The sequence below is a fragment of the Pan troglodytes genome, chromosome 13 (assembly GCF_028858775.2).
Source record: "Pan troglodytes isolate AG18354 chromosome 13, NHGRI_mPanTro3-v2.0_pri, whole genome shotgun sequence".
In the NCBI taxonomy this organism is placed as follows: Eukaryota; Metazoa; Chordata; class Mammalia; order Primates; family Hominidae; genus Pan; species Pan troglodytes.
This window is the reverse complement of record NC_072411.2, coordinates 92,888,287-92,943,679: the sequence shown is the minus strand read 5'-3', so window position 1 is coordinate 92,943,679 and position 55,393 is coordinate 92,888,287. Positions and strand designations below refer to the sequence as shown.

Here is a 55,393-nt window from a genome sequence, read left to right as displayed (position 1 = left end):
TAATATTGTCCAATATATTAGCTGCAATTAGTTATCAATTTTAACTGCCTCTTTTTTCTCAACAACACAAAGCAACTGACAATCCAGTTACTGTTTCCCTCTGTTTCTCCCTTAATTTCTCTGAGTTTCTTATGAAAATTGTTTTAGATATTTAAAGGTTTAAAGGCTTTATAGTTCACTTAACAAATAAGAAAGCTAACCTAGTAACAGATTATTTTCTAGAGTTTCTAGTTTCTAGAGTTTTATTTTCTGGTAGTTTCCAGACTTTCTGCTTTTGGTGAGAATGGATAGATATTACTCCCAAAATTTGGAAGAACTGAGTCCACTGAAATTTAACCCCTTGTTTGCGAAGGCTAATGAAAAGGTTATAGACAGCAAAGAAACTATTATAAATAGAATAAAAATGTGACTCAATACTTTCATTTGATTCTTTTCTTCATCTTATATAATTTTTTAATCTTTAAAGATATTTTTATCTACAACTTTGTAACCATTACACAACTTTGGAGTTTCAGTTATGTTAAATTGAATTATATCATTACATAAACTCATGTAATCATCATGTAAAAAGTATAAAAACATTTGTATACATACAATAAGTAGTCCACCAAAATATCTACAAATAGAAAAATGCTCTCCACATTAACTGTGGTTGGGTTGTCAGATCTACTCTTCGACTTCCTTTTTGCTCCTAAGTGCAGCTACACTACGAAGAGTTGCTGTCCCATAGCCATCATCAGGTAATCAGCCATCAAAAGGAATAATTGGAATTTGTGCACTTTGTTTCTGTTCTAACTTGAAGAAAGGTTCCTGTGCTTCTGTGTTCCTGAGCTTGTCTGTTCTGTCGAAGATTACAAAAGGCTAATGTTTCAAGATCATAATAAAATCCATATATAGGCCGGGCGCAGTGGACTCACACCTGTAATCCCAGCACTTTGGGAGGCTGAGGCGAGCAGATCACAAGGTCAGGAGATTGAGACCATCCTGGCTAACACGGTTAAACCCCATCTCTACTAAAAATACAACAATTAGCTGGGCGTGGTGGCTGGCACACACCTATAATCCCAGCTACTTGGGAGGCTGAGGCAGGAGAATCACTCAAACCTGGGAGGCCGAGGTTACAGTGAGCCAAGATCGCACCACTGCACTCCAGCCTGGCAACAGAGCGATACTACATCTCAAAAAAATAAAATAAAATAAAATAAAATAAAATAAAATAAAATTATATATATATATATAGAAATTCCAGATTGCGCCTTCACAAAAACTAGTAGATTATTTGTTGACCTAGAACTAAAAAGAAAGTAATTCTCCTTTGACTAACAGCTTAAAAGAATTGCCTAAGCCTTTTTTTGAAATTCTTCTGTTTGGAGAATAGAGTAAGGTTCAGGAAGCCTCTAAACAAGCTTCTGCTACTACTTCCCTTTCTTCTGTTGGTTTCCTGCTTTAACTGGCCAAATTCCTAGCCTCACTGATAAGCCCTGCCAAACATGGCTTATTTTTCCAATACTGAATATAGATGTGTACTAAAGTAAGTATGGTAAATCCCTCATCTATAAAAAGGGGATAATATGGCCAGGCAAGGTGGCTCACGCCTGTAATCCCAGCACTTTAGGAGGCCGAAGCAGGTGGATCACCTGAGGTCAGGAGTTCAAGACCAGCCTGGCCAACATGGTGAAACCCCATCTCTACTAGAAATTCAAAAAATTAGCCAGGCATGGTGGTGCATGCCTGTAATCCCAGCTACTTGGGAGGCTGAGGCAGGAGAATTGCTTGAACCTGGGAGGCAGAGGTTGCAGTGAGCCGAGATCTAGCCATTGCACTCCAGCCTGGGCTATGAGAGCAAGACTCCATCTCAAAAAAACAAAGGGGGGCGGATAATATTGGTACTTATAGGGTTGTTGTGTGGAATAAATAAACAACACATATAAAGCACCCAGAATAATGACAGTAGCACTCTGTAAGTGTTATAGCTGTTATTATCAAACCATGGGTGAATAAATTTTGACATGCAATGTGATCAGTTTTTACACTTATTATTGAAAAGCCAAACAATTGTTTTAAACCATCTAATAATAAAATACCATTTAAGGGGAACCTAGAGATAATTTACTTACTTCATTTTTAGAAAATAAACCAATAATTTTCAAAGTATCTTAAAATAGAAAAAGATAAAGACAGTCAGATTAAGAAAAGCTGGGCTCAGTGCCCAAAGTAACAGCTATTCACAAATAGCTAAAAAAAAAAAAAAAAAAAAATTCCAGAGAAGGAAGAATCGCTAAGAAAGCAGTCCTTGAATATACATGTCATATACAAATACCTTAACATATAGCAATTAAATCTAAAAATATATCATTTGCCATCTATGTAAATGAAAGTATACCTCTGTTCATTGTGACATCATATAAAATGACAAGAGATATTCATCAAATTTGAGCAGCATATCTGAATGATCTGCCTTAAAATACTAACTATATGAAATTCTTTTTGAGAGTTTCCTGATGGCCGGAGTGGGGGTTGGGTGGGAATCAGTTATTTTTCTCCACTTAGAGTAATATGATAAAGATTTCAATTAGTTGAGTTTGTAAGGTAATATTGTTTATATTTACACCACCATTATATTTATGGGGCCTCCAAATATTAATTTTTTAAAGTGATTTTAATGCTTATTTTTCTGTGGATTCATATTAAAAATAAATCAGGCTAAACCCCAGCCCAGAGTTAAGAAAGTCTTTCTTGTATATTAGCAAAACCTAAAAAAAGCTGATTTTGTATATAGTCCAAAAGTCAGTCGAAAGGATACCTGCTTGAGAATGAAAACAACCTCTGTGGTAGATTATATTACTATTCCCAAATATTTTTGTCCTTCCCACTGGGCAGACTTTACCTCCTCACCTTGGATGGCAGTCTTGGCCTTGATTTGTTCAATGATATGTGACAGGAAGTGGTATGCCACTGCCGAGCATAAACTCACTTGGTTCTGTCATCTCTCTTTTCCCTTTTAAACAAGAATGGCGTGTCCCAGAGAGGGGACGCTTCTTTCCCCCCACACCCCACCACAGTTCATTGGTTCTAGTCCAGTCCATGAGGGGATGCTTCTTTACCTGGGTCCCAGAATTATGGAACAAAGCTGACAATGGCTTTGGCTGACAAATAACATCAAGAGAAATAAGCCTTATTTTAAGTCATTTAAACTTGAGGGTTATTACCATAGAATGACTTAGCTTAAGCTGACTGATATATCGTCCAATTTGAATGAAGAAGACGTGGTAGGCAGGATACAAATCTGTATTATGAAGAAGAACATTGGCGAACTCTAAAAGATAGTCAGTCAACCTACAGAGCAGTTGAAAGAGTACCACTAAGTGGGACTGCCTGTCAATAGGCATTCTTTTCCAGGTACAATTAAAACCAAAGCTCAGGTAGGAGACATTTAATTGATAGTTTAGTATGTCATATGCATTTTGACATGTTAAGTGGAGAAAATTAGCAGTGATTTGAAGTATGAGCCCTATACAATTATGCTGTGGTTGGTTTTATGCTGTGAAATCTAATGGCGGTTCAGCAGTTAACATTTGTCACATTTTACAAGCCCTGAAAAAGAAAAACGAGCCAGGGCTTTTATCTATTTATGCTCATCCAATGGTAAAATCATATTACCAATTCAGAAACCAATTACTGAACTCCACTGAAATCATTATTTATGGAGCTAAATATAAAATTCAGAGTCTACAATAATGTATTTTGATGTACCAGGTTAAAGAGGAATCAGTATTCATCCTCTGGAAAGCACAGGTTCCTTCAAACTATATTTTCACTTTTCAAGCATCTGACATTTACAGTAAGCATCTGGTTCCCTCTATCCATTTAGAAGGTATTAGAAACAATGCTACAAATCCAAGGGTTGGTTTGTGACCGAGCTGCTTCTCATAGAGATAACACCAGTGTGTGTTCTGAGGGAGAGCTTTATTCACATGTACCCTAGATAGTACAACAAACAGTACTATATATATATATATATTTTTTTTTTTTTTTTTTTGAGACAGAGTCTCACTCTGTGGCCAGGCTGGAGTGCAGTGGTGCGATCTCAGCTCACTGCAACCTCTGCCTGCTGGGTTCAAGCGATTCTCGTGCCTCAGCCTCCCAAGTAGTTGGGATTACAGGCACATGCCACCACACCCAGCTAATTTTTGTATTTTTGGTAGAGACAGGGTTTCACCATGTTGGGCAGAATGGTCTCGATCTCCTGACCTCATGATCCGCCCACCTTGGCCTCCCAAAGTGTTGGGATTACAGGCAGGAGCCACCGCGCCCAGCCAGTACAATGTATTTTGAAAACTCTGTAGAAACAACCTAAATGTTTATCAGTAGAAGAATGGATTAACATAACATGGCACACATTATGTAATGCACATTATTTAAAACTAATGATCCCTAGTTTCCTATATTAAGTGAATAAGTCTCAAAAACAATGTCGAAGGGGTAAAAGTTACATATGGGTGTATATATATTATACTACCTTGATTTTTTTTTTTTTTTTTGAGACGGAGTCTCGCTCTGTCACCCAGTCTGGAGGGCAATGGTGCAATCTCAGCTCACTGCAACCTCCGCCTCCCAAGTTCAAGCAATTCTCCTGCCTCAGTCTCCCAAGTAGCTGGAACTACAGGTGCCTGCCACCATGCCTGGCTAATTTTTGTATTTTTAGTAGAGACAGTGTTTCACCATGTTGGCCGGGCTGGTCTCGATCTCTTGACCTCGTGATCCACCTGCCTTGGCCTCCCAAAGTGCTGAGATTACAGGCATGAGCCACTGTGCCCGGCCTTATAATACTATGATGTTAAAACATGCAAAACAATATATTATTTATAGATTTATACAGATTTTGTTTAAATGTTTAAAACATGCACAGGAATGGCAAACATCAAATTCAGCATAGTGATTATTGTTTCTAAATATGTAATGGAGAATGGCATTGAAGAGTTGTACACAGAGAGTGAAAACTGTATCTGTAACGATTACCTTCATTTTGTTTGTTTTTTTGTTTGATAGAGTTTCACTGTTGTTGCCCAGGCTGGAGTGCAATGGCATGATCTCGGCTCACCACAACCTCCGCTTCCTGGGTTCAAGCGATTCTCCTGCTTCAGCCTCCCAAGTAGCTGGGATTACAGGCGCATGCCACCATGCCCCACTAATTTTTCTATTTTAGTAGAGATGGGATTTCACCATGTTGGCCAGGCTGATCTCGAATTCCTGACCTTGTGATCCACCCACCTCAGCTTCCCAAAGTGCTGGGATTACAGGCATGAGCCACTGCGCCCGGCATGATTAATTTCTTAATAATTTTAAAAATCTGAAGCAAACAGGCAAATATGGTTTGTTATGTTCCCTTTTCTGTCTGTTTGAAATATTTTGTGATAAAAGAAAATAAGCTTGGCCGGGCACAGTGGCTGACGCCTGTCATCCCAGCACTTCAGGATGCCAAAGCGGGCAGATCACGAGGTCAGGAGTTTGAGATCAGCCTGACCAACATGGTGAAATCCCGTCTCTACTAAAAATACAAAAATTAGTTGGGTGTGGTGGTGTGCGCCTGTAGTCCCAGGTACTCGGGAGGCTGAGGGAGGAGAATTGCTTGAATCCGGAAGGCGGAGGTTGCGGTGAGCCGAGATTGCACTGTTGTACTACAGCCTGGGCAACAGAGCAAGACTCTGTCTCAAAAAAAGAAAATAAGCTTTATTTCAATGTTGAAACCCATTACAGCCCTCTAACAATTATTATATGTGTAGAAAATATTACAAATTCTATGATACATTTTAATGGCTCCTTTTAAACTTAATTTCGCCTAACCAATGCTGACTGATATAACTAGTAAGCAATACAGCTACCCTGTAAATTATTTTTCAAAAGGACAATCAAGAGTTACTACCCTTGAAATAAAGGTTTTATTAAAGATAAGAATGACATATTTGACAGAAAAACATTAAAATTATATTTTTTTACTATCTCAGAGATAAATATGAAAGCAATTACTTTACTAATAACATATGAATAAGAAATATATTCTTCCTTCCTTTGATGTTAAAGAGGCTATTTATGTTTGTAACATTTCTGTTGGAGACAGGGGTTGATATGGTTTGGCTGTGTCCCCACTCAAATCTCATCTTGAATTCCCATGTGTTGTGGGAGGGACCTGGTGGCAAGTAATTGAGTCATGGGGGCAGGTTTTTCCTGTGCTGTTCTCCTGACAGTGAATCCGTCTCATGAGATCTGATGGTTTTAAAAAGGGGAATTTCCCCGCACAAGCTCTCTTCTCTTGTCTGCTACCATGTGAGATGTGCCTTTTACCTTCTGCCATGATTGTGGGGCCTCCCCAGCCACGTGGAACTGTAAGTCCATTAAACTTCTTTCTTTTGTAAATTGCCCAGTCTCAGGTATGACTTTATCAGCAACATGAAAATGGACTAACACAGGTATCAATTGCTAAATGTTATGGCTAGAGATATTATAAGTTAATAAGGTCACATGGCTAATTAATAATAGAGTTGCTGAAAACATACCCTTCAGCTAGATCTGGCACTTATCCTCATTTCTTTTGAACCATCAGTGAAATGCTCACCCAAAGACTCTGCTGTGACTTGAATGTCCTTGACAAAACTCACATTGCAATTTAATTGGCCAGGCGTGGTGGCTCACACCTGTAATCTCAGCACTTTGGGAGACTGAGGAAGGCAGATCATTTGAGGTCAGGAGTTTGGACCAGCCTGGGCAACATGGTGAAACCTAGTCTCTACTAAAAACAAAAAAATTAGCCGGGTATGGTGGCACATGCCTGTGGCATGTGGTGTGGTGGCACATGCCTGTAGCATGGTGGTATGGTGGCACATGCCTGTAGCATGTGGTATGGTAGCCTGTAGCATGGTGGTATATGCCAGGTATGGTGGCACATGCCTCCTGAGACCCAGGAGTCTTGAACCCAGGAGGCGGAGGTTGCAGTGAGCTGAGATTGCACCATTACACTCCAGCCTGGGTGACAGAGCAAGACTCTGTCTCAAAAAAAAAAAAAAAAAAAAAAATTAATTGCCATTTTAACAATATTAAGAGGTAGGGCCTTTAGGAGGCGATTAGGTCATGAGGGCTCTGCCCTCATGAATGGATTAATGCCATTATCATAGAAATGGGTTAGTTATTGCAGGAGTGGGCTCCTGATAAAAGATTAAGTTCAACTCCCATTTGTTCTCTCTGACTCACACTCATTTGCCATGTGATGCCTTCCTCCATGAGATGACTCTCATCAATTGCTGACACCATATTCTTGGACGTCTTGGCCTCCAGACCATGAGCCAAATAAATCTCTTTTCTTCATAAATTACCCAATCTGTGGTATTTTGTCCCAGCAGCAGAAAATGGACTGACATAACACATTGTTATTGAGAAGTGGAGCTGTTGCTATAACAAATACCTGAAAATATGGATATGGCTTTGAAACAGGGTAATGGGTAGAGGCTGGAAGAATTTGAGGAGCAAGCTAGCAAAGGCCTAGATTGTCCTAAACAGAGCATTAAGGGTGATTCTGGTGAGGGTTCAGAAAAGAAGAAATGCAGGGAAAGTAGGTGATACGGTTTGGATTTGTGTCTCCGCCCAAATTTCATGTCTGAATTTTAATCCCCAGTATTGGAGGAGGAGCCTGGTGGAGGGGATTGGATCATGGGGACAGACTACCTCCTTGCTGTTCTTGTGATGGTGAGTTCTCATGAGATCTCATTGTTTAAAAGTGTGTAGCACCTCCCCCTGCTCTCTCTTCCTCCTCCTCCGGCCATGTAAGACATGCGTCCTTCCTCTTTGCTTTCCGTCATGATTGTAAGTTTCCTGAATTCTTCCCATCCATGCTTCCTGTACAGCCTGGGGAACTGTGAGTCAATTAAACCTCTTTTCTTTATAAAGTACCCAGTCTCAGGTAGGTCTTTATAGCAATGCAAGAACAGATTAATACAGTCTGGCACTTCTTAGAGATTACTTAAGTGCTCACAGCCACAATGTTGGTAGAAATATGAACAGTAAAGGCCATTCTAATGAGGTCTCAGATGGAAATGAAGAAGGTATTAGAAACTGGAGTAAAGACCATCCTTGTTATAAAGTAGCAAAGACCTTAGTTGAATTGTGTCCATGCCCTAGGCTTTATGGTATGCAGAACTTAAGAGCAATGAACTAGGATATCTGGTGGAAAAAATATCTAAGCAGCAATACTTCCAGGCTGCTGGAGCTACCTTTAACTGCATACAGTGAGATGCAAGAGGAAATAAATGACTTAAAAACATAATTTATTGGAAAACAAAAATAAAATTCTAGCCCCAAACCGACTGAACAGACCCCTTTCTTGACCAAGGAGATTTCAAAGAAACCTGAAAATCTAGTTCAGACCATGCTTCATTATACTCCCTTCCGTTTTAAGTTTAGATACAACTAATCAGCATTAACAATAAAGTAGAGATACAGCTGAGTGCAGTAACTTACGCCTGTAATCCCAGCACTTTGGGCGGCTGAGGCGGAGGGGATCACCTGAGGTCAAGAGATCGAGACCATCCTGGCCAACATGGTGAAACCCTGTCTCTACTAAAAATAGAAAAATTAGCTGGGCGTAGTGGCATGCGCCTGTAATCCCAGCTACTCGGGAGGCTGAGGCAGGAGAATCACTTGAACCTGGGAAGCAGAGGTTGCAATGAGCCGAGATTGCATCACTGGCAATATTGAGCCTGGCAATAGAGTGAGACTCCATCTCAAAAAATCAAAACAAAACAAAAACACATTAAAATAGAGATACTAAGACTGACAAAACAGAGTTTTTGTAGCACTAAGATACCAACTCCAAACTGACTTTGGTGTAACATCATATGACAGATAACAGGCCCTAAAGGAAATCAAAGTATTTTACCCCAAAATATATTTCTTTGACATATTTTGGAATGATCCTACAAAGGTGTCTCTTGTAGGGAAAATTTACACTCTGCAGAGATTCCCCTTCCCATTCCTGATTCAGGGGCAATTTAACTAAGAGTCTGACACCTCTTAAAGTCTCATAAGAGACATTTATCATCTATTCTCTCTGAAGCTTGCTACCTGGGGGCTTCATCTACATAACAAGAACCTTGGCTTCCACAAACACCGTATCTTAAACCCAAGAAACTGCTAATTTATTCCCACTGACTTCAACGCTTTAGGCAAAGCTTAACTCTTTTAACCACTTGCCAATAAGAAAATCTTTGCATCCACTATGACTTGGAAGCCCCCATTTCAAGATGTCCCACCTTTCTGGTCCAAACTAATGTACGTCTTACATGTATTGATTTATGTCTTTGCCTGTAACTTCTATCTCCCTAAAAATGTATAAAATCAACTGTAACCCAACCACCCTGAACATTTGTTCTCAGGACCTTCTCAGGCTGTATCATGGGTGATGGTCCTCATATTTGGCTGAAAATAAACTTCTTCAAATATTTTACAGAGTTTGGCCTTTTTTTTTTGGTCAACATTAAAATTAAAAGAAAGACTAAATGGAAAGATTTGAAAAATTTGCAGTCTGGCCATATAAAGAGTGAAAAGTCATATTTAGGAGAACAAAGTGGCCACATGCTAAAGATATTAGTATAGATAAAAGAGAGCCAGATGCTATTCATCAAGACAATGAAAGACTCAAAAGGCATTTCGGAGCTCTTCTGAGGCTGCCCCTTCCATTGCAGGCCCAGAGCTCTAGGAGGACAGAATGGTTTCTGGGGATGGGCTCAGGGTGCCCTCCACAGGCTCACAGACCAGGGCCACTTTGGGACTCTATTCCCTGCATTCTGGTCCAGTGCTCCTCAGCTATCCTAGCCGTGACTCAAGCAGGCTCAGGTGTGGCTCAACCTACCACTCCGGAAGGTTCAAGCCATAAACTTTGGTAGCATCCTTGTGGCACTAATTGTGCAGGTGTACAGAATGCAAAGAGCTGTGTTCGTGTGGCTTCCTCCACCTAGATTTCAAAGGATGTCACAGACAGCCTGGGCACCCAGGCAAAGACTTAATCACAGGGGTGGAGCCACTGCAGAGAACCTCTACTGGGGCAATGCCAAGTAGAAATGTGGGATCAAAACTACCACAGAGAGTCCCCACTAGGGCAATGCCTAGTAGAGCCATGAGATTGGGGCTAATCCCAAAACCCAAGAACTGTAAGGCCACCAGCATGCAACTTCAGCCTAGGAGAGCTACAGGCATGTGATCCTAACTTGTGAGAGCTTCTGGGTGGACTGACTCCAGCAAAGCCATGGGGTGAGGTCTGCTGGGTTTTTAGGAGCCCATCTTCCACCCCAGTGTGCCCAAAATTGGGGACATGGAGTCAAAGGAGATTATTCTTCAGCTTTAAGACTTAATGTTGATTAGCCTGTTGGATATTTTTTTACTTATTTGGGGCCAGTTACCCTTTTCTTCTTGCCTATTTTACCCTTTTGGAAAAGGAATGTCTATCCTATGCCAGTCCTGCCATTGTATTTTGGAAGTAGATAACTTGTTTGGTTTTACAGTCTCATGGCTATAGGGAATTTGCCTCAGGATAAATCATGCTTTCAGTCTCACCCATATCTGATTCAGATGCAACTCTGGACTTTGGGCTTTTGAGTTGATGCTGGAACAAGTTAAGACTTTTGGGCTATTGAAATGGAATGAATGAATGTTGTTTGTGAGAAGAATATGAGTTTTGGGGGGCCAGGGGCAGAATGTTATGGTTTGAGCACCCTCATCAAAACTCATGTTGAAATTTAATTGCCATTGTAACAGTATTAAGAGGTGGGGCCTTTAAGAGGTGATTAGGTCATGAGCGCTTTGTCTTCATAAATGGATTAATACCATTATCACAGGAATGGGTTAGTTATCACAAGAGTGGGTTTCTGATATAAAGATAAGTTCAGCCCCCATTTGTTCACTCTGTCTTGCACTCATTTTCCATGTGATGCCTTCCACCATGAGATGACGCCCACCAGATGCCAGTGCCATGCTCTTGGACTTCCCAGCCTCCAGAACCGTGAGCCAAATAAATCTCTTCTTTATTAATTACCCTGTCTGTAGTATTCTGTTATAGCAGCAGAAAACTGCTAACATAGGCTCTTAAAAATTATTCTTTTAGAGTAATTTCCTCAAATGTGGGACTAGGTAAGTAACCCGAGTGAAGCAGACCAGGTGTAATACATTAGGGAGTTATGAGACTCCAGCACATTGGAATTGGAATGCACCATCTGAAGGGGCAGTAACTAATCCATTCCAGCCAATTTTAGCTAAGTGAGAATGCAGGCAGTTGGCTAGACCTTTGAATTCTTCAAGATGACCCAGAAATATGATTTTTAAAAATAAATTAAATCTTATGACCTTTCAATGTAAGCATCTCATTCAATTTTTTAAAAATACTATACCAATCAAAGCATCTGCAAGAACAATTACATTTCCTACTTTCCCCTAAACGATCAGATGATGAAAGTAATATAATGTTATTTGAGATTTATTCCCCAGAGCTGATTCTACTCCAGATAACTAGTTCTAGCCAGCCATGAAAAGTTCATTCTCCTTGAAACTGCTTCAACCCTCTTGCTGCTAGGAGGGGAGCCAGTCTTAAGGCAAACATAACACACCAAGGCCAACAGAGTGGAGAGAGAAAAAAATAAACCCTGGAAACTCCATGACATTCTTGAACTACTGACTCAATCAATTCTGATGCCTGCTCTATTCTGGTGCTCCTTGTTACACATTAAACATTTCTTTATCATTTAAATCATTTCAAGTTCTTGTTTCCATTAAGACGTCTTAACTGATTCAAAGCCACACTATGGAAGTTTCTTTCTGTGTCTGTATCTTTTTATTTGCCCCAAGTACAATTTATTGTATCCTTTTTCTCTATCATTGTTTTAACATCACTAAATTGGATAGCTATGTTTTAACCTATTTATACATTATATGACTTCCCAATTGTTGGAAGGGCCATGTATGATAGCTTTGCATCATTTAAAAATGAAAGGATGGAGTTGGAGTTAGAGTTGGAGATAGTAAGCACTAAGAAGCTTACCTCTAGGCCGGGTGCGGTGGCTCACGCCTGTAATCCCAGCACTTTGGGAGGCCGAGGCGGGTGGATCACGAGGTCAGCAGTTCAAGACCAGCTTGGCCAAGATGGTGAAACTCCATCTCTACTAAAAATACAAAAAATTAGCTGGGCGCAGTGGCAGGCACCTGTAGTCCCAGCTACTCAGGAGGCTGAGGAAGGAGAATCATTTGCATCCTGAGGGTGGAGGTTGCAGTGAGCCAAGATCGTGCCACTGCATTCCAGCCTGGGCGACAGAGTGAAACTCCGTCTCAAAAAAAAAAAAAAGAAGCTTACCTCTAACCTTCAGTTTGGACTCTGAATGATTTCTATAACTCCAGATTGCTTCCTTTCTCTCCTAACAAAAAATATTGGTTTGGCACAGTGGCTCACACCTCTAATCCCAGAACTTTAGGAGGGTGAGGCAGGAGAATAGCTTGAGCTCAGGAGTTTGAGGCTGCAGTGATCTGTGATTGTATCATTGCACTCCAGTGTGGGCAACAGAGTGAGACCCTGTCTCACAAAATATAGACAGACAGACAGACAGATAGATAGATAGATAGATAGATAGATAGACAGAGATAATAGACAGATCCATCCATCCTGAGACAACAAGCTTTGCCCTTCTGCTATAAAGCAGACCTCTATGCTTGTGCCTAATATATTAGTGTTTGAACCTTAATTTGCTTTCCTTCGTTTTTGCCAGAATGATCAATTTTCCTTTACCTAACCAACATTCCTCCTTTCCAACTTTCCTCTTTGCTTATGCCATTTTAATCACTTGTGTGACCTAAACCTCTTCTCCACCCTTCAAAATTCCACAGATCATTTAAGATCTCCATCTTATGTCTTCATGGTGCTCTCCCATTTCATATCATCTTCATAACAGTCACTTGAGATGGGCAGGTAGGTACAATCTCATTTTTAGGTGAGGAAATTTACAGAAGCATTAATCTGCTCAATATTTCAGTTACTTGCCTTAAAAGTATCACATATTTCTTGACTCTGGCTTATGCCTTTACCATCACCCTCTTACCATTCTCATTTGGATGTACCTTCTCTTTCCCAATCAGTGAACTCAAGTAAACATATTCTATGCTTTTTCTATTGAATGTCATTTCTGACTAGCTGTTTTTATTTCCACAACTAACTCCAAAGTTAAGAAATGTAATTTGAGTCAAGAAAAAGAAGACATCTTCACAACCCATCCTTTCTTTAATCTCATGGTGGCATAGTCACTGACCCATGTGTTCCAGATGGGAAAAAAAGTATCCAGAAGCATCTGCAGCCTCAGTAGATATTGGCTAGACTTAGTATTGAGCACCAGATACTATGACATTTCTCATGCAAGAGGCATGATACAAAGGAAAATACAATTCGGAGTCAGGCAAGTTTAGATTTGAATTGCAGCAGACAGTAGTGCCTTCCTGAATTTTACCTCACAGGCAATACTGATTGCATTTTAACAGGGTTTTCAAGAATAAAAAGTCTTAATCCAAGAAAGTGACTGAAATAGGGAGGACTTAATATCTGGTACTAAGCAAAAACAGGAGACATTTTTGTTGATTAGCACCTGAGCTGTGTTAATATTCTCCTGAGAGAAGGACCTAAGAGAATAGTATAGACAGTATAGGTAAGTTCATGTAAGCAGAGGAGGAAATGAGGCAGGGAAAGCCTAGATATGAGGGTAGTAATAAATTATAAGCATGTAAGGCCAAAGGCCCATGGACAGACTGGGATGCATATCTTTTTTTTTGAGATGGAGTTTCAGTCTTGTTGCCCAGTCTGGAGTACAATGGTGCGATCTCGGCTCACCACAACCTCCACCTCCTGGGTTCAAGCAATCCTCCTGCCTCAGCCTCCCGAGTAGCTGGGATTACAGGCATGTGCCACCATGCCCAGCTAATTCAGGCTGGTCTCAAACTCCCAACCTCAGATGATCCACCCGCCTCAGCCTCACAAAGTGCTGGGATTACAGGCGTGAGCCACCGCGCCCGGCCATAACTTTTAAGTCCAATTCAAAAGAGTAAACTTGTGTTTATTTATTTAAAAGTTTAATACTATATGTAGTTCTTTAAAACTTTTCTGAATAGAGAGTTAGGAGACTGGAGTTCTAGCTCTGGCCTGGCTATCACCTAACTGGTTGACGTGGGCAAATCCCCTGACTTGTCAATGTCTCCCTTTCCACATTTTTAAATGGAAGTTTGGCCTAAGTGACCTCAAAGGTGCCTCCTGGGTCTCAACTGTGATTCCAAGCACTGGCTACAGTTGTGGCTTTTATTTGGAGGTTATTAAACACTTACTGATGAAATCTCATGTCTATTTTTTTCCAACAGATACCATGGGAATTCTAAGTGAATTTGGAATACTGGAAATACCAAACAAGGTTAAAGAATGTTTTAAATGCAGTGACTAGACAAAAGCTATAAACAGCTTAGCACATGGCAGTTTTGCAAGAGCAATAAAGAGTACACATTTTTAGATTAATAATCATAGATAATGTTAAGGGATGTGTGAGAAAGGGCAGGGGGATACACAGCCCAGGGGCCCAACACTATCTTGATAACCTGAGGTCCTGGGCAGGAACTTGTCCCAGGTTGTGGAACAGTGTCTCTGTAGTCTGGTTGGCAAAACTTTAATCTCAGTAGGTTTTCCCTCAGTGGTAGGCATTATCAGAATATAAAGACAACTGTATCCAAGAGTAATTCATACACTGTGCAGCCAGCTAGCACTCATGCTTATGGCAAGAGACTCTTCAGCCACTGCGAGTGCACGTGCTCACTGTCATTAGAGACAGCTGTTGGCCCTGAAGAGCCCTGGCAGTCAGACTCCTCCAACAGCCTCCAGGGTAGTGTTTTGGTGCAAACCTGAGTGTGTGCTTTCAGAGTCATTAGAGAAAGGAGATAACCACAAGTAAACAGAAAACAGGTGGACTGTACAAACAGTGTCGCAAACATAATTTTCAAGTCAATTACTATAAGGTTCTCTTTTTATGTTCTTTTTAAGTAGATGGAATATCTAGGCTCCACTTATCTCTAAATAATAAAACTCTTTCACTCCTAGCAACCACTTCCTGGAAAACAACCTGACAAAAAGATGAAAACAGTGAAAAGAGGTCTTTTGCACATTTAACAATGATAAGAGGGGTTTTTAAGAGTGAAATCCCATAATAGCTTCAATCATAAATGGCTATATCCAGTATCTCTCAGATGAGCAGCCAGGATCATGAACTTCCTTGTTGCAAAATCATGTATTAACCCTTCCCTGATCACTGCATTCTGGATATGACCATCATCTACCTACAGAATTTTACAACAAAACCATCACCGAGATTTTACTGGGTATACGGTATGCCCCATGCATTAATTTCACATTAATAGAAGGAATTGTACTCATTTTCTTGCTCCTCCTTATGTTCCTCTGGACAATTTATATAGCCTCAAAGGCCTTCGTTTCCTCACTTATAAAGTAAAGATAATGGTTCACACTTCTCACAACTACTGTGAGAATTAAATGAAGTAATGCATGCATATTGTTCAGGGATAGGCACACACAGAAACTCAACAGATGTTAGCTCCTTGTCCCTTGCAATCCATTTCTATCCAGGAGCTATAGTGATCTTCTTACACGTAAATCGGATCATGCTACTCTCCAGCTTAAAACCCATAATGGCTTCCCATTACATTTAGGATAAAATTAAAAATTTGTAATATTCCTACAATACCTCTCTGGTTCTGCCTAAATTTTAGGTACATCTTCAGCCAGTCTACCACTAACATTCTATGCTCCAGCTAAAATTACCTTCTTTTGGATCTTTAAATATGCCAGAACTGTATCATGGCCCCTGCATGGTAGCAGCACAAGGGGAGATTTGGGTGTCTTTATTCCTTATGATATGCATGAAGTCCATCCTTTATTTGATATGCAAAATTGATATATTATGAATCTTATATAGAATGCTATGCACAAACAGCTTCTAGCCCACCACTGAGTCAAATTGCTACCTCTAAGACCCTCCTAAATTGTCATTTGGAAACTGTCACTGTTCTTGCACATGCCATTCATTCTGCTCAAAAAGGCCCTTATCTTTTCTCTTTGCTACTGGTGAAATCTTACTGACTCATCAAGTCTGAGCTTGAATAATCCTGTGTGTCTATTAAGGTAGAGAAGGGCAAGGATAGTGTGGCTGCTTCTCTTAATGCTGTGGTCTAACATAAAGGGAGGCAGGAAATGCTTGTTGTTGGAGCTCAAGGTTTACTAGTTTTTTTTTCTTTTTTTTGAGACTGGGTCAGTGCAGTGGCGCAATCTTGGCTCACTGCAACATCTGCCTCCCAGGTTCAGAGCTCAAGGTTTACTAATTGTATTAGTCTGTTCTCACACTGCTAATAAAGACATACCTGAGACTGGGTAATTTATAAAGGAAAGAGATTTAATTGACTCACTGTTCAGCATGACTGGTGAGGCCTCAGATTGAAACTTACAATCATGATGGAAGGGAAAGCAAACATGTCCTTCTTCACATGGCAGCAGCAAGGAGAAGTGCCAAGCAAAAGGGGGAAAAGCCTCTTATAAAACCATTAGATCTTGTGAGAACTCACTCACTGTCATGAGAACAGCATGAGGGTAACCATTCCTATGACTAAATTACATCCCACTGGGTCTCTCCCATGACACATGGGGATTATGGGAACTACAATTCAAAATGAGATTTGGGTTGGTGACACAGCCAAACTGTATCACTAACCAATAAAGTTTACCTGAATATATATATAGTGAAAGATCTGCCCCTGCACCCATGAAAAACTAGAGCATGTTACACCAGCTAAATCTGATGACAAATTTTGAGTCTGTCTTAAGCCAACATTTAGGAGTCAAAGAGAAAGAAAATGCCTCCATCAAAGACTGTGCCTTTGTATCCTGGCCTTTTCCTACATCTTTTTTTTTTTTTTTTTTAGACAGAGTCTTGCTCTGTTGCCCAGGCTGGAGTGCACTGGAGTGATCTTGGCTCACTGCAACCTCCGCATCCCAGGTTCAAGCTATTCTCCTGCCCCAGCCTCCCAAGTAGCTGAGATTACAGGCGCCCGCCACTACGCCCGGTAATTTTTTGTATTTTTAGTAGAGACGGGGTTTCTCCATGTTGGCCAGGCTGGTCTCAAACTCCTGACCTTGTGATTTGCCGGCCTCAGCCTCCCAAAGTGCTGGGATTACAGGTGTGAGCCACCGCGCCCAGCATCCTTTTCCTACTTCTTTAACTCACTTCCTTTCTACTACCCTGACCACTGCATTTCAACATACACAAATCAATCTGAAGCAGAACTAAATTTTACATAGAGGGGTTTGAGAAAGGGAAAAGCGAGTGGCAGGACTATGAACAGAAGAAATAAAATGCAAGTACAGCCTCAAGGCATTCTTTCTCCTGGGCTCTCAGCAGGGAAGTTCCTGCCAGGCATATCTTTGTACCACACTTCTAGTCTGTCTTACATTCCTCTGGATCATTTACCAGTGGCCTAAGCTGCCTGCTTTACTTTCCTGTCCTGAACATGTTTCTGCATTGATCTCTGATAAAAGATCCTTTTCTGTTTGGATCCTCAGTTTGGTCCCATTTGTCTTTTAGTTGTAACAGGGCTAGCTTTTTAATCACCTTTCAACAATTTAGGAAGCTTTTACTAGGAATCCCAGTCTTTCTTCCACAAATATTTATAGAATGTTCCTAAGTACCAGGCACTGTGCTAGGTTCCACCCCTTCTGCATTCTCCGCTTCGGTAGACCATCTGGATTGAGGGTTTCTCTTGAATTTTTTTGTCTACTTTGACTCTCCCTTTCTACTTGGCTTTGATTTTTCTTAAAGGGTCCTCTCCCTAGCCGGGCTTCTCATCCTCCTTTAGAATATCCCTGTTCAGAAATTCACAACTTCTATTTGCATGTGAAAGATAACTCACAGGGAAGTTCTCGGATAAATTTCCATGTGTGTTTAAACATTTATTTGCTACTTGACAGTCAAACGGAAGCTGCCTCTGAGGGGCGGGGGGTGGGGGTCTGTGGCCATCCTTCTGAAGTAGGAGAACGAAGTGGCATCTGCTTTGTTAGGGGGCTGTTGTCCTTTAGGTTTATTCAGAATTTCTATCCTTCCCTTAGTTGAAGCTGCCACATAATCAGGTCTTTTTCTCTAGAATTCTATTGTGTGTGTTGCCTCTTGAATAAGATAAACAGAATAAGACAGTCGTGGTGCCAAGGACCTATTTTTATATTCCCTAGTTCATTTGCATTCCCCCCTCCAACTTTCTATGGCAATTTTTCCTGTCCACATTAAAAACAGCTTTCTGGAAATTTTAATGGAAATCCTTTATATATGATATTGTGAATTTAAGGAAGCATCTTCCAGGCATCTTAAGTTTTTTTTCTTTACAGAATTTGAGGCTTCGTCACTGCTCCTGTCCCTTAACCTCTGCACAATAGTTTCATACAGAAATGTCTTGTTCACATAAAATCTGCCATCTCCACCCATAGTGAGCCCTGCCCTGTTCTGATGTTCCAAATCTTCCCCTTCCATTTTTAAGGCTCACCTCAATCCTCAGGGCACATTCCTTCTCTTCTCCTATTTTCAGAAACTACCCACTTCAGTCCTAATCTTGTAAAACCAAGCAAACTACTCCCAGAAGGTGACAATGAGGAGGGGCCATACACTAGAGTGTAGGTTTAGTGAGCAAAGAATAGCTCCAGGAAGGTACCAAAGCTGCTATACTCACATTTTCTACATTTTAGCATAATCTTTCATCTTGGAAGATCTTCAGTAGAGATAGAAAGATGCCAAGAAATCTCTCCTAAATTTCATGGATTCAGATATACTATATTTAATCTTTAAAAAGTGCTGAATCATAGAGTTGCAGAGGTGGAAAGGAATGGACTTGAGAAATCCAGTCCATTTCCTCAATCTGTTTATTAATTTCCTCTATAACATTCCTCAAAACTGGCCATCCAGCCACAGTTTTTTTTTTATTTCTCTTTAAAAAAAATTGTTTAAAGAATAATGAGCCTAATTCCAAAGACTTAATCAGTATTTCTTAAAGAATGTTCTGCAGATGACCTGCATCAGAATCACCCGGGATGCTGCCAAAGTGTCCCTGGGATCTACCCTAGATAGACAGAATCCTAGAGCCTAGGGGTGCAGTCCAAGACTCTGCACCTCCAGGTAGTGCTTACATATACTAAAGTCTGCGACCCTGCATTCTAACAGGGATCAGCCACAGCTGTACGTGGACAGACTTCCTCCCCATATTTAACAGAGCAGGAGAAGGCCATCCGTGCCTTGAGAGAAGCAGTCTACGCTTGCCGGCATTTTTACAGGAATGTGGTAAAACAGCTGCTACAAACCTACCCCCAACATTTTTTTTGGCCACACCATACCCAGAGCAGCCAACAGCATTACTGAAGCTGGCAGATGCATAACTCTCCGCTTCCTGATGAAGATGAGGAAAAGAAGTGCCTTCCTGGATCAGGGAGAGGGAGATGAGCTGAATATTAATATTGCACTTAATACTGGTGAAATCATGATCCGGGCCCTCAGGCAGTATATCTAGGCAACTACACTAAGGGAAAAAGTTTGAACATTAATGAAAATCTGGAGAAACTGATTTATGTGGAAGCCTAAATAAATAATTCTAGGCTATAGGGAGCATATAATAATTTGTTAAAAGATAAAAAACTGACGGTGGAAAGATGGACCAGAACATAGGAAGTTGAAAAGGAAAACAATGAAAAGAATTCAGGTACAATTCAAGCTACAATGAAATGAGACTTAATAATAATTTAACCATTTTAACCAAACAGACAGCATATTTTTAGAATCAGGAGGTCTGTGCAATGTTTAGGCAGCCTGTGTAACTCTCCTTTTAAAAGAGGCTCATGTTAAGCATTCCAGAAAACCACGGAGACACTGAGCTCAGTGTACAAGAGTCAACTGTGTTGAAAATGCAAGAGCCAGAAATGACACATACCTAGAAAATGACCAAAAACTAACCAAAGGCAGGACAGAGAAATCCATTCTTCTTTCTCCTACAGAGGAAAAAGTATCCAACTACAGTACACCTCTCTCGACCTCCTTCCCCGTCTTTCCCCCCAAGAAAGAGCTTTACACTGGGAATCAGAAAATCTAGATTTCTAACCCTGGCTCTGCTATGACCTATATGATTTTAATCACCAAACAAGCTTAATATTCTGACTAGATTTCTTCACCTATATGTAATAGGGTATCTTGCCTGAGGTTGAACTTTAAAACTTGTGAATTTTTTTTCTGTTTTTGGTCTCTTCAAGTGAATATTTATTTATCTTTATTTATTGTTTGTTTGTTTGTTTGTTTGAGACAGAGTCTCACTCTGTCCCCCAGCCTGGAGTGCACTGGCACCATCTTGGCTCACTGCAACCTCTGCCTCCGGGGTTCAAGTGATTCTCGTGCCTCAGCCTCCTGAGTAGCTAGGGTCACAGGCGCCTGCCACAGTGCTCAGCTAATTTTTTTTTTTTTTTTTAGTAGAGATGGGATTTCACCATGTTGGCCAGGCTGGTCTCAAACTCCTGACTTCAAGTGATTTGCTCGCCTCGGCCTCCCAAAGTGTTGGGATTACAGGCATGAGCCACTATGCCTGGTCTATTCATCTTTAATGTAAATTGTTACTTCATTTTAGGAAAAAAACACAAAAAAACCTACCAGAATAGTTTCTGTTATTTACACAAATATAAGGCAAGTACCATTAATATAAATGGGGTATTTTTCTGGTTTAGCAATGGAAATGAGTATCTGTGTAGTTTTGGGCCAGACCATCTATCTCCAAGTTCCCTGTGTGTGTGTGAGTGTGTGTGTGAGTGCTTGCTTGTATTTTAATAGTAAACAAAGAAAACATTTTTTCTTAGATGTATATAAACAGGAGGTAGAACACACAGAGAACTGTTGTTTCTTATTACTGTTGGGACAAGTTTTTGCTTATAGATGACAAAGAGGAAAGGAAAATCTTGTGAGAACACTAAGTGGTAGCAATGGGGTCTTGGAGTGGAGCCGAGGTGGCTGCAGAGGGGGGCTTTCTACCCATCTCCAGAAACTCAGCGAGGTGAAGGCAACTTAGGCAGAATTAGGAGTGGACATTCTTGGCATGAATGGATGAACTGCTTGCCAGATTTATTTTTAACAGTGGTGGCAGTAGGTTCTTTGAGGGAGCTTCCATTTTAATTGCATTAGACATTGGCAAGAGGGAATCCAAGTAAGAGAGGAGAGACTTGATTGGCCTCTACATGTGAGACGCCCCTTCTGTCACTCTCAGAAATAACAGGGAGAAGCTTTCCCAGTCAGTGGGAGTGCTGTGTAAAGTACACTTATCATACAGGAATTGTATTTGGGACAGTCAAGGTAAAAAATGTGTAGGCTCAGCAACACTGCTCAATATACCCTTGCTGGCCCCCTGAACAGTCATGAGCAGTGTGGAGTTGCCCAAAAATAACTAGGACCTGGGGACACAATTGTTTGACATCCAGATGGGATGGTTTTGCTCACCTTGTATAACTTGCCTGCCTCTGGGAATCCAAAAACACCAATATATAAATTCTATAATTCTCCTATCATCATAGGATTAACAAGATCTCCAAATTCAGATAACTGTTCCTGCTTCCTTAAGTTCTACTAGTTCCTGCCTTGGTACTTCTTCTATTATAGCCCATTTACCATTTAATAGTGATTGGAATAGTGTATACACAGCCCTCTCCCTCACTAAGGGCAGAAGCTTATCTTATGGAAGTCTCTAACCCTACCTCCTAGCACAGTGTCTCACTCACAATAGGCATTCAACAAATAGACCCAGTTCTTAGAGACCTGGATTTGCATTTCAGTACCGCCTCATCTGGAGCAAATTGCTCACCCCTCTAAGGCTCAGTTTCTTCATCTGAAAATGTTGATACTAATACTTGTGAAGCTACAAATAATAATATTTATGAAGTTGGTTTAATAAGTAAATGAAATAATGGCCATAATGTGCCTTACATACAATAAATGCGTAATGATGAGGGTTGTTATTGTTAATGACCACAGTGTGTTATGTCAAACATGGTTCACGGGGAGAATCACTAAGGACTGTGGCTGTTGCATTAGCAGAAAGGAGTGAATGCTTTCCAACTTATCTACCCTTTCAAGGACCTCCTACATGCTACACATTGTGCTCAGAAATGGGGGCTAGAGAGAGCCATTTCTATATGGCTCCTGCATTCCTGGAACTCCCAGTAGAGTAAGTTTATTTTCCTGAATTGACATCTGACCAACTCATAGGTCATTGGGAAGAAATATAATTGACTTTCTTACCAACATAACTAAAAATTTAACCACCTACAGCATACCTAGTCAGCATCATTATGTACCAAATATTCAATATTTAAAATGAAAGCTGATCTTAATTCTTACTTTGGGAATAAACCTTTGATATTGCTAAAACATACTGATACTCTCAAAAGCCATGACCTTACCTTTATTTACTCAAAGCTTCCACAGATACTGTACATTTTACTTTTTAAATACATTGCTTTAAAAACTTTTCTCCATATTATTTTCCTGTTAATCATGTTCTTTGAGCATTATTTAATAGACTAGCACTGTTGACATTCATTCTTCTACACAAATATCTTTTTTTTGTTTTTTTGAGACGGAGTCTCGCTCTGTTGCCCAGGCTGGAGTGCAGTGGCACGCTCTCAGCTCACTGCAAGCTCTGCCTCCTAGGTTCACGCCATTCTCCTGCCTCAGCCTCCCGAGTAGCTGGGATTACAGGCACCCGCCACCACGCCCGGCTAATTTTTTTTTTTGTATTTTTTTAGTAGAGACGGGGTTTCACAGTGTTAGCCAGGATGGTCTCGATCTCCTGACCTTGTGATCTGCCCACCTCGGCTTCCCAAAGTGCTGGGATTACAGGCGTGAGCCACCGCGCCCGGCCCCACAAATATCTTATCTAAAGGAAAACAAAAGGACTTTACTCCCTGGATGAAACTCTTTATGGCCCCTGAAACTGTGATTTACTCATTATAAACTAGCAATACATTCTGTTATAATGACATGTAGTTTTTCTTCTCACCAGTATCTTAAACACGTTTAATCTCAGGTTCATGAAAAATTAATGAGATTAATGCAAATGGACTCACTAAAATTTGTGTCAAGCAAGAAAAATTTTTTAAAAAAATAAATATTTTAGTGTGTTACCATGGCATGAGAGGAGACAGGATTGTTTGACATCTAGAAGGGATTGTTTTGCTCACCTTGTGTAATTTGTCTGCATCTGGGAATCCAGAGAAGGCAACATATAAATTCTATCACGTTCCTATCACCATTGGATTCACATGATCTCCAGATTCAGGTAATTGTTCCTTCCTCCTCAAGTTCTACTGGTGGCTGCCTTGTTACTTTCTCTATTATAGCCTACTTAATAATGAATGTTTGGATGGAATGTTTACATGGCCATCTCTCTCACTAGAGGGCAGAAGGTTATCTTATGGAAATCTCTAACCCTACCTCCTAGGCAGTGCCTCACTCATAATAGGCACTCAATAAATAGCTGGTAGTGGTACCATTCCAATTTTTCCTTATGTGTGATTCTTTTAAAATGATCTTTGATCATGCGATATAATGTGACTCTAACTTTAGTTAGATGAAAATCTGAAGTCGTGCTATCCTCAAAGGGAATAGCTTCTTTAAGGGATGCTGTCACAATATTAGGAAGATCAATGTCAAACCACCAAACGTTTTCAGTCAGCTGCCATCTGAAGAAAGCCTTTACTTTCAGAAGAAAAGCCCCATTCTTTTAGTCTGCACTTCTGAATCATGGTAAGATTGTCGGCTAGAATTGGTTTATGGATGTTAAAGGGGAGAGTTTATGTCTGCCTTTTTCCACACATACACTGTATTCCTGAACCTGGTCAGTGGAGATCCAAGGCCACTCAACCTCTTTCAAGTGAGGCTGATGGAACATATGGTGCTTCCTGCAGAGAAAATGTTCTAACTGGCTCTAAAAGGAATGTCCAATAGTTCTCACCAGGGTTGTTCTACATATTTGGAAATGTGTGGGAGTCATGTTGGTTGTCACAGTGACCAGACAGACAGCAATGAGGGAAGGGAGATGCTATTGGAATTTAGTGGGTTGCAACCAGGGATGCTAAAATGTCCTGCCATGTATAATACCATTATGAGAAACAAAGAATTGTCCTGCTCCATATGTCACTTGCACATCTCTTTTGAGAAATGTTTTTTTCCCTGTTAGGAGTTGTGGAAAACCGGGCTGGGCTTGTTGAAGCAAAGGACCCTGCAAAGGTGTGGACGGACCTACCTACCTCTCCTGGGTTTTGGCAAGCATGATATTAGGAACTCCTCCAAGCAATGCAGATTTAGCCCATTTATTTTCTTCCCCACCCTCAGGACAGGGAGATAATGTTGGCAGCCCTTCAGATGATGTATTTGGGGAACACTGAAAGGCCCATCATGTATGCAGAAATCCCCACCATTAGACTTCTATGCATTAAGACATTGTCCCTAAAAAGACAGTTAAAGTGTAATATGTTACTTGAAGGGATAAAACTAGAATGTACCTTAGCATGGATTAGTTTACCAGAATAGCTAGCTATCACTTTGGCAACAGGTCTTTAAGAAAATAGATTTAAGCAAGTAATTTTGATATAAGCATAATAAAAGAAGGAAGTGAAAGGAGGAGGACTTTTGGAAGTGAGTCATGAGGGACTCCGAGAGACCAGGAGAGGCTACTGGGTGCCAAAAACAGATGAAAACAGAGAAAGCAGCTACACAAATTTGCTCATATTCTACCCATTTTGTCGCTGCTGTAAGCTTTCTGAAAAGAAAGATTTCAATACCAAAGTAACCTTATCCTTATGAAGGCAGAAACTGTATCTTTTCTTTTATCTGCTTAATTCCACAATGCTTTGCACAATGAATACTCAAATTTTGACAGTTAAGGAATCACAAAAATACTGTATCTTAGATTGCCTTGCTGGAAAGCTGTCAAACTCTAGGTTCAATAAAAGACACACCCGTACAATGGTTTGTTTTGTGTTTTAGGTTCACAGTACAGTTTTTATGAACATGAGTACATAAACTGCTTTATTTCATTTTTTTTCTCTGCCCCATATGATCTGCAGGAATAAGTTGCTTTCTTTTAGCATGAGGGATTCTTCCAGGTGTTTTACAGGAAATTTAACCTGGGTAAAGATGAAGTGGACTTTAAACTCCACATCAGCACTCTGTATTAGAAAAGATTAGGCAGCTTTCTTCTATTTTATGTAGAGCCATAAATTTTAAGACTTGAAACAAGTAAATGAGAATAATCTTGTTCAAATAATAAATGATTATGGATCACACTGAAACTTGATGTTTTTCTTGCATAATATGATAATAGTCGGCTGGGCACGGTGGCTCACACCTATAATCCCAGCACTTTGGGAGGCCGCAGCAGGCAGATCACAAGGTCAGGAGATCGAGACCATCCTAGCTAACACGGTGAAATCCCATCTCACTAAAAATACAAAAAATTATCCAGGCATGGTGGCACGCACCTGTAGTCCAGCTACTTGGGAGGCTGAGGCAAGAGAACTGCTTGAACCTGGGAGGCAGAGGTTGCAGTAAGCCAAGATCGCGCCACTGCACTCCACCCTGGGAGATAGAGCAAGACTCCATCTCAAATAAATAAATAAATAAATAAAATGGATGTGTCACATTATGCAAAATATAGATGTCTCAGAAATCTTGGTTCTAGGCCATGAGAAAATACATTTTCCATTGACTTTCAAAAATGTCTAAATAAAAGACAGTCTCATGTCCATGTTGCCTAAAAATTCATGCCTCAAAATGTAATAGGGACAATTTTTTCTGTAAACATATTTAAGAATTGTCAAAAATAATGTACTTTTGGATCCAGGGACACAGATATCCTATGCAGTGTTTTTTTGCTAATTGGAAGAAGGTGGTCATTTGTAGAGGCAGATTAAGCCTCCCTCCTGCTCCAGGGCATGAGGTTTGATGAGCGAAGCTGGGTCTGGGCTTCGGTACCTTGGCTGCTCCAGTAGGTGTCTGTGTAATGCTCTCACTAAAAACCTGCCTGTGGCAGCCCCACTGGCATCTCATAGTCGAAATCTTCTCACCTCTAAGGTGGACCTGCAATTTCTACTAATCCATATATTTGCTAAACTCTGGACTCGCTAGCTAGCGTTCTTGTCCTGCCCTCTATTACTCACTTTCTACACTCTCACCTTCACCCCATCCTGCTTTCTTAGAGAGAGACCTCCTTAGAGCCAGAGGGGACTGACAGGCACTTGTTAGCAGGAACCATGGCATTTCACAGTGGTCTTCCCAGCATCTAGTCAGTAGCCGGCATGTAGAGGAACTATGTAAATGAATGAGTACATTTTAGAACTATGCGTGATTATCTCACTGGTTAAACCATTCAACTTTATGTCATTTAATTAGGGGCAAATTTGATATCAAAACCTTGAAAAAAAGTAATTTCTATACTATTGTTCTGATAGATTATCTGTGCTTAGTGCTTCCCAGCAATGCAACAAAATATGTTTTGCTATGGTTTTATTTTGAAATCCATAGATTTATGATTACATAGTAAATACAATGTAAGAAAAGTTATATTGGGTCTATATTAGTTGACATATTAACTAAGAAATATTCTGAATCTGAAAGACTGATTATTCTATTTTTATAATCCCGAACCATTCTCTCTCACATTATAACACCCAAATTTTAAGTTTCATTATGGTTGAGCTGATAGAGATTGTATTCAAAAAGCAATGTTTCTAAGGTTCACGCTCGAGAGAGAATGAAATAGGTAAGAAGTTGAGAAATGGCATCTAAGTAAATTTGTTATGGCAACTGTGCCATTCTTGCTTTTACCTGCAACTAAAGCAATGACCAGATGCCTAACTGGTTTGAGTTAACAAAATATACAGCATCTCTAGGAGGGTCCTGACGCCTCCAGAATGTGGATCCAGGATGAATACACAAATTTCTGTTTCAGTCAGAGGATAAGAACAGAGATAGAATAAGTTGATTTAAAGTAATTAAGCCTTAGTGAAAATATATATCAGTATCAAAAGTTCGGTCATTTTAAAATACCTTAATCTCATCTTAATGTTCAATGTTTGTATTACTTGATGGTGCAATGTCCTTTTGTTTTGTTTTGTTTTTGTGACGGAGTCTTGCTCTGTTGCCAGGCTGGAATGTAGTGGCAGGATCTCGGCTCACTGCAACCTCTGCCTCCTGGGTTCAAGCGATTCTCCTGCCTCAACCTCCCAAGTAGCTGGGACTGCAGGTGCATGCCACCCCACCCAGCTAATTTTTGTATTTTTAGTAGAGACGGGGTTTCACCATGTTGGCCAGGATGGTCTCCATCTCTTGACCTCGTGATCTGCCTGCCTCAGCCTCCCAAAGTGCTGGGATTACAGGCATGAGTCACCACACCTGGCCCCATTTTTAAATAACCAAGTTAACATTTTTAAAGAAGTCTAGAAGGTTAATGCAATATAATCTATCTTGTAACCATACTTCTTGCCATAGCCTGATTGGCTAAGAGGTTCATCAACTCAAAATGCCACAGAGGCCAGGTAGGTAACCTGAAGGAGGCTGGATGTAAGCACACGTGCATAGATGTACATTGAGTGCTGGAAAGTGCCTGGCTATTTAAGTGTGGCAGCTGGGTTCAGCTATAGCTAATGGTTATCTTGAGGGAATGAAGAGCTAGTAATTGCTAGATCTTCTGATTTTTCAAGAAAGACTGAAAATCCATATTGTTATGTGGGCACTCCTGATTATTAGCTGTTGGCTTAAATTTAAAATGAGCAAGACCATCCTGGCCAACACAGTGAAACCCCGCCTCTACTAAACAAAATACAAAAAAATTAGCCGGGCATGGTGCCAGGCGCCTGTAGTCCCAGCTACTTGAGAGGCTGAGGCAGAAGAATGGCATGAACCCGGGAGGCACAGCTTGCAGTGAGCCGAAATAGCACCACTGCACTCCAGCCTGGGCGACAGAGCGAGACTCCGTCTCAAAAAATATAAATAAATAAATAAATAAATAAATAAATAAATAAATAAATAAATAAAAAGAGCAAGCCAACAAACCATTTGAATCAAACCAAATATGGCTGCTGGCCACTCATTTATTTCTGGTCTGACCATGTGATATTTATTGCCCCCTGGTGGTGGCTTTCCTCAATTCTAGCTTTAATTTTAAGAGATGTGACAACGAATTTTGGTGTTTGGCTAATTTGTGAAGGGGCATAGTCCTGCTGGGTGGACGAGTTGCCCATCCAACATCCATGCCAATGCTTTCTTAGATTGGCACAAAAGGCAAAGTGAAAATCAGCTCTCAAATGATAGTTCATGAGTCAAATACCAAAAAGAAATATTCACTAATACAGATATTGTATGATAATAAGTACAATATGGAGGTTTTTGTTTGTTTGTTTGTTTTTGTTTTGTTTGTTTGTTTTGAGATGGAGTCTCGCTCTGTCGCCAGGCTAGAGTGTAGTGGCGTGATCTCCGCTCACTACAACCTCCAACTCCCTGGTACAAGATATTCTCCTGCCTCAGCCTCTCAAGTAGCTGGGATTACAGGCACGCGCCACCACACCCAGATAATTTTTGTATTTTTAGTAGAGATGGGGTTTCACCAGGTTGGCCAGGATGGTCTCGATCTCCTGATCTCGTGATCTGCCCGCCTCAGCCTCCCAAAGCGCTGGGATTACAGGTATGAGCCACCGCACCTGGCCCCAATATGTAGTTTTTAAAAAGCATATATTATCATATATTCAGGATGCTTTCTGGGCACAGTTAAAGCTAGGAGTGCCAAAAAACATTGGATCATTGTCTTGGGCTCTGTGGCTGCAGGACTGAGCATCTGGACTGTGACTCACTCAGGCAGTTGGCCAGTTCCCCACCTGGTGCTAAAGGAGACCTGAAATACACTTTTCTCATCTGTAAAATATGACGATAATAATCCTACCTGGCTTGTGGGGTTATAAGACTCACTGTCCTCAATATGTGTTAGGGGGAAAATTCCTACAGATATATTAATGTATGCAGTAAGCTCAACCTACTACCCTTGGTCATCAAGACAGGCAGGTAGGACTCGCTTGTCTTCTATGCACACCCTTGGCCCATACTGGGTGTGGTTCTTTTGGGACTTCCTCATTCTCTCCTTTAAGGTTGATTTCTTTTAAACTGATGTTCCCATATAAACATGTTTGAAGCAGAAAATGGGAGATTACAGCATGATTTGGACTGTCTTCCACTCTCACCCCAAGGTCTATCCTGTATTTAGAGCATATGAAAGATGTGTCTGCTTGAAAGTAACTTGAATAGTAATTTGTGGTGGAAAATTACAGGAGCCCATCAGAAGGGGATTATTATAAAGCATCACCTTTCACATGGGAGTTAAGAATGCCTTCATATGGACTTCGTTTGCATTTTTAAAAAATTGGAACACTGAGGCAGCAGAAAAGCCTCTAAGTTTCCAAACAAGTAACTTAAAGCCATGAATTAATGGGCCCAGGAGTTTTTTCTTTTTTAAATATAATAGCAGAACTTCCTCTAATTAAAAAAAAACTTTTAGACGTTAACTTCCATATTTTTCATATTTAAATGTGAGAACGTAATGAAGAAAAAGTTGCTGCTGAAAGTTAAAATATACTTACTTTTGTCATGAGAATTATTAATATGAATATTAAAGTGAGAAAGTTTTATTTCAGAGAAGACACAGTATAGCATATTAATACCAAGAATGAAGGAGATGATAAAAAGTGTGCATGGTTGGGTAAGTGAATACTACAGCATATATATTCAAAGGATTCAGCAGAAAAAGTTATGTGCTTGTTTCAATGCTACTGCCATGGTTCAAAAGGCTTTTGGAGTTCCTTTCTTTGAACTATCTTCAAATCCTGTTCACTTTGAAAATTACTCACATTGGTTTATAGTCATGCTTCATATTCAAATCATTTGGGTAATGGTTAGGCTTTGGGTCTGATCATTATACAAACTAATGTAGGGATTGAAGAAGGTTTATCAGGGAAGCAGAGAAATCAGATGGAGACTGAGACTCTTCAAAATCAACGAATTATAGCGATTAAGGGGCCGGGCATGGTAGCTCATGCCTGTAATCCCAGCACTTTGGGAGGCCAAGGCAGACGGATCACCTGAGGCCGGGAGTTCGAGACCAGCCTGACCAACATGGAGAAACCCCATCTCTACTAAAAATAAAAAAAAATTAGCTGGGCGTGGTGGTGGGTGCGTGTAATCCCAGCAACTCGGGAGGCCGAGGCAGGAGAATCGCTTGAACCCGGGAGGCGGAGGTTGTGGTGAACCAAGATTGCCTCATTGCACTCCAGCCTGGGCAACAAGAGCGAAACTCGGTCTCAAAAAAAAAAAAAAAAAAAATCATAGCGTTTAAAAAGATATATAAATTATAAATATTTATATAGCCATAGAGATGTCAGGAAGTCTTTCTTTGTGACAAAATATTTTCTCTATCCTAAAATAGCACTGTAAGCAATATAGCAGAGGGCTCATCCTTCATATAAATGTGGTATTTTAATAAAAGAGGGAAATGAGAAAAATAGTTGATCTTATGCAGAAACTCCAAAGTCCTTATTGAGAAATATGGAACAAAGTAGAGCAAGTTAAACTATTAGAGAGAACAGATGGAAGCTTCCTCCTGAGATAATCATAAGCAGAATTCTTAGTACCTTCCTGGAAAATTTTGAATACATCCATCTTCTCAATTTTTTTTTTGAAGAGGGAAATATTTATGAAATGAGTTTGTACAAGACTGGCTGCAGTTCAAGTTTTGCAGAAACAAGCTGCTTATCTAATTCCTGTCTGAAGGACATTTATTTTTATTAGCAGAAATTGCACCAGCTATCCAGTGCCTCCCCTCTTCAATGGGAAAAAAAATCTTGAGAAAGTCCTTTGAGGACTTTTAATTACACCTCAAGTAATTCCATATTTGTATTATCAACTGCACACACACACACCCGATTGAGAGAAAATACGTAGATAAAGATATACACACATCTTAATAGAAACAAAAAGGAAAATATATTTGCATATTCATACTAAAGACCTTCTAAGTAGTTCTGTACGAAGAATAATAAATTTAGGTTTAAAAAACTTACTTTATTTACAACTAGACATGAAAATATTGGCTGAAGGTAAATTCCTGCTATAAAACATGGTCCTGAAATTTGGTTTTGAAATTCATGTACCCTGTCCTTCACTGAAAAACAGAATGACTTTAATGAAGATAAAGAACTTTAGTTCAAACATGCATTAATTTAAAAAATTCCAGTAACATATGAACTGTAAATAGGAGCCTTGTTTTGTATGCAAGTTTGTACCTTTTTGAAGCCCATCTTTCCAGAGGATCATGACTGATACCCAGGAGACCACTTCCCTGAGAATTACGTTTGGATTATTTGTCCTGAAAGCATCTGCTCTCTTGTCCTTGAACACTCATCTGCCACTCTTCTGCCCACTCACCCAGCCTGGTGAAATCTTCCTGCAGTTTATTCTATTGACTTGGCATTTTACTAACTGGAAGTTTCGTGTCATATGCCACTTTGGAGATTTCACGCATATGTTCACCTGTGAATCATTTACCAACCTGTTTCATAAGGATGCTTTAGAGCCAATCTCTGATGTGCCTCGCTGTTTAAACCTCTTCATTCAAGCGTAATGGAATGTTCAAGTGGAAGTTTTGGCTGATGTCCTAATGTGAAAGGTAATGGGTACCCAAGAAAATTGTGAATTTATGAATTTTAGAGTGATACTAGTAAAAGTTACAGTACTCTTAGAGTCCTTACTCACATCAATGGCATGAAAGGGTGTTTTTACTAAGCATCTGTAGAAGTGATATATTTTTTAAAAGGGGACACCCACTTCACAGAATCTCGAACTCACTGTGAAGGGAGTATCACCTCCACTTTTATCTCAAGTCAAGGGAGAATCTTAAAGTGAACCAACAAAGTGAACTCTTAGTATATAAGGGTAAGAAGAAAAGTCAAGTTTCTACAGAGAGGAAGCGGAAGGCAAGACCCACTGAATAAATTTAAGTTAGCGAGGGAAGAGAAAAAAGAAAGTTGTTTTTCTGATTACATTGCACATGTTAGTGCTTGTTCAGTTCACTGACTACACATGCAAGCACCATTTAGCCTATGATCTTATGGTTAGTGTTTTTAGGGCAGTTTTTATCCATTAAGTATTTTTCGTGGTGATTTCTGTTTTATTAAATTGTTTTTAGTACAGAATCTTATCAAACACTTCCAAAAACATTATATCTATTGCTATGCTTAGCAAGATATTTAGTTTTTTTTGTTCTCTAAGAAGTCTAAAATGTTATTTAGACAGGATTTACCCCGATAAAATAAAATATATTTTCTACCAACATGTTAAGTGTGTACAAGTTTTCAATGATCTTTTATTCCACAGTAGATGCCATCATTAAACCTTAGAAAGAGATGAGACTGCGCCGCTCCCCTGCCCTTTTAAAAAATCAATAAAAGACAGAATAATAAGCTGAGAAAGAGAAGTCAGAGAGGTAGAACTCTCCAAAAAGCCAGGGGAAGTTTAAAGAAAGAAGGTCAATAGAGTCAAATGATGCAGAGATGTCAAGGATAGAAACAGAAATTATTGTGATTTAGTGAGTCAAAGTGACCTTTTTGTGTCTTTGAATCGAGGGGTGAGATGTAATACAATAGTGCAGAGCGTGGAGGAGTAAATGACAGGTGAGCAAGGGAGGATAAAGAGGAGCAGTGCTTTTTCAACAAGTTTGTGGAGGGAAAACTTTTGTGTTTTTAAAGTAAGGAAACTTAGGTCTCCTTGAGGGCTGAGGAAGACAAAACATAGAAAGTGCAGGACTAAAGGGGTGAGCGTGTAAATGGGGTATGGCTGGAACCTGGAGGATAGAAAAGGAGAGGAGGATGGGGTATGTGTGGAAAGAATCACACAGCAGAAAACACGCAAAGATAGAGGTAAATCAAAGGGGAAGACAGAAGCTGAAGGAGTTTGCCACTCTTGGTCTCAGTTTTCTATGTGAGGTAGGTGGTAGTTTTATTTGCTGAGTTGGTATGTGAGTGGAATAAGGTTGCCCCTTCACAAGGGAGAGTGGAAGCTGAAATTCCCAAGGGAACATCTTTTTCTATTTCTTACAAAGGCACAATAAGGAGTAGCTACGGCCTTTGGTAAGAACTTTAATATTAATAAAAGTGGCGAAATATTGGGAAAATATCTGTTTCTAAGGAGTCGTTCTATAAATGGTTAGCTAATTCGTTGTAGACGACCTAAGCATGATCACAATTTGATCTAATTCCTCTAATTTGTTTTTGCAGAAGCAAAATGTGGCTTGGGAATCCCCTGATCCTCCTAAAGCAAGACATTAAATTTGGGCTTATTATATTTCAACTGGACTCTACCATTTAGCAATTTTAGAGTCTTCTAGTATTCATTTTTGAGTCCCTCAAGATACTCAAGTATACTTCTTGAGTTTTTTTTTGACATGTCTAAATTGTAGTTGATACATTTAACACATGTGCTTCTGTGATATCTTCTTACTTTTTGAAAATTGCCTTTCCTTGTATAGCATTGTTCTTTATATTGCCAGTCTCATTTAGCCTTTTTTTTTGGAAGAAACTGATCTGATCTTTTTATTAGTTTTTTTATTTTCCCCCCTGTGGGTTAGGATTCTTTTAATGGTCTATTATTTTAATTTTTTCACTTTTCTCATGGACAATCTCCACATTTTATGTCATTTCTTTTTCTTGAAGTAACTAACCTTGAATGGAAAAATTGGTATTTTTCTTTTCCCACCAGCATGTTGAATCATCCATTTGTCTGGTAACTTGAGACAGCCGGTAGAGGAGTCACAAGAGTAGGTACCTTTCCATGAGCTCACCTCTGTTCCACTCCCATCTCATAAAGGGTGTGACAGATACTTCACAGAAGGCAAGGAGAAAACAGGTCAGAAGTATGTTATTGGGGGCTTAGCACCGATTTTGGTTCTGACAAGCTGGCCACTCAGAGACAGCAGTAGCTATGTCTGTCTCAGTATGTGGTAGACCATGCTGTTGGGCCCATATATATATATAGCCTCCATGTCTGCCACTGGGGCTACTTCATTCACGTACCCACTGTGTTAGTTCTGGGATGACTAAAATCAACTGGGTGAGTCATTTTGTCTACTTATCTGTTGAGTACTTTTTTCATGGTAGTTGCTATTTGCTGAGCATTAAGGGACAATACAAAAAATCTTCACACTTCATGCCCCCTCCCATGTTTGTTCACAGATTCAGCAATTTTTCTTTTACTTTGGAGGTAATGGCCAGTGGACTCTTAAATATTTCACTGTACTAGCAGGTCCTGAGTCTTTGTAGGGTTCATCTTCCACCCTTTGGAGCATGTATCTAACCAAGGCTCCTAGCATATTGGCCACCTCTTCCTCTTTTGTCCAGTCATCATGATTTTATTGACGTGATGAATCAGGGTGGTGTTCTGAGGGACTCAAAGGTGATTCAGACCTTTTCAGACAAAATTATGGCAAAGGGTAAGAGTGTTACCATAGCCCCAAGACAAAATCGGAGATCAATATTATTGTTTATTTCATCTGAATTCAAACCTTTTCTGATCTTCTTTTCTAATTGGAATGGAAAAGAATATGTTGTCCAAATCAATGGCTAAAAACTAGGTACCCGAAGTTTTATTAATCTGCTTAGCACAGTATCACATCTGGCACAGTAACTATAATCATCAGGTTTACTACTTGATTAAGTCTGTAATAGTACACAATTATTCTCCAGGACCCAGCTGGTTTCTGCACGGACCACATTGGTGAGTTAAACAGAAATGGAGTGATTACTACTCCTGCATCATTTAAGTTTTTAATTGTAGCAATCATTTCTACCATCTCATGGGATAGTATTTGTTTGTTTGTTTGCTTGCTTGTTTGTTTGTTTTGAGACAGAGTCTCGTTCTGTCGCCCAGGCTGGCGTGCAGTGGCGCCATCTCAGCTCACTGCAACCTCTGCCTCCCGGGTTCAAGCAGTTCTCCTGCCTCAGCCTCCTGAGTACCTGGGATTACAGGCACGTGCCACCACGCCTGGCTAATTTTTGTATTTTTAGTAGAGAAGAGGTTTCTCCATGTTGGTCAGGCTGGTCTCGAACTCCCGACCTCAGGTGACCCGCCTGCCTCGGCCTCCCAAAGTGCTGGGATTACAGGCATGGGACACTGTGCCTGGCGATACTGTTTTTTTAATTTATTATCTTGGCTAGGGTTTGGGGACAGTTTCAGAGGTTTCCACTTAACCTCTTCCCCTATGACAGCCCAAGGACCTAATGTGGGAGTTATTCCAAATGCTAAGCCAATTCCAATGATATTCTCAGGAACTTGGGAAATGACCACTAAGTCGATTCCTGAATCCAGTGGGTGAAATTTTAGCCAACTCATTTGTTACCTGGCCCTGTAGACCACCACACTAGTAGAGGTGGAGGGGACCATAACCATGCTTTGAATCTCTAGATATCAGTATTATCTCTGCTTCTGACTAATAATCCTAAAAATGTTAATTTGTAGGCACCATCCACCCTCCCCATGCATTTTAAATGCCTGCATCATCATATTTGCTACAGCATTTTACTTCACCAGGATATTTTTCCAGGTCATCATGAGTGAAGTCTTGAGCCACTGAGCCACTACCACCTTGTGCCAAATACTATCTGTGCCCTGCCTGCCAACCAGGATGACAACCCTTCACCTGCCAGGTGGTGAGTGAGCCAGTCCCAAATTCCTACTTTGTCACCCATTTTCTCAGCCCATTTCTCAACATCAGTACCATTGGTGTTGATTTGGGTCCTCCAAGAGTCAGGCTTCAAAATAGGATAGAGGAAAAAGAGGTTTGTTAGGGGCAGTGTCTGTGAGAGAAAAATAAGGTAGGTAGGGGGTAGAAAATGAAGGCCAGGAGAACCATCAGACTGCACAACCCAGGCCTGACCTGGTTGGATGAGTGAAAAAAAGGAAGAGAATTGGGAGAATCACCCTAGACTTCAGTTTAGCTCTAAGAAAGTTTGGCAAATATTGGGAAATCTTAGAGTCAAAGTTGCCTATCAGAGGAGCTCTGTGACTCTCAGAAGCAGGTCTGCCTTAGTATCCCTGTATTGCTCAGTCATTGGCTAAAAGCAGCCTGTAGGAAGCACGACTTTGGCTCAAATACAATGATGATTTCAGAGCACAGCAGCCAAGGGTGCCCACAGGCAGAAATCTGAAAGGTGCATTTTCATAGTTACCACAGATCAGAACAGTTGGAGGATCGTGAAGAAGAGCAATAATTATTTTTGTAGGCAAATAATAATAGATAACCGGTACGCAAGAAGAAAAGATGATCTTTCGTGAAACAAGGTACATTCTCTCCTCCTTTGGGTTGACCTGTCAGTTCACTGACATGAATCTATTGGTTGAAAGCTGATTAAGCAGCAAAGGTCTACACACAGTACGAATACCCAGAAAGAGCAAATGTAGATCATTGCAATGTCCTTGAGTGACAAGTGGGTGGAGGCAGAGAGAGAAGCTCTGCTGATTCAGACTAGAGGGAATTTTCCACCCATCACAAAGGTTTGGCTTACATTCTAGAATCTAGACAGTGACTGAGCAACATATGCTAGAAAGTTGGTGCTCTGCTGAAATTGGGCCCCAAGATATTTTTGGAAACTTTGATGCCCATGAGGAGGGAAAACTGCCAATTTGAAGTGAGAAGAGTGTTTTCGTGTCTCTAAATGTAGAGTTTATGGTTTAGTTTTTGAGAAAATTACTATTTCGAGAAATAATCACTGTGTTGGACACTTAAGAGAAATTGAGCAGGACCCAATTTGGAATTCAGACAATTAAGACTTTGAGGAGTTAAACTATGAAAATTTGTCTCCATTGAGGATGGAGATATATTTCTGTGGATTGTATCCTTTAGGAGAATGTTTCTTTTCTGAACAAGGAGTTAGATTTCATTGTGTCTGAAACTATTCTTGAGTGGTGCTTTTGTGTCATCCTGGGTGAGCCTTCAGAAAGAGGAGGTAAGGAGTGGAGAGCCACTTGGGCAGAAGTGATATGGAGGTATGCATTTATATTATGCTGGAGAAGAGACCCTAAAGGGAGTGGACTGGGTTTGCAAATTCCCATGTTGGACCAAGCTTTTCTGATGTTGTTCTGAATTATGTAACTAAACACTTACTCAGTCTTTATTAGTTTGTTTTAGAAAAATAAACCATTTTATTCAATTGCTCAATTATTATTGAAGTCCTTCTAGGCTCAGGCACTATTTTAGTCACTTGGAGTATGTCAGTGACAAACACAAAAAGCCCCTGCCCTGTGAAGCTTATTTCTTATCCCTTGGATGTTCTATCACTGGAAAAGTTAGTCTTGGGTTGGAAATGGGACAATGAGAAGTAATTTCTTCTGTCTTGGCCTTGGGCATTAGGGCCTCCGTTCTGGGAAAGGACAATGTGCTCAAGAAAGCGCTCAGTGGAAGAAGTGAGCCAGCTCTGTAACATGTTGGCTGGCTGGCAGCCAAAGTGAGAGACATCCAACTGAGGACTGCTGTGGAGGGTCCTTGGCTTGTGGACTCTGAGAACTACTATATCTGGCATAAGGTTTTAAACTATCAGGGAAGTTCCCTTCTGTTACCTACCAACCCTTCAGGGAAGTCTTGTTAAGGAATACAGCCTGATCTTAGCTACCACTGTGGGGATTTGAATGCCTTTGACCTCCATGGGGGTGAAGTGGTATGAAAGGCCGTTCCAGTGTCTGGCAGTAATGAAATTTGACCCTCAGAACAGAGCAGCAGTCCCAAATCAGCTGATGGGCTGAGGTGGCAAGTCATTGTGCCTTTATCAAACAAGGGAGCCCTTCCTGGGAATTTCCTGAAATACTTGGGAAGTAGATCCTGGTAAAAATTGGACTACCTAAAGTTAAGTTTGGACTATTGTCAAAATCCTAAAGCCAAGTGTGACTTCTAGGCTGGAAAAGCTAGGACTTCTGGGTTACATAGCACCTGAGGGCTTCAGGAAGCACGAAAGATAGGATTTGTGTGCAGGTTTTAAGTTCTAAGGTCAGAGCCTGAATCATGGAGTAAAATGTGAATCAAAGTTTTCAACAAGGGTATGTTAAGTAAGGTTTTACATTAAGGCCACTCAAGAATAATTCTGTGTCTAAATGCATCTATACATATTTTTGTCAATAATTGATCTCTGTGTTAGTCATTATTTCTATTGTCTTTTTTTCTGAAACTTCATAGCAAAAGCACATCTAACATTTCAGATCACTTTAAGGATAAGATGGGGTGAAATAATACACCCCCTGGAAAGCTAATTTCTCTGAAAAAATGCACAGACCTTAAGAGAAATTTGCAGGTATGAAAAGTGATCATTGGTAAGTTATGCAGTCTCTGACCTTCATCCATTCTTTCTTACCTCCCAAATAGAGGTTTGTGAGAATAATAACATATCCACATATGTATTGCCACAGAAACAAATATACCAAACATGTAGTCATATACATTAAACAAACTGTGTCACCCAGGTGATAGGAGTAGGAAATGCTCAGAATCTCCTAAGGTGTGTTATTTAGTATTTAGCATTTTACATTTATCTCATTAAAGTTTTGTGCTATGTTAGAGCCTATATGGATCAATAAGCACTGCCAAACTGCTGAAGGCGATACAACTATTGAAATGTTTAGCACAAAATTTACAATGCTATAATCTCACATATTATAAAACCTAAATTCTGCAGCAGAGGGACCTGGACTCCTAGACTTCAGCTCTGTTTCTATTGCTCTTACTATAATTCTTACTATAATTACTATGATTTCTGTTGCTTTTACTATAATTCAAATGTATTGTTTTTGATGTCAGAGTCTTTCCTAGAAGTTACATAAAACTCTGAAATTGGATCAGGCCAGTTGGGGAGTATTATGATAGGCGCTAGAATAGTGAAATTCGACCAAAGTTTGGAAAAGAAAGGACTGAAGAGAAGCGGTCATCTTCTTTCTCCCTTCTCCCTTCCTGTGGTTGATTGCAAAAATGGCTGCAATACTTTGCAGCTCCTTCCAGCAAGAAGTGGAGTCTATTTCCCCACCCCCAAGATCAGGTGGGTTGCTCTTGAAACTTGCTTGGGCCAAGAATGTGATGGAAGTGATAGTTTGTGTGTTTTTTATTTTATTTTTTTATTATACTTTAAGTTTTACGGTACATGTGCACAACATGCAGGTTTGTTACATATGTATACATGTGCCATGTCAGTGTGCTGCACCCATTAACTCATCATTTAACATTAGGTATATCTCCTAATGCTATCCCTCCCCCTCCCCCCACCCCACAACAGGCCCGGTGTGTGATGTTCCCCTTCCTGTGTCCATGTGTTCTCATTGTTCAATTCCCACCTATGAGTGGGAACATGCGGTGTTTGGTTTTTTGTCCTTGTGATAGTTTGCTGAGAATGATGGTTTTCAGCTTCATCCATGTCCCTACAAAAGACATGAACTCGTCATTTTTTATGGTTGCGTGTGTTTTGAATCCAGGTGTCAAGAGACCTCAGAGCTTTCACTCCTTCTGATCTCAGACTCCTGCCCAACATATCTTGGGCATCAAGGGAGACCGAGAGGGGCAGAAAGCTGCAATAGTTGAACAGTCCTAGACTAACCAGCCCCAGCTAACCCACCAGCTGCCCACGGATACATGAACAAGTCCAGCTGTAAGATCATCTTAGCCTGTACAAAGCCAAACCACCAAGCTGAGCCCAGTCCAAAATGCCAAACTGCAATTTGTTTTGAGTCACAAAGTTTGGGGGCAACTTTATGAAATAGCAAAATCTGATAGCTCTAACCACATCTATGAGTCACACAGCCTAGAAATGTTATCAAGTAAGTATTTTCCTCAAAGTAAAAGTTTTATAGAGTCACTTAAATCAGTGCTACTAAAAGTGCTGATCCAGAGAGACAAAGAGCTTGCACCAGAATGTCAATCTGTACACTTCTTCCCTCATCAACAAAGTCTTGCTGCAAAAATCGTGTCAGCTGAATTAAATAGTGTGCATAGTTGACATATTTGGTTTATATTCTTGTGCAAACTGAAAATATTCGGATAGTAAGAATTTAGGCTTTTCAGGCCATACAGTAGTTGTCACAATTTTAGGCTTTGTATACCGTACAGTCCCTGTCAACTTTGTCAGTATAGCACAGAAGCAGCCATAGGCAACAAATAAATGAATGAGCATGGCTATGCTTCAATGAAACTAAGAAGCAGACAGCAGTCTGGTTTTGGTTTGTGGGCCATAGCATGCTGAATCCTGAATCCTAAGCCATTTCAACAGCTCATCCCGTCAAAGCTCATTATCGTGTCTGCTTTTATAATAATGTCAAAAGAATGTAGGCAAGAGCAAAAACAGAATTGGAGATATCTTTACTTAGAGACCAGAAGACCAAATGCCTGAAATAGTTGTTTCAGATGCCCCAACATGGAGATAGAGGGATAGAATGAAATATGGAAAATTGTACATAATTATTTAAAATGTATATGAGTAATAAAGTGCACAAGTACTGCCAGTCAAGGCCCTGGGCCAAATTTGGAAAAAATAAATATTCTAAGAAGGTTTCATTTCAAAATGTTGATATCTCAACATTACTGCTTAGCAATAAGGAGTTGGAATATTCCTTCCCTCATTTTTTTTCTTCCTCCTTTTCTGTCTTCCTCATCCTTTCCTTTTTTTCCTTTCTCAACCGAGAGGAAAAAATTTCCAGGCACCATTGAAAACCAGTATTACATTCCTGAAGCGTAGGTTCATAGAGCAGCAGTTAAAAGCTTGTGGTTTTGCCATTTAATTTTCTTTCAGTGGTTGCCCCATTTGATTTTCTTTCAGTGTAGTTTGGAGACAACACATTTCTGTCTCATTAAAGTATGAGACAACAATGTGTCTTTAGATTCACCCTGACAATGGGCAGGGTGTGCCCCTGTGAGGGAGTGTTAGGAAGAGGCACAAAAAAAAGAGATGCCAACAATCACTGTCTATTTCTCAGAAAGCATACTCGGCAGATTTCCAAATTCCCATTACATTCTGGGATTTTTTTTAAAATACAAAGATGATTAGTTGCTTTGACAAATATACTCCTCCCCAAATAACAACTGCTATCAAAATCATTAGAGTAAAACAAAAATCTCTAGAACTACATGTTCTGTTTATTTTAATGAAATATGAAATCTATATCTTAAGAATCTCAAAGTTTCTTAAGGTCGAGACCTCTATTTTAAAAGAAGGTGAAGTTTGGGTTACCTTTTCAAATGGTTTCCCTTTTTTTGTATTTAATATTTTCTCTACCTTTTGATTAAGCCATTGAAAATCCCTGGCAGAATGCAAATGTAGGAAGAATAACCCACTAGGAATCACAGCCATTGTCAGTCACTAACAATTTTTCTCAGACTGGTCAAGCATATTTTCCAGAGAGAATAAACATGGTGTCATGGCTACTAGGGAGGGTTAGGAGAGAATAAGTCCCAGAGAATGGAATGCCAGGATGCCTTGATGGGGTGCCACAGCTGCAGAGAGGGTTGGGACAATGGGGAAAATTAAGGGGCAATGGGGAAATTAGAGAACTAGAGATGGCAGCAGAGGCTGTAAAAAGACGATATAGATACGTGTTAAATTTTGCCTAATTCCCAAATTTCCTTCAGGATGGCCATAGCCAAGAGAGCCAAAAATTACTTGTCATGGCATGAAAAGGTGCTGCTTATTTCAGCAGGGAGAAAAGGCCTAGTGTCAACGGCTGAGCATCCTTCTTCAGCACATCTGTAGGCTAATCTTCATCTGCTAGGATGCCATAAAGCCTCCCAGGAGCCTCTTGGTGCTCCCTTCTTGACCACAGATTGATAACTCCTAGGGTCCTCTAAGCATGACTCTCTTATCAGTGCATCACAAAATAACATCATACATATATAGGTCTATGTATATATATATATATGATGTTATTTTGTGATGGCATGATATATATATCATTATATATGATATATATATCAAGATATATATAATGCCGTTTATATATGACTCATCCATTCTGTCTTCTGATGTTTACATTCTCATACCCATGTTCTCCACTACTTCTCTCTTCTTCCTCCCCTCCAATAATCAAATGATATCCTTTCCACTTCCCTATGTCTCCTCTTTTCATCAGTATTAACTAAGTCTTCAGATAGGGCATTGTGAGAGCCAAAAGCTCATTGCAATAACGTTTTACTTTTCTCTTTACTGTTGTAGTCAGTAGTCAATACTTCTTTTTAGTCATCCATAGCAAACTCATCCTCTCAAGGGGACAGATGAAGATCATAGCAAATTGAAAGCTGAGAAGTACTACTTTAGATACAAAAATACTGTCGTCAGTCGCCAAACACTCCATTCTCGCCCCCAAAGCTGTCATATGATTATAAGAACTGAATAGAATTATAGAATCTCAATGATTCATAAATTGATTCATTTATTCACCAAATATTTTTTGAGCAACTATTATAGGAAATACTCTTCCATGTGCTGGTGATACAAAGTTAAGGCATGCTCCTTGCCCTGGAGGAGGTTATCATCTAGTAGGGGAGCCAGATGTGTAAGCAAAAAATTACAATAGAGAGTGATAAATGCATAATGGAAGTAGCCACAAGGTATCATTTTGTTCAGTTGAGGTAGTCAAGGACTCTGCTGGGCTGGACTAGAAAAACACTTCCCTTAGGAAAAGATTTTGAGCTGAGTGTTGGGAAATAATTTACAATGATAGGGGAAGCAGGACGAGTGACTAGTAAAATTTGCCTTGAGCATCAAGTTCATGTAGAAAATTGGTAGGAGATTTTAGCCCTAGGCAGTGGAGCTAAAAATGATAGTGGATAAATGTGTGAAATGTTGAGGAGGTAAAATGAGAGTTAGAGTTTAATAATATGAATGAAGAGGGAGAAGATGTTATTTTGCCCACTTCTGGCCTGATGCAGAAGTCTGGCCCTAGCATTCCTGAATGGTGGCTCACCAGCCTCTGTTGGGACCCTTCCAGGAGTAGTAGCTGTCTGCCTCACAGTACAGCAGCCTGTTCTAGTCCAGACAGACTGGATTTTAGAGAGAGCTTCTTTATATTGATCTGATATCTGCCTGCCTTTAAATTCCACCCCATCTTATTTCTTTATTCAACAAAGACTAGGTCTGTTTTCTTAGATGTAGATCTGAGACATCAAGATACTTACAAATGGTCATTTTGTCTCTCCTTGGTCTTTTCCAGTCTTCTTTACTCAAAACATTCCCAAGGATTCAGGAAATTTCTATCACTATCTATCTATCTATCTATCTATCTATCTATCTATCTATCTATCTATCATCTCAGCTACTCACATTTCTCCAGAGGTCGGATTTGGTGTCACTAATGTTTAGTGTCATTGCCTTAAAATATGAAACTCAGTGACTGAGGCTGTTATCATATCAGCCTCTTGAGTAGCCACAATAAAATAATAAAAGGACAAAACAAACATGGGAGAAAGAATAGTATGTCTCAGCCAACTTTGGGCACACTGCCTGTGAGTTAGCCCTGCTCCACGAGGAGCAGCAGAAAGAAAGAAAGAAAGAAAGAGAGAAAGAAAGAAAGAAAGAAAGAAAGAAACAAAGAAACAAAGAAACAAAGAAAGAAAAAGGAAGGGAAGGGAGAAAGAGACAGAGAGGGATGGAGGGAGGAAGGGAGGGAGAGAGGAAGGGAAGAAGGAAGGAAGGAAGGAGGAAGAAGAAGAGAAAGAGAAAAGAAAGAAAGAAAGGAAGGAAAAGAGAAAACAAATTATGTTTCCTTAAAATATCATTCACTAAGAGATTGCCACCTCTTCCTGGAGATAAATGTCCACTGCCTTAGTCATTTGAAGTAACCATCTTGTTTTGTTACTGTAGAAAAAAAATATAGCTCATTGCAAATAAACCCAACATAGAGACTAAGATAATAAAGTAATATAAAGCTAAAAGTGAAGTTTGAGATAATCTTATCTGATCCTTCATTTTACAGAACAGAAACCAGATGATTACTTGGTGATGAAAACAAGTAGTAAAATTACTTGTTAAAGCCATTAGGAGAATAGTTAATTAATAACTCGACAATCTTTTGGCACCAGATTAACACCACATAAATTACTTTCTAATCACAAAGGAAAATATCACTGAACAATGGGGGGATCTAATGGTCATGACACTGAATAAACAGTTATTTCTAAAGGTGGTTCACCAAGGTAATATCTTCTGATGGGATTCAAAGTGGAGTGTCTAACATCAACTATGATGTAATGTGGTCAGAAATATCTAATTAGAATACAGAAAGTTTGACAAACGGTGCTGGAACAAATGGATACCCCCATGCAGAAAAAAGAACTTGAACCTCTTCCTGACACCACATACGGACATTAAGTCAAAGTAGATCAAAGACTTAAATATAAGAGCCAAAACTATAAAACTTTTAGAAGGAAGCATAGGTGTAAATCTTCATGACTTTGGATTAAGCAATGGTTTCTTAAATATGACACCACCCAAAGCACAAGCAACCAAAGGAATAAATAGATAAATTGGTCTTCATAAAAATTTTTTGCCGGGCGCAGTGGCTCACGCCTGTAATTCCAGCACTTTGGGAGGCTGAGGCGGGCAGATCATGAGGTCAGGAGATCGAGACCTTCCTGGCTAACATGGTGAAACCCCGTTTCTACTAAAAATACAAAAAATTAGCCGGGCGTGGTGGCAGGTGCCTGTAGTCCCAGCTAACTCGGGAGGCTGAGGCAGGAGAATGGCGTGAACTCGGGAGGCGGAGCTTGCAGTGAGCCGAGATCGCGCCACTGCACTCCGGCCTGGGCGAAAAAGGAAGATTCCGTCTCAAAAAAAAAAAAAAATTTTTTTTTTTTTGCATGAAAGGTCACTATAAAGAAAGTGAAAAGAAAACTTACAGAATGAGAGAAAATGTTTGCAAATCATATACCTGATAAAACCTTGCATTCAGAATATATAAAGAAGTGGCTCAATTTAAAAATGGGCAAAGGGCTTGAATAGACATTTCTCCAAAGAAGATATACAAATAGCCAATAAGCACACAAGAATATGTTCAACATCTTTAGTCATTAGGGAAATGCAAATCAAAATCACAATGAGATACCATTTCATACTCACTAGAATGAATATAATTAAAAAAAAAACAAGTATGGGTGAGGATATGGAGAAACAATTTAAGAAAGAAAAATAACAGGTCTGGGTAAGGATGTGGAGAAATTGGAACCCTCATGCATGGCTGGTGGGAATGTAAAATAAGGCAGCTACTGTGCAGAACAATTTGGCAGAACTCTCAAAAAGAGTTTTCATATGACCTTGCAATTCCACTCCTAGGTATGTATCCTAGAGAAGTAAAAACCTATGTCCAAATAATAACATGTACAGGAATCAGGAATATTTGTTGCAGCACTATTCATAATAGTCAAAGAGTGGAAGTTGGCAACCCAACTTCCACTGATTCCTCCTTGTAGCTGGTATTTAACTGATGAAGGAATAAACACAATGTGGTACAATGGAAAATTATTCAACCATAAAAACTAATAAAGTACTGAATAAACCCTGAAAACATGCTAAGCGAAAGAAGCCCAACACAAAAGACCACATATTATATGATTTCATTTATATGAAATGTTCATATAAGGTATGGGTCAAGCAAAGAAACCAAGGTACATCCATGCAAACAGAAAGTATATTAGTATTGCCAAAGGATGGAAGAAGGAAGAATTGGGAGATCCAGGGTTTCTTTTTGCTGTGATGGAAGCATTCTGGAATTAGATAGTGGTGATGGTTACACAGCATCGTGAATACACGAAAAACCACTGAATTATACACTTTTAACAATTAAAATGTTGAATTTTATGTTATGTAGATTTTATCTCAATAAACACTTTTTTTTTTAAAGAATACATAGTTTTAGACACGACTTCTATTTTACAGTTGATTCAAGCAATAGGGAAACAAGTTAAATGACACCAGGTGAAAGCAACCAGACAAACCCAGAAGGTGGACCAATCTGTAGGACAACTGGACTGGTCTTTTTAAAAAGACACTAACATAAAAGGCAGACTGTGCTAGCCTTTCAAGTATATGTCAGAATACCCTAAGAGGTATGTACTCTTAGACAGAAAGAATAAGACATTTTAATTGTTTTATTAATTAGTATTTTATTATTTTCCTCCAAGCATATATACTGCTTCTCTAATAATAAAAAGTGTATTATAAGTATTTGCTTAAGGCCATTTAGCTAATTTAGAGAACTAGTAAAAACAATTCAGGAAGACTGAAAACCACCACGTGAGACTTATTCCTTAAATATTGGAGGAGGAAAAAAAAGGAGGAAGTTCCAAACAGCTGGGTTTGAAAGTGGAAATAATATGGATGTGTTGGTATACCATGAAGATTTTCCTGTTTGTCCCTAGATTTCTGTTTTTTTGTTTGTTTGTTTGTTTTTCTTTCTTTTTTTTTTTTTTTTTTTTTGAGACAGAGTCTCGCTCTGTCACCCAGGCTGGAGTGCAGTGGCACGATCTCGGCTCACTGCAACCTCCGCCTTCGGGGTTCAAGCGATTCTCCTGCCTCAGCCTCCCGAGTAGCTGGGACTACAGACGCCTGCCACCACGCCTGGCTAATTTTTTGTATTTTAGTAGAGACGGGGTTTCACCATGTTGGTTAGGATGGTCTTGCTCTCCTGACCTGGTGATCCACCCGCCTCGGCCTCCCAAAGTGCTGGGATTACAGGTGTGAGCCACCGCGCCCGGCCTTCTTCTTTTTTTTTTTTTTTTTTTTTTTTTTTTTTGCTCCTTCACCTCCCCCCTACTCTTCATCCTTCATTTTGTCCCGTTTCTATCTTCAGGTGCCCAACTCATGTCCTTTTTGTTTTCTCAGTTTCTTTGGATGGCCTCTCTTTAAGAGTCTGTGCTTCTCTTCCCTGACATGTGTTCTTTACTCAAGGGAAAGCAGTCGTTCTCAGGATCAGATTCTAGTTTGTCTCTGGCACTGTTCACAAAAGTTACTCTTTTCAAGCACAGGCAGGGGAAGCCGGATTCACACTCCCAGCCTTGAAGCCATCACGTTTGTAAGGGCACAGGCTGTAGGGGGTAGTGGCCAAAACTCCCGGCCCCAAGTATAGTTTAGATGATGGAAGCTTAAACATCCCTGGGAGAAGCGATTGAGGAAATTGGAGAAGGTGGATCCTTCCTGCTTTTTGTTTATTTCAAAATAAGGAGATCTGTGGCCATACAAGTAGAATTGGACTGGGCTAAAGGTTAGCTCCTGTGTTGATTCCAGCATTGTTTAATATCAAAATCTCTTTACAACCTGTTCCAGCCTTTGAGAGCCTGTGTTCCAGGTCAGGAGTCAGAGATGGAGGTTACAGAGACATGGAAGAACTCAGGAAGATTAATAAACTTTGATAACTTTTTTGGTATTATAAATAAAAACATTTTACAATTAATTATAAGATATATGGAAATTATTGTATTAAATTTGTTGACAAATGTGTAAATTTTAAAAAATCTATTTCTTTAGCCACATAACTTGAGTTTCCCAAGGCCTCACCAGCCTATAGTGTATATAAATGAGTTCAAGTCCCCGTGTTCGCTGCAGCATTTTTCACAACAGTCAAGATATAGAAACAACCTAAGTGTCCCTTGAAGAATGAATGGATAGAGCAACAGCAACTGTGGTGTGTGTGGGGGTGTGTATATATATATTTTATATATATGTATGAAATATATATATATTTTAGCCCCAATAAAGAATGAGATCTTATTATTTGCCACAATGTGAATGAATCTAGAGAAGATTATCCTAAGTAATCAGACACAGAAAAATATTGCATGGTCTCACTTATATGTGGAATCCAATAATAAATAAATACAAGTATACAAAGAGAACAAAATAACAGGGGAAGGAACTAGGGAGATGTAGGTCAGAGGATATAAAGTAGCAAATATGTAGGATGAACAAGTCTAGAGCTCGAATGTATAGCATGAGGACTATAGGTCATACAATTGTGCTGCCTTTGGGGTTCATGCTAAATAAGTAGATTTTAGCTGTTCTTGCCACAAAAAAAGTAACTGTGTGAGATGAATATGTTCATTTTCTTCACTATAGTGTTGTTCTTACTATCTATATGTATCCCTTATTGGTGCCCTTAACATCATATTGTATACCTTAAATGTACGTAATAAAATTTATTTTCGCCTGTAATCCCAGCGCTTTGGGAGGCCCAGGCAGGCGGATCACCTGAGGTCAGGAGTTTGAGACCAGCCCAGCCAACATGGCGAAACCCTGTCTCTACTAAAAATACAAAAATTAGCTGGGCGTGGTGGTGGGTGCCTGTAATCCCAACTACTTGGGAGGCTGAGACAGGAGAATCACTGAGGCAGAGGTTGCAGTCAGCCGAGATCGCACCACTGCACAGCTTGGGTGACAGGATGAAACTCCTCTCAAAGAAAAAAATTTTTTTGAAAAAAATATAGATTTGGTATAGTTTGTATATATGTCCCTGTCAAATCTCATATTGAATCGTATAATAATCCCCAATGTTGGTGATGGGGCTTGGTGGGAGGTGTTTGGGTCACAGGGGTGGGTCCCTCATGGTTTGGTGCTGTCCTTGTGATAGTGAGTCATGATTCGTGAGATCTGGTTGTTTAAAAGTGTGTGGCACCTCCCCCCACCCTCTTGCTCCTGCTCCTACTATGTGACAGGCCTGCTCCCCCTTCACCTTCTGCCATGACTGTAAGCTTCCTGAGGCTTCCCCAGAAGCAGATGCCAGCACCATGCTTCCTGTACAGCCTGCAGAACCGTGAGCCAATTAAACCTCTTTTCTTGTAAATTACTGAGTCACAGGTATTTATAGCCACCCAAGAATGGCTGAATACGATATTGTATGTATTTTTTAAAAGTATATTACCAAGATTTACCCCTCTGTAGGACCTTAGATTCCGGAAACATTTGCCCTGAAGTGTTTCTGAGAATCTACAGAGTGTCCAGTCAGCTGTAAGACATTCCTCCTGCCGGGTCCTTTCCTGGGCATGAAGGCTGTTTCCGCTAGCCTTGCCTCATCATCTGCCAGGCATAGCTGCCTCCCCGCTAGTCAGCACCACTGCTTCTCCATCACACCATCCTCTCCTAGTCAGCACCTGAGTCTCCTTCCTTGAAGGGCCACACTTATGCTATGGTCTGTGACAAAGTAAGGGAGAAAACCTCTCTTTACCTTAGCCTGTCCCTCTTATGAGAAGGAACTGCTTGTGCTAGAAAGTCATATGGCAGGTTAGTGAAAAACTCTTTTAGCTTTAACATAGGTATCTGAGGGGCTAGGCCAGGGATAAATGGCTTAGAATCACCTATTCCCGTGTTATTCCTCTTTTGCTGATTATATGTGAACATAGTAAAAGCATCAGAGTAATACAGAGAAAGTGAACTAACAATTTGGAGCATTTAAATGTCTATATAACCATGTATCTTTGTAATTTTTAAATAAATGCAATCATCATATTCTATAAACTTATTTCAAATATAAAGATCTACTTTCTAATTTTTGAATGAGGATTCTGTTGTTGGATGTACCATAATTTATTTGACCAAATCCTTTTTAATGGAGTTAATGTTGCTCATCGTCACCTAATTATCAACTAAGCTCCTTGTACACAAACATCCTTGCACATACGTCTATTATTCCTTAGGATAAATTCTTAGAAGATTTGGTGAATCAATGTTGAATAGAGTTACAATTTTGATAAATACAAAAGAGAATGCTTTCCACAGAGTTTGTAGTAGCATGGAGGACAGGTTGGAGGGTCTGAGGCCCTCCCATCAGCTGTGAATAAGGATAATCATTTTCCCTTACCTTCACTAGACTGGATATTATCAATCTTTTTCATTTATGCCCATCTAAAAGCTTTAAAAATTATACTTCATATTTGAATTTAAATTTTTTAAAATTATAGTAAGCATTCCATATTTGTTCATGCTTCTGTATTTTGCCTATATATTAAATATATATATATATATGTATGTATAGGCCATTTAAGTTGTGGTATTCAGTTATTTGATTTATAAAGGCTATTTATATATATAATACTAACATATATGTCAATATTTAATATATACATCTCTACCGCTAATTTTCTTGATGCAGATATGATCTCTTCAAGAAGGTCTCATTCCCTCTGAACAAATATTTAGATCATTCTCAATGACTTAATGGGAGTGCCCATGTATGCCAAAATTTCTGCTGGGATCCTTGCTGGGTTTGAAATGAAAATCATGGTGTTAGAAATTATAGATTGTGGTCTAATGGAAAGGTATTACTTGTTCAAAAGAAGCAGAGAATGAGATATAAGGTAATAGCAGAAACAATATAGAAGAACGGCACATGTGTATAGAAATTTATTAGTCTAAGCCTGGAACTTTGGAGGAGAGTCCTTAGATGAGATTTTCAAAAGTAAAAAACCTTGCACAATCTGTAAAGACCTGCCTGGCTCCTAGCCTCTCTAATCCTCCCTTGGTCACAGCTAAGAGTCTTCAACATTTGCCTCTAGTAGTGGTTCTTTAAGTGGCTGTACACTGGAATCACCTGGGGAACTTTAAAAACTACCAATCCCTGAGCACCACTTCAGAAGTTGTGAAGTACTACTGTCCCTCGGTGTCTTCTGGGGATTGGTTCCAGGATGTACCTCCCCATGCCCTGTGTGGATACCAAAATCCGAAGATACTCAATTTCCTTACATAAGATGGTATAGTATTTGCATATAATCAGCACACATCCTCCTGTACACTTTAAATCATCTGTAAATTACTTACAATGCCCAATATAATATAAATGCTATATAAAAATTATACCATACTATTTTAACTTGTATTATTTTTATTGTTGTATTGCTATTTTTTCCAAATATTTTAATCCAAAGTGGGTTGAATCTGTGGATACAGAACCAGTAGATACAAAGGGCTGACTGTAATTGGTTTGTGGTTGGGATTTTTTTAGAGCTCCACAGGTGATTCTAACATGCAGCCAGGGTTGCAAGCCACGGACAGAGGGACTAAGCACCAAGACTTTGGGAATAATTTAAACTTAGAATAGAGAGCTATAGTGACCTCTAATTCAGAGCACATTAATCTTGCTTGTTCTCACTTCAGAGTACTAGAATGACAGAAGACAGAGAGAGGAGAAGAAAAATTATTGGAAGAAATGTTAATCTATACGTCCAATAAACTCAACAAACTCCAATTAGGATAAATACAAAGAAATCCACACCTAGACACATTGTAATCAAAATATTAAAAGCCAAAGATAGTGAAACTCTGGAAAGCTTTATGAGAAAACAACTTATCACACGCAAGAGAATCCTAATAAGATAACCAGCTGACTTCCCATTATAAACAATGGAGGCCGGAGGCAAGGAATGACATATTTAAAGTGCTAAAAATAAAAAAATAAAAATTCAATCAAGAATCTTATATCCAGCATGCCTGTCTTTCAAAAATGAAGGCAAAATAAAGATACTCCCAGATAAACAAGTGAATTCATTGCTAGCAGGCTTGCCTTGTGAGAAAGCTAATTAGGTAATTATAATATACAATATAATTGCATATTTCTTCTTCTCTAAATGATTTAAAAATCAATAGTGTGAAACTTAGAAATAGAAACATAAAAATCCTCAATGAAATACCAGCAAATAAAATCCAGTGACATACAAGAAGGATTATATCCCATGACCAAGTGGGTTTTATTTCAGGAATGATTGGGTTAACATTTGAAATCAATTAATGTAATATACTATATCAACAGGATGAAAGACAAAAATCAAACAAGTATCTCAATAGATGCATAAAAAGCATTTGATAAAATCAACATTCTTTAATTATAAAAGCACTCAACAAATTAGGAATAAAAGGGAATTTTTTCAATCTGTTAAAAGGCATCTACAAAAACCCATAGCTCATCATATTAAAATTAGCAAAGATACAAGGGTGTCCACTCTTGCCACTTACATATGACATTGTCCGGGAGGTTCTAGTCAAAGGAATTAGGCAAGAAAAAAAAAAAAAGACAACTGGATTGCAAAGGAAGAGGGGAAACAACCTCTATTTGCAGATCATTTGATCTTTTTTTTTTTTTTAAGATGGAGTCTCACTCTGTCGCCCAGGCTAGAGTGCAGTGGCGTGATCTCGGCTCACTGCAAGCTCCACCTCCCGGGTTCATGCCATTCTCCTGCTTCAGCCTCCCGAGTAGCTGGGACTACAGGTGACTGCCACCACGCCCAGCTAATTTTTTGTATTTTTAGTAGAGATGGGGTTTCACTGTGTTAGCCAGGATGGTCTTGATCTCCTGACCTTGTGATCTGCCCACCTCCACCTCCTAAAGTGCTGGGATCACAGGCATGAGCCACCGTGCCCAGCCAATCATTTGCTCTTAAATGTAAAAAATCTTACAGAATCTATTAAAAGAGGATGAGAATTAACAAAGAAGTTTAATAGGTACATCATTCCAGTAATTCCTTATCACAAACTGGGTATCCAACGATTCAATTCAATTCTGACACCAACTACCTGGAATTAGTGCAGACGCTACAAGTTAAGAGCTCAATCCCATAATACTACCTTCATTTTTAGATATTAACCCCAAGTGGGGTCCTAGGGTGCCCAAATTTCTTCCCAGCCAACTACAAATTTGGAGGTTCCTATGACCAGTCTCCCCTCATGCTTGATAATTTGCTAGAACTAGTCACAAAATTCAGGAGTGCTGTACTTACAATTACAGTTTTATTATAAAGGATACAACTCAGGAACAGCCAAATGGAAGAGATGCACAGGACAAGGTATGTGAATGGGAGTATAGGGCTTTCATGTCCTCTCCAGGAGCAGAAGTCTCTTGGTACACCAATGCATTCTCAAATTCAGAAGCTCCCCAAACCTCATTTTTCAAGGTTTTACCGGGGCTTCATTTTGTAGGCATGATTGATTAAATCATTGGCCACATGACTTAATTCAATCTCTAGTGCCCCTCCCCTTCCCAGAGGTTGAAGGGTGGGGCTGAAAGCCCTAACCCTCTAATTATGTCCTGATCAGCCCTTTCCTTGAAACTATCTGAGTGTCCACCATGAGTTACCTTGTTAGCATAAACTCAGGTATAGTTAGGAATAATGAAAGAACTCCTATACCTCAGGAAATCCCAAGGACTTTTGAGCTCTGTACCAGGAACCAGGGGCAAAGACCAGATATATTTTTGTATTATACCACAGGTAAGGAATTCATTAAAAAACTACTAGAATTAATAAACAAATTTAGTAGGGTTGCAGGATACAAGATCAATATACAAAAATCAGTTGTATTTTTATACACTAGCCATGAACGATGTGAAAATAAAATTAAGGAAACGATTTCATTACAATTTCATCAATAACAATAAAATACTTAGGTATAAATTTAACAAAATTAAGTGTATGGCTTGTACACAGAAAACAACAAAATATTGTTGAAAGAAACTAAAGATCCAAATAAATGTAAAGACACTCCACTTTAATGGATCAGAAGACTTATTGTTGTTAAAATGGCAAAACTCTCCAAATTTTCTACAGATTCAATGCAATTCTTATTAATATCCCAACTGGTTTTTTTGCCTACATTGACAAGCTTGTCCTAAAATTCAGAAATTCAAGAGACCCAGAATAGCCAAAGCAATCTTAAGAAGAACAAAGTTGGGATCAGGCATGGTGGCTCATGCCTGTAATTTCAGCACTTTGGGAGGCTGAGGTGGGTGGATCACCTGAGGTCAGGAGTTCGAGACCAACCAGACCAACATGGTGAAACCCCATCTCTACTAAATACAAAAATTAGCCAGGTGTGGTGGCACATGCCTGTAATCCCAGCTACTTGGGAGGCTGAGGCAGGAAAATCACTTGAACCCATGAGGCGGAGGGAGGTTGCAGTGAGCCAAGATTGCGCCATTGCACTCCAGGCTGGGCAACAAGAGCGAAAACTCCGTCAAAAAAAAAAAAAGAACAAAGTTGGAGGAGTCACACTTCTTGATTTCAAAACATACCACAAAGCTTCAGTAATCAAGACAGTGTGGCATAAGGATAGAAATATGGATCAGTGGAATAGAAGTGAGAGCCCAGAAATAAACCCTTACATGGTCAATTCATTTTTGACAAGCATACCAAGACAATCCAATGGAGGAAAGAACAGACTTTTCAACAAACGGCATGGAAACAACTAGATATCCAAATGCAAAAGAAAGAAATTGGACTCCTACCTCACACCATATTAATAGCAAGGAATTACCTTGCCTTGATATTTTTGAAAATGCTACATATGTTGGCAAAAGAAACAATTTGCACCTCAAACACATTTTGTGAATGAGCAATTTTTTTAGTTTTTGGCATCCCTGAGAAGTGCTAAGATTATCCAATGTGAGTAACACTGGGCCAATTCTTTGACTTTTTTTTTTTTGAGAGAGAGTCTCACTCTGTCACTGAGGCTGGAGTGCAGTGGCGCAATCTCGGCTCACTGCAACCTCCGCCTCCCAGGTTCAAGCAATTCTCCTGCCTCAGCCTCCTGAGTAGCTGGGATTACAGGTGCACACCACCATGCCTGGCTAATTTTTTTTGTACTTTTAGTAGAGATGGGGTTTCACCATGTTGGTCAGGCTGTTCTTGAACTCCTGACCTCGTGATCTGCCTGCCTTGGCCTCCCAAAGTGCTGGGATTACAGGCATGAGCCACCGCACCCGGCAATTCTTTGACTTCTATAGCCTCTTCATCTTGTGTGTGAATAGAAGTAGGCACCCTAGGTAATCTCTATGATCTCCTCTTGTTCCAAATTGTTGCAACTAGCACCTTTGTATGCTGGTTATCATTCTGATAAATGAGCCAGCAGGAGAACTGGGGGATGTTAGAATCACCTAAGGGAACATCTTAGAAACAGATATACTAGGTCTCACTCCCTCAAATTCTAGTTGGGTGGGTAGGCCTTGGAAATTGGCATTTTAGAGGAGCATGCCACACAGTCAAGAAACACTGTCAGGTCCAGCCAGGCACGGTGGTTCACGTCTGTAATCCCAGCACTTTGGGAGACCGAGGTAGGTGGATTGCGAGGTCAGGAGTTCGAGACCAGCCTGGCCAACATAGTGAAACCCTGTCTCTACTAAAAATACAA

The 55,393-nt window shown here is 39.8% G+C and overlaps 2 long non-coding RNA genes across 3 annotated transcripts; one reads left to right on the top strand and one right to left on the bottom strand.

The window, feature by feature from the left end:
- Positions 1-23,920: 23,920 nt before the first annotated feature.
- On the bottom strand, positions 23,921-34,046 carry LOC107973874 (uncharacterized). The gene is made up of 4 exons (XR_001716379.4): positions 33,943-34,046; positions 31,777-31,881; positions 26,360-26,493; positions 23,921-25,312 (listed from the first exon to the last, which is right to left on the bottom strand). It is a non-coding gene; the product is annotated as an uncharacterized LOC107973874 (long non-coding RNA).
- Positions 34,047-34,112: 66 nt separating this feature from the next.
- LOC107973873 (uncharacterized) lies at positions 34,113-47,681 on the top strand. Of its 2 annotated transcripts, XR_001716378.2 has the most exons (5): positions 34,113-34,331; positions 35,821-35,926; positions 39,061-39,295; positions 46,169-46,338; positions 47,555-47,681. It is a non-coding gene; the product is annotated as an uncharacterized LOC107973873 (long non-coding RNA). The 2 variants fall into 2 exon arrangements; XR_001716377.2 differs by lacking the exon at positions 39,061-39,295.
- Positions 47,682-55,393: the final 7,712 nt, after the last annotated feature.